Source organism: Erythrolamprus reginae, unplaced genomic scaffold (assembly GCF_031021105.1).
Source record: "Erythrolamprus reginae isolate rEryReg1 unplaced genomic scaffold, rEryReg1.hap1 H_38, whole genome shotgun sequence".
Classification (NCBI taxonomy): Eukaryota; Metazoa; Chordata; class Lepidosauria; order Squamata; family Dipsadidae; genus Erythrolamprus; species Erythrolamprus reginae.
This window is the reverse complement of record NW_027248493.1, coordinates 130,964-203,052: the sequence shown is the minus strand read 5'-3', so window position 1 is coordinate 203,052 and position 72,089 is coordinate 130,964. Positions and strand designations below refer to the sequence as shown.

General features: G+C 40.8%; 1 long non-coding RNA gene and 1 pseudogene across 2 annotated transcripts; both read right to left on the bottom strand.

The window, feature by feature from the left end:
- Window positions 1-17,948: 17,948 nt before the first annotated feature.
- On the bottom strand, window positions 17,949-24,073 carry LOC139155647 (uncharacterized). 2 transcript variants are annotated; one of them, XR_011557107.1, is made up of 3 exons: window positions 24,050-24,073; window positions 22,842-22,993; window positions 17,949-18,772 (listed from the first exon to the last, which is right to left on the bottom strand). It is a non-coding gene; the product is annotated as an uncharacterized lncRNA (long non-coding RNA). The 2 variants fall into 2 exon arrangements; XR_011557106.1 differs by having other exon boundaries at window positions 22,842-24,071.
- Window positions 24,074-26,314: 2,241 nt separating this feature from the next.
- On the bottom strand, window positions 26,315-71,200 carry LOC139155645 (interleukin-1 receptor type 1-like; annotated as a pseudogene).
- Between the last annotated feature and the right edge of the window lie 889 nt (window positions 71,201-72,089).

Below are 72,089 nucleotides of genomic sequence, written 5' to 3'. Positions count from 1 at the left end.
TCCAGCATATAGGTCCTCAATGGAAGGCAGGTTGGCAGCAATTGCTTTTTCTGCAGTTCTGATTGTCCTCTGAAGTCTGTGTCGGTCCACTCTAATTATCTAATTATCCACTCTAATGTCTTCCTCCCACTCCCCCATTGTTCTATCAGCCCCCTCTACTGTTTCCTCGGGTTCACTCAGATCACTTTCCCCCTCACTCTCACTTTCTACGTCAGCTGACAACCCAGGGTATCCAGAGGGGCCTGGCTCTTCCTCCTTAGAATCTGACATGACCAGAGGTGGACAAGGAGCGCTCATAACGAGTGGGGGAGGCAGTCAGCGGTGGTATTCACATCATCATGTGAACCCATAGCACATCTCGGACATCAACACCCTCGAAAACGTCCAAAGATACTTCACCAGAAGAGCCCTTCCGTCCTCCTCTCGAAACAGAATACCCTACAACAATAGACTAACTATCCTGGGTCTATAAAGCTTAGAACTATGGCGCCTAAAACACGATTTAAGTATTGCCCACAAAATCATATGCTGCAATGTCCTACTGGTCAATGACTACTTCAGCTTCAACTGCAACAACACAAGAGCATGCAACAGGTTCAAACTTAATATTAACCGCTCTAAACTTGACTGTAAAAAACATGACTTAAACAATCGAGTTGTCGGAGCGTGGAACTCATTACCGGACTCAGTAGTATCATCCCCTAACCCCCAACATTTCTCCCTTAGACTATCCAGGGTTGACCTCTCCAGGTTCCTAAGAGGTCAATAAGGGGTGTACATAAGTGCACCAGTGTGCCTTCCATCCCCTGTCCAATTGTCTCTCCTTATCTCATATATCACATATATTTTCTTCCTTTCATATATCTTCTCCCTCTATTTTTATATCTTTTCTTCTATCCTTTTCTTTATATATGTCTATTCTCTTCAATATGTATTGTGTATTGGACAAAATAAATAAATAATTAAAAAATAAAATGTGATGTATCATGACTTTTTTCTCCTTTGCTAAACCGGGGATGGTGGTGACCAGCATGTAACATATCCAGGCCAGGGGCCCTGGGTTTGACACCCATGATCTAGAACCTTGTAAGTTTAGCTTCATAGTCAATATGGCATGCACTGGGATGAATTAATTTTTTCTGAATTAACTTAGAAAATCTTTCTGAGATGTCATTTGCTTATTCTGGCATATTCTGGAAAAATACCACACCTAGAATTTTCACAGTTCTCCATGACATAATGCATGACTAGCTGCTGCCTGTTCTTTATTTCTAATATCTTTCAGTAACTGTAGAAATGAAGGAGATTATTTCTTCTTTTTCCGAATTCAAACGAATACTTCTAATGATTCTGTAAGTACAGTGTTTCTAATGATTTGTTCGGGTTAATAGAACCTGCTATTTATTTGCTTCATGATTTCCTCTTTACTAAACTTTAAAAGTTTTTTCTTAAAAATAATGATTAGTACTGTATATCTGAATCTGAAATAAACATACTGGAATTTTTACTTTGCATAGATCCAACAATGATCAAACTTTCTTTGCATATTAATTCTTATTTCCTCACTTTCCTTAATACAACATACTCTAAATACAACAGAGGCATGTTTGAATGTATGTACCATAAACTAAAATGCAGTAATAAATAAAAAGAAAGAACCAACTTACATTCTTTAATAATTGTTGCTAAATTTTGACTTCTGCTCCCCTAATGAGAAAATATTGCATTGACATGGCCATGGAACTGTTTTAAAGCGAAATCAAGTTGGAAATTTCATAATTAGTTTGCAAGGAACTGAATGTTTATGCAAACTTGCCTCTATTGTTTTTCCAGCCACAATTAATTGCTTTGTTTAAACCAGAGGTCCCCAACCTTTTTTGCACCAGGGACCGGCTTTAAGCTAGACCAGTTTTCCATGGCCCGGGGGGGCGGGGGGAGCTAGCTGTCAGCGGCGCCGTAAAAGGGGCGATCAAGAGAGGAATGGGTGAATGAATGGACAGAGGGTGGGAAGGAAGGAAGGAAAGAGGGAAGGGACAGGAACAGAAGAAGGGTGCAAAGGAAGCAAGGAAAGGTGTGAAAGGGGAGAGTAAGAGAGGAAGGAGTGAAAGAAGGGAATGAGGGAGGAAAGAAGGAAGGAAGGAGAAGGAAAGCAAGAAATGGAGGGAGGAAAGGAAGGAAGGAAGGAAAGAAAGAAAGAAAGAAAGGGGGAAGGGACAGGAACGGAGGAAGGAAGGAAGGAAACTTATGAAAGGGGAGAGTAAGAGAGGAAGGACTGAAGGGAGGGAGGGAGGGAAGAAGGTAGGAAGGAGAAAGAAAAGAAGAAATAGAGGAAGGGAAGGTAAAAGAGAGAAAGAAAAAGAGCAAGAAAGAAAGCAAGAAAGAGAAAGAAAGAAAGAAAGAAAGAAAGAAAGGCAACTGCAAAGAAAGGCTCACTGAGCATCTCTCACTCTCTCTTTCTATCCCTCTTTCTTTCTTTCTCTTCCTTTCTCTCTCTCCTCTTCCTTTATCTCCTCTCTCTCTCCCTCTCTCTTTCTCTCCCCCCTCTCTCCCCCTTTCCCTCTCTCTTTCTCTCTCTCCCTCTCTTGCTATCTCTCCCCCCTCTCCCTCTCTCTTTCTCCCTCTCCCTCTCTTTCTCTCTCTCCCCCCTCTCTTTCTCTCTCTCTCCCCCTCTTTCTCTCTCTTCTTCTCACTTTCTCTCTCTTGTTTTCTTTCTGTCTCTTGCTTTCTCTCTCTCTCACACACTCTTTCTCTCTTGTTTTCTTTCTCACGCTCTTTCTCTCTCTTGTTCTCTCTCTCTTGCTATCTCTTTCTCCCCCCCTTTCTCTCACTCTCTCTTTCTCACTTTCTCTCTATCTTGCTGTCTGTTGCTCTCACTCTCGTTCTCTCTCTGTTCTTCTCAGCGGTGACGCGCGCACGCCCTGCCCGCCTCACCTTTGCGAGCGCACTTTCGTCCTGGGCTCTCAGCAAGGGGGTTCCAGGAGAGGCGGGGCCAGCGAAGGTGATATTCAATGTCGGGGGCGCACGGGCGGTTGCGCGCGCTCCCTATCCCCCTGCTAGCCCACTCAGAATATTCAAAATAAGAAAAACCTTCGCCGGCAAAGGCTTTTCTTATTTTGAATATTCCGAGTGGGCTAGCAGGGAGATAGGGAGCGCGCGCAACCACCCGTGTGCCGACATCTCGGCGTCAAGGAGGCGCAGCGGCGGGCGGAGAGAGGGAAGGGGGGGCAGCAGCGTCCCTCCTGGCCTTGGCGGGCCGCCCGCCCCTCCCCACCTCCTGCAAACGCGGCGGGCGGCGGGGGAGAGCGAGGAGCCGGTTCCGGCGGGCGCGGGGCTTGGCTGGCGGGCGGGGGGAGCGCCGCTGGTGGTGCGGAAAGGCCGAGGGGGCCCTGGCGCCGCGGACCGGCTGAAAAACCCCAACGGCCCAGTCCTGGTCCGCGGACCGGCGGTTGGGGACCTCTGGTTTAAACCACTGAGCAACTATGAGTGAACTAAGTAAAGGAACTAAGTAAAGGAAGACTCAGCAGATTCCCAAAGGATTTTGAGAGGTGGTTGCTCATTGTCCCTGTCTGGTATGATCAAACATGCACTGTGAGCTTAATCAGAAGTCCAAAGGTTAGAACAATAATTGGGTCATCTCATTGAATGATTTAGTTTTATGGCCTGAGTTTACTGGGTGCTTCTGGTTAATGCACAGTCATTAAGAAGGTATGCAAAAAAATTAGGTTTCAAAGAGGCCGGTTATCAGATCAATGAGGGGGCTTAAAGGAGGGGGTGAGAGAACACCTTCACTGACCTTGTTTATTTAAACTTGTTACTTCAGCCTAGGCCTCCATCAATGCTAACTATCTTGAAAGCTTAGAACTAGGACGCCTAAAACACGATCTAAGTATTGCCCACAAGATCATATGCTGCAACATTCTACCTGTCAATGACTACTTCAGTTTCAATCGCCACAACACAAGAGCACGCAACAGATTCAAACTTAATATTAACCACTCCAAACTTGACTGTAAAAAATATGACTTCAGCAACCAAGTTGTCGAAGTGTGGAACTCATTACCTGACTCATTAGTGTCAACCCCTAACCCCCAACATTTTTCCCTTAGACTATCACGATTGGCCTCTCCAGGTTCCTTAGAGGTCAGTAAGGGGCGTGCATAAGTGCACCAGAGTGCCTTCCGTCCCCTGTCCAATTGTCTCTCCTTATCTCATTTATCTTTTCTTCCTTTCAAATATGTTCACCTATACTTTTATATCTTTTCTTCTATTCTTTTCTTTATTTGTATTACTAAATATCTATTCTCTTCAATGTGTGTTATGTGTTGGACTAAATCAATCAATCAATCATAGATCAGGGTGTCCTGGCAGTTCTGTAACTAACCATAAGGAAAAATACAGAAATACAGGTATTTCTGATTCAAATCTGCTGGTTGACTTTTTGATTCAAATCTGCTGATTGACTTCTGTGCTTTTTATATGTTCATGATGAACTAGCAATTTCAGTGATTCAGTGAATCCAAAATCTTTCATGTAAACTCAGTACCTCTTGGAGATAGATGCAAATTATAAAACTCCTTAAAATTCTAATATTAATTTAATATTAATTAATTTAATATTAATGATTAATATGATTCTGTGTTGGGCTTCCAGACTCCCATACTCTGTTGTTTTGGTGTTTGATTGATTGTGTGCTTGTTTTTTATATATATTGGGGTTGTTTTATGAATTTCTTAACTTAAAATTGTAATTGGATTGGTGGGTATTGGATTTGTCACTATGTACTGTTTTTACCATTGTTGTGAGCCGCCCCGAGTCTGCGGAGAGGGGCGGCATATAAATCCAATAAATCTAAATCTAATCTAATCTAATCTCTATTGGTATTCTTTTAGAATAGGAGTATCAAACTAGTGTCCCATGGGCCAGATCCACCCCAGCTTCTTGCAGGCAAAAACATCACGATACATCACATGACATCAACATGATGCAGCGAGTTTGACACCTGTGTTTTAAAGCATCAGCTTGTATAAATGAGGATTAGCTTTACAGAGATTTACACCAGTTTTGGGGAGGCTGACTTTACTGGATCTGGAAACTAAACTACAGGAAAATGTATTGTAAAATATTATTTAATAATACTCAGCCAAAACACGAGATTCTCAGTGCTGATTAATTATAAATCAGCAATCTACATTTGATGGTTAACCTCAAGACCACCAGTTCTCAAGTGACTCAGCCTGTCCTGGGAGAACTTAGCCAACCAGATCCTATGTAGTTGCCAAATCTGAAGGAATTCCATTTCCATCTGTAGTTTCCTCAATGGGATTATTCTTCCTGCTGACCAAGGTGCCATGGTATGTGTAAGCACCAGTTTTTGAAAAAAGTGAAAACCTCTCTGGGAAGGGAAATTTATGGGGATGCTAAATACCATATTTTTTGGTGTGTAAGACACACCTTTTTTTTCTTCCTAAAAGAGGCTGAAAATTCAGGTGCATCTTATACTCTGAATGTATTTTTTTCTAAGCTTTTTCCTTTTTTACCTTGCAGGTTCTTTCATTGTTACTCTTTGCCGAGAATGTTTTTCAAGCCCTAAGTCTTTGCAGTGTATTTTTTTCATTGCTCTAACTTGTTCCAGATGTTTCTTTCTAGCCCTAACCATCCCTAACAATGTTTCCAGCTCTTACCCACTTGCAAACACTTTCATTATTACTCTCTACCAAGAATGCTTTCCAAACCCTGTCTTTGTAGTTTTTTATTGCTCTACTTGCTCCGAGTGCTTCTTTCCAGCCCTAACCAGCTGCTAACAATGTTCCCAGCTCTTACTGGCTTGCAAGCTCTTTCATTGTTACCCTTTGCAAAGAATATTTTCCAAGCCCTAAGTCTTTGCAGGATTTTTTCCATTGCGCTAACTTTCTCCCATTTTTTCTCTCCAGCCCTAACCAGGTGCTAATGATGTCCCCAGCTCTAACCCGCTTGCAAGCTCTTTCCTTGTCACTCTCTGTGAAGAATGTTTCTTTCCAGCCCTAACCAGGTGCTAATGATTTTCCCAGCTCTTATTAGCTTGCAAGCTCTTTCATTTTTACTCTCTGAATAAGGTTATTGTAATACAGTTTTGTTATTATTTGAGTATTTTAAAACTTAGTTTGCTGTTCTTTGTTTACCAGTCCAGACCTGTTTAGGAATGGCATGGAAATGGTTGTGATAAAGAACTATAGTTAACTGTAGAGCCTTTTGTCCTTTCTGAACTTGATTGTTTCCTTGCAGATGTTCAGTTACCCAATTAAGTAACTGCTTCAGTGCTAGAAGGGACTGGGGTTTGCTCTCTGTTCATAAACAATTGGCTTGCCTTGTCAGTGTTGGTGGGAGAGTTGTTTTTCCCTCCTTGCGTAGGCTGTTGTTTACTGTTTGATTGTTAATACTGCTGTTAATCCCATAATTAAATACATTTCAGTCATAAATCATAATTTCAATAATTTAAAATATAAAAATATCACATCACTGAAAAGTATGCAAATAGTGAGGAATAGGATAGGATAGCATAGGATAGGATAGAATAGGATAGGACAGGACAGGACTGAATACAATACAACACAACACAATACAATACCAGAGTTGGAAGGGACCTTGGAGGTCTTCTAGTCCAACCCCTTGCTCAGACAGGAGACCCTATACCAGTGACGGGGAACCTTTTTTTCCTTGGGTGCCAAAAGAGCATGCACACGAGGTATCATGCATGCATGAGTGTCCACACCATAATTCAATGCCCAGGGTGAGTGAAAACAGCTTCCCCCGCCTCCCATAGGCCCTCTCGAGGCTGGAAATGGCCTGTTTCCAAATTTCTGGTCGACCCAGTAGGCTCGTGTTTGGCTCTCCCCAGGCTCCAAAGGCTTCCCTTGGGGCCAAGCAAAGGTAAAAGCGCCCTCCCCATTCCGCCCGGAGGTGCTCTTGAAGCCACAAATGCCCTCCCAGAGCCTCTGTGTGAGCCAAAAATCAGTTGGCCAGCACACACATGCATGTTGGAGCTAAGCTAGGGCAACAGCTCGTGTGCCAGCAGTTATGGCTCTGCATGCAACTTGTGGCACCTGTGACATAGGTTCGCTCTCACTGCCCTATACCATTTCAAACAAATGGTTGTCCAAATTCTTCTTAAAAACTTCCAGTGTTGGAGAATTCACAACTTCTGGAGACAAAAGTTGTTCCACTGGTTAATTGTTCTAACTGTCAGGAAATGTCTTCTTAGTTCTAAGTTGCTTCTCTCCTTGATTAGTTTCCATCCATTGTTTTTTGTCAGGTGCTTTGGAGTGTAGCTTGATTCCCTCTTTGCAATAACCCCTGAAATATCAGAACACTGCTTTCATGTCACCCCTATTCCTTCTTGTTCATTAAATTAGGCGTACCCAGTTCCTGCAACAGTGTATTTTAGCCTTTAGTCCTGTAATCATCTTTGTTACTCTTCTCTGCACTCTTTCTAGAGTCTCAATATCTTTTTTACATCGTGGCGACCAAAACTGAATGCAGTATTCCAAGTGTGGCCTTATCAAGGCATTATAAAGTGCTATTAATACTTTGTAATCTTGATTCTACCCCTCTGTTAATGCAGCCCAGAACTGTGTTAGCTTTTTTGGCAGCTACTGTACACTGCTGGCTCATATTTATCACCTATACTGCGCCTGTGCATTCTATTTTTCTTGCCTAAATGTAGAGCCTTACTTTTTTCCCTATTGAATTTCATTCATGCACAGGGATATGCCATTGCATTATTGGTGTGGGTGTTTGCTCATACACTATCATGGGTATACACACATACAAACAGAGAGATTTCTCACTAAATTCCTTTTTGCCTTTGCAGACTCATGGATAGACTCATGCAAGAGGTTTCTCAAGTAGAATTTAGTTTCATTTATCTGTTAAAGCATTCCTATCGTCTAGAAATGATGGGAATAGAACAGGAAACAGCAGCTGAGAATGTCAGAATTAAGCAATCCAACTCATGAAAGATGAACAGTGTAAATTATTCATATAAACAAATCCTTCCATGGAATATTCATATGCTCTGCTCTCACTGCTCAAAAGGCGAAGAGTATAATCTGAATTAAATTTATTTTATTTTATTTATTCAACTTCTATGCCACCCAATCCCAAAGGATTGGGCGGCAATTAAATAATACATTTTGTTCCAACTACTTTTTTTTACTCCCCCCCCCCCAAAAAAAGTTTGGAATGCAAACTCTAGCTTGCCTGTCAGCACTTATCACTAGCACTTAAATCATATATTGTTTCACAGTGCTTTGTTAACACTCTCTAAAGGGTTTAGAGAATCAGCATTATTATATGTAATGGTATGTTGTATGTTTTTTAAATTATGGCTTTTTAGTTTTTTAAATATTAGATTTGTATTTTACATTGTTTTTACTATTGCTGTGAGCCGCCTCGAGTCTACGGAAAGGGGCGGCAGACAAATGTAATAAATAAATAAACAAACAAACAAACAAATAAATAATTGCCCTCAACTATCTTAGTCCCCATTTTACTGACCTAGAAGGATGAAAGACTGAGTCAAACTTGAGCCCGTCAGAATTAATTAATTAATTAATTAATTATTTGATTTGATTTGATTTGATTTGATTTCATTTCATTTCATTTCATTTCATTTGTATGCCGCCCCTCTCCTCTTCCTATTAGTGGGATACTACATTCCAAACACTCTGACAGTACCACTCCTCCTGTTAAGGGTTAAGTATGTCCAAGAGCCAGAAAACTGTTGGGCATTTCTTTGTTTTCATGACTGTATTGTAATAGCAAGAGTGGCAAACATTACTTTAGATAAATTTCACTGATTTCCTTCAAAGAAATGAAGATTTTCATTGTTTGTAAATTAACCTATAAACAAAGCAATTTTGTTACCGGAATGCATTTCAAATTACACAGTTTAAAAAAGTCAAATATGTGTTTTGCAGACAAGTATTTTTCCCACCAGTTGCTTCATATTAGGAATTAAGAGGGCAATTCTATGCACAAAGCTATACTTGGAAATGCTTGCTAATAAATATTAAGGGGTAATAATTAGCCATGGTGGAAATCAAATTTTGCCATTTGAAATATTAATTTCTTTATTGTAAGGTTACCGTATATGAACAGAATATTGCAAGTCTAAAAATATCCTTCTGTCCTTTACTTTTATTCTTTTTAATACTAGGGAAGGTCTGAGGTTATTTTGGATTAAAATATATTTGATCAGATCATTGTCTAGATGTTTATACAGTGGTACCTCGAGATACGAGTTTAATTCGTTCCGGACCTGGGCTCTTAAGTCGAGCAGCTCTTATCTCGAACGACTTTTCCCCATAGGAATTAATGTAAATAATTTTAATTGGTTCCAGCCCTCAAAAAACTCACAAAGTTAGTCTAAATTATGCAGAAAGACATGTTTTTAATGAAGAAATGTACATGTACATAAAAATGAATAATGAAGTTTCTTTCACTTAACTTGTAAACTTTCTTAAACTTTTAAATTTACATATGTTCAACTTCTCTGCCACCCAATCCTGTAGGACAGAGGTCCCCAACCCTTTTTGCACCAGGGACCGGCTTTAAGCGATCAAGAGAGGAATGGGTGAATGAATGGACGGAGGGTGGGAAGGAAGGGGTTGGGGGTTGGGGGGGTTCTGGAAAGCCCCCCAGGCCGGCAGCGACCTTTTAAAATAGCCGCGCCGTTTGCGAGTTAACTCCTGAAGCCAAACGCTAAAGGCGAACTTCCGCGTCCTGGGCTCTCAGCAAGGGGGTTGCAGGAGAGACGTGGCAGCGTTCTCTCAGCAGAGGCCGGCGAAGGTGATATTCAATGTCGGGGGCGCACGGGCAGTTGCGCGCGCTCCCTATCTCCCTGCTAGCCCACTCGGAATGTGAAATTCAAAACAGCGTTGGGATCCCCCCACCCCCAGCAGAAGCCAAGGACCCCCAGAGTGGGGCGGCAGGGGAGGCGACCGCCTCTCCACTCACCAAGTGCCGGGATATGAGCTGAGAAGAGCCGGGCTGGCTTACTTTCCTTCCTTTCCGCGCTGATGCAGAGCCACTCGAACAAAGCGTCACACCCCCCTGACGCTTTTGGCGGCAAAAGAGCCCAGCGTCGCTTCGGAAGCCGCCGAAAGCGTCAGAGGGGCGCGACGCTTTGTTCGAGTGGCTCTGCATCAGCGCGGGAAGGAAGGAAATTAAGCCAGCCCGGCTCTTCTCGGCTCGTATCGCGGATTTGAGCTCGGGTTATGAACAAAAATGTCTCTCCTCTCCCAGCTCTTATCTCGAGTAGCTCTTATCTCGAGCAGCTCGTATGTCGGGGTTCCACTGTATCCATAAACATCCATTCTCAATCATCCAGGTCATGTTTGTCTTAATAGTGCTTTTCAAAAGGCAGCTGGACTTTCTTGGCTTTTTTCTCCCTTCAAAACATTTTACTTCTCATCCAGGAAGCTTCTTCAGTTCTGACTGAATGATGAAGAAATGGTAGGAAAAATCATTGTTTTAGTTTCTGCTCTTCTTCCTGCCTCTCAAGATCATTGCCTCATTCTATTACAAGTGGACAATTTTTCAGAATTAAGAGAATTCTGGCTAATCTAAGGAACCCATCATACTATTTAACCCTACCCCAACTTTCTTATTGTGTAGAAGAGAAACTGTATCAATATTTCACACTTGTAAAGTTCATTGTTTACAAACATCTTTGAAACATAAATAATCAGACATGAATCAATAACTTTAGAGATTTTAACCGTGTTTTGTTAAAAATGTTCAACCTAAATGGCAACCACAGAATAGATTTTTTTTGGCTTTCTTTTAACTTTTTTAATATGAAAACAGAAGCAAACGTTTATTCATGACTCAAAGCAGCATGTCAATTTTATGATTGTTAAAAGATTGCATATTTATGCAGGGGTGTTTCCTAACGTGTTTTACTACATTCAGAAGATCATAAAAAATAAACATAAAAATCTATAAATAGTCCATAGCAGTTGACTTCTGAATCATTTTCAGCGGGTGTTTTCCTCAGGCTCTTGGTCAATTTAGCAGAAAAATCTGCAAATATCATGTGAGAAAACAATTTCTAAAGTTCCTATTTACTATCTTTTTTTCCCAGATTAAAAGACTACCGATTACACAAGTACAAAGCTTACTCAAGATACAAACAGTGTGGGTTTTGTGATTGTTAAAGGATGGCATGTTAAGATAGATTATTCAGGGATCTTTCCTAACATATTTTACTACATCCAGATGATCACAAGAGATAAACAGAAAAAGCTGTGAATAACCCTTGGAAGATGGCTTTTGAAGCACTTTCAGATTTACATTTACTCTTTCTCTCAGATTACAGAAGACCATTTTTATACAGCTATAACTGTATGCAGCTCAACATATACTGTATATTATTTATCCAAAGTTTAAACATGGATGTAACTGGTTAATATTAGAAATCAAAACCACATTTTGATTTTGATTTTGGAGTTGATTTTTTTAAAAGATGCTTCATATCTAAGAATCATAGAATTTAGACAGAAAAAAGTTATTACTTATGAAAGAATGCAAACTATCCTCAGTTTCCAATTTTGCAACAGCATGTCAACCTTTTAAACTGAGAGCCAGCTGGATGGATTTGGGCCACTTTCTCTCACCCCAGCTCACCTCACAGGATGGCGGAAAGTAGGGGGAAATAAGGGGAGAAAAGAATACGTTGATCACCTTTAGTTACTTATGAAAATAATTAAAGTGCAATATAAACAAATTATTATTATTATTATTATTATTATTATTATTATTATTATTATTAATTAGATTTGTATGCCGCTCCTCTCCGTTAGACTCGGGGCGGCTCACAACAGTGATAAAAAACAATACATGGTAACAAATCTAATATTTAAAATCTAAAAATAACAATTTAACATTAAAAGTTCTAAAAAAAACCCAATATATAAAAACATACACACAATCATATCATACACAAAAACTACATGGGCAAGGGGGAGATGTCTCATTTCCCCCATGCCTGATGGCAGAGGTGGGTTTTAAGGAGTTTACGAAAGGCAAGGAGGGTGGGGGCAATTCCAATCTCTGGGGGGTGCTGGTTCCAGAGGGTCGGAGCCACCACAGAGAAGGCGGGACCCAGAGAAGGTCAACTCTGTGGGACCTAAATGGCCACTGGGATTCGTGCGGCACAAGGCAGTCTCGCAGATATCCTGGTCCGGTGCCATGAAGGGCTTTATAGGTCATAACCAACACTTTGAATTGTGACAGGAAACTGATCGGCAACCAATGCAGACTGTGGAGTGTTGGAGTAACATGGGCATACTTAGGGAAGCCCATGACTGCTCTGGCAGCTGCATTCTGCACGATCTGAAGTTTCCAAACACTCTTCAAAGGTAGCCCCATGTAGAGAGCGTTACAGTAGTTGAACCTCGAGGTGATGAGGGCATGAGTGACTGTGAGCAGTGACTCCCGGTCCAAATAACCTTTGAAAAATGAACAAAATTAATCATCTGGGCTTCTGAGAATTTGTCTCTATATATCAAAAATATGTGATGTGACTAGCATGGAAAGAACAAGAATGGGGTAGAATTATCTAATAACTAAATCAGCAAAGGAGGTTGAGAATAAGAAGGAAGACAAAATTAAATGAATTGTTTAATTTTTTGACATCTACAACAAAAATTACAGTGAAAAACTGCAAAAAATCATAGACATATATGTATATAAAATTATTTTTTCCCATAATCAGAAAAAGTGGTTTTTCAATGGCAGGAATCTGTTACAGTTGGTAAAACCCTTCAGATCGAACTGACTAGAATCTTGTCAATTTCAGGCACCAGCCAAATAAACCAGAGGATAATAATCAGAATAAGTGAAGTTAGCACTTATTAGGGAACACTGTGCTGTTGGGAGCAGCTGCTAAGGAAGTTAATCAAAAGAACTAGACAATACTATATTTGATTTTAAGACTATCTCTGTGGATGGAGAACATGAAGATATGTCCTACTTTTGCTGGACAACCTTGGTTAGTTATCTTAATAACCTCCATTTTCTTGCTAAGTTTAGTATTCTATAGATAAACATTAATTAGAGTGAGAAAAATCAGCTTCTTTTAAAAAATCGGTTTCCGCTTTTGAGAGAACATAAGTAGGGAATATTCGGGGCAGCTTTTACAGTACTTCTTGGAGTTAAGAAGTATCATAACATACAAATGAGATTATGCATGAATATATATGCTGTGTGCATCCATATATATAGAGAGAGACCAAAGTAAACTATTGTGTTTATATACAAATCAGTGAAATCTTCTAAGGCTCCCAGGCTGCAGTCTCCTATATACAAAATCAATAATACATATGAAATATTATTTTTCAAAGAAAAAATACAGAACAGAGTTTGTGTTTTGTTATCTTTATGCTCTGCAGCCTTATTGTTCAGACATGAAAAAAGCCAGTTCCCGTTTAATTCTTACTTCAGAGAGGACATTGCCAAGAATTACAAAAGAAGTTAAAAGCAACGGTTAATCATGTCAAAATAAAATGATGTTAAAAAACAGATGAACAGTTCATGAAACTATTCAAGTATATGTTGTCACATTAACAATTAGTGAAGTATTCGTATTTTGGATAGTCTTCCAAGTGCTTAATCAAGAATTAATGTTTCAACACAACCAAAAGGGTGTTACCTTCCCTGTTTTATCTAACCATGCAGGATCTCAGGATTTGGTCCTGACAAAATAAACTCAAGAAAGTGAAATCTGTTGCTTACAATGGAAAGTAAAGAAAATATTCACTAGCTGCTTTAATTCTTCTGGGAGTACATCTATTTCTCTATGACTTACTATGAACACAGCACAGGAAGTGGCTGGATTCTTGAATGACTTCTGAAACAACTATTAGAATGTTAGGAAATGAAGGCAGAGAAATCATTGCAAAATTTAAAGACATTTGAATGATGTCATGAATTAGGATTCAGAAGAGAAAATGGAATGTTATAGCACAGAAAATGTTCCAGAGGAACAAATATTGGACTTACCTATAGTGACACCAAGTTAAAAAGTATGCTTTTTGAAAAATTGCAGCTAAAATTGTAATGTAGCTGATAATGATTCATAAAATCTATTTCAATAAAATGCTTGAACTGATATTTGAAGAGGAAATTAGAAAAAAGTTATACAAAACATAGGTATTCAAAATCCAAGAATATAGGAAATGTATTGCTGATGTCTATGATGTTGTTATGAAAATAGTAGCTGGCCATGATATGAATGTTGAAATATTAAATTCTCTTATGATGATAGGACAAAAATATTAGAGGCAACTTCAGCATTTATGCCTAACTATTAATTTTTATCCATAGAATACAGTGATACCTCGTCTTACGAACTTAATTGGTTCCGGGACGAGGTTTGCAAGGTGAAAAGTTTGTAAGACGAAACAATGTGTGGGTTTGTAAAGTGAAAATAGTTTGAAAGAAGAGGCAAAAAAATCTTAAACCTCGGGTTTGTAACTCGAAAAGTTTGTATGACAAGGAATTTGTAAAACAAGGTATCACTGTGCTTTCGAGGCTGGAATTATTATTGTTGTTGCAGTAGCAGTTGTTGGTCCCACAGACAGATGTTTAAACTGGATTTGGCATTATTATCCACCCTTTGAATCGTCCCCCAATTTTGGTTGTTCACAACAATATAAAATCACAACTGTCATTATTTTAGTTGGTGTTGGCCTTCATATGCATCAAGTTCTTCCCAAGAACCAAGGATCTCATAAAGTATCAGCAGGCAGTATGGCCTTTTACAAATGGTAGATGTAAAGTTTGTCAATGCATAGGTTTTCTGGGCTGTCCCAGATGTGGGACCCTTATAGCTGTTTTGCCATAAAAAGGTCATATTTTCTCACTGATAATACAGTATTGAAATGCCATGTGCACCAGTTAAAGCTCTATAAACTAATTATGTGCATGCATTAACACTTCTGTTACATCACACTTCTTACACCATAGTAGTAGCCTGTATAAGTACCAAAAACTGCCAATGGAATTAAACCAAAAAATCATTTATATACAGGACCTTTTTGATAACTGATGCTTCATCTAAGGACTAATAGAACTTGTGACGCTATTATAATTGGCCTAATTTTTTTTGATAATGCAGAGATGTTGCATATTCAATTCTGTATGGATATACTGATATTCTACAACAGTCCTTTTTAGCTCTATTGTCCTATAATTCCCATTTGTATTTGTACCACAGGCCCATATATCAAGAAGCATTTTGAGAAGGAATTTTTCATACAAAGACCTAACTTCAATTACACGTGGAACGTCCACACCATGTGAAAATGGATATACAAACATTAAATGTTATTTTTATTCCAATAATAAACTTTAAAAGTTATTTTATTTATTCATTCCAATCATGCAATTAAATTTTACTCATAAAGCTGTTTAATTTATTAGAATTAACTAGAATTAAACAACATTTAACTATGAGTTTAAGCTGTGATGGCTATTTATTTATGTACAAGTGGCCCACCAATTGTACATGGAGATCGTGAGCAGAAGGAGAAGGTAAAACCCTCCCTTTCCCTTAACTCCCAACAAATGGTACCCAAGGGAATCCTGCCTTGTTGTAATCAATAAGATAATTGATAATAAGTCCTCAGAGAGGGAGGGCATGCAAATCCAATTAATTAATAAATAATAAAACTATCTTTGGAATAACTAGGTTCTGTGTAAAGAAAACCCAAGCATGACTAATGCATGTCTCATAAAATAGTCATATCCAAATTTAATGAATAAAAGAAGCAGATTTCTTAATTTGACAAGAACTGAATTTTTTAATAGGGGAAACTTTGAAAGTATGACCGTTGATAAAACAGTAATCACATTGCTATATATGGTTGTTAGGCCAAATCATTTCTGGAAAATAATATTTCCTTTCCAGACTTCTTCCCAAAAGCAAATCATTCAACACAACATTTGTTTTCCATTCTCTGGCTATCAACATCCATTGTAAAACAAAAATGACAAACACAATAGCATTTATCTATATGATTAATTATAATTAGTAATATCTTAGTCTATAAATGCACAATCATGATATAAATAGTTTACAAATGAAGCAATTACATAAACATAGTTTGGTCATTATGACGCCTGAAAACACAAATTTCTAGTTTTAAAACACTTTTTCTTTTTTAAAACAAAAACACAATTTGTTGCTTGCTTACAATGGATTTGCAGACCATCACAAATATTGCAGTGCAAAAAGAAAAAAAAAACATTAACACACCCCACTCTCAAGGTTTGCTGGAACAGCCAGGTTTCAGTGACCTTTCTACAAACTGGGTTAGAGAGATTCAAAATTCTAGAAAAATACTATTCTACAATGATTTGGAAGGATTTTTATTACTGAGGCAAGGGAATGGAGAGAATCTGCTATACCAGATCTTAGTGGATAGACAGATAAAATTGGATCTCTAGATGGGTCTAGAGATACAAGCACAATCTGAGGTCAGTTGGAGGAAAGATCAGAAGCAACGTGAGAAAATATTATTTTACTGAAAAAATAGTAGATACTTGGAACAAACTTCCAGCAGACATGGTTGGTAATCCACAGTAACTGAATTTAAAAATGCATATATCCATCTTGTTCTGCCTGGCTACTACTAGCCATCCACTAGCCATCCACAAGCACAGAAATAAGTCAAACACATGACAGGAGAGGAATAAATCAAGAAGGTCTCTTTTGTGTACAAAGGTCTTGCTTGAATGCAAGACCAATACTGATTTTCGAGTCCAGAAGGTCAGGGTTACTCAATTAAAGTCCACCCGATATGTTTTAGGCTTGTGCCAGAGCACTGTTGATTTATGAGTCCATAAAGTCAGAATTCCACACTCAAATCTGCACAGCCTTTCCTGCTTGAGTGTCAGAGAGTTCACAGACATCCAAACCAAAATGCAACCACGCTGCAACAATGTTACTTTCTTCCAAACACAAATGATAAACACCCATGCAAAGCACTCTGACCCTCCCTTTTTATCAGGGTTTCAGCAGCATCATTACTTCTTAACAACTGCGCTCAATCATTTGTTTCTATGCTTGCGCAGTGGCTCCTGCCTTTCCAACATCCTCCTGACCCTCCTGATCCTAAGATAAAATGCAGGGAATAGTATATAAGGGCAGACTAGATGGACCATGAGGTTTTCTTCTGCCATCAATCTTCTATGTTTCTAAGGTCCCAGGTCTGGAGCTGTGCAAGGGTTTAAAAGAGACAGCCAGTGCCTTGATTGTACCTGAAAGCCAACTGACAACCACTGCAGTTCTTGAAATAGTAATTTGAATAAGATGTCTCTATGACTAAGTTGTTGAATTCTGTATCAGCTATCTTTTCTGACTGCTCTTCAAAGGTAGCCCCAGGGAGAACACATTGCCACATCCAAGCAAGATATAAACAAGACACGGCAATAATCCTATTGTGTTGCTCTCTTGGCTTCTGTCAGTTCATCAGGACTTGCTCAACAAGTATCTAGCCCTGGATCCTGGCATTGTTTTCCTCCAGATACCTATAGAATTTTCACAGAATATCTTCTGCCCTAGCTTTCTCTAGTATGGTCTGGGTCACTTTAATAAGGGTCTTGCATTCCACAGATATAAATAAAAATATTGATGCTAATATTAGGATAGTGTAGCCTCAAGTGATCACAGGGATTATCATTTGGTTTAATTAAAGGATGCTCGATTATATGACACTTTCAGCAGGCATGTGAGTTCTCTGTGCAGATGGATCAGCCAGTTTGGCAACATCTGATGTAACAAAAAAAATTGTTATAATGTAAATAAATCAAGTTTCTGATGCTGATATACATTAAAATTGGATATTAGCCTTCATAATTATTCTTAATCAGTTAATAAATAGTAAACAGTAAAAACAGTAAAATTAGAGAAAAAAATATAATTTATTATATGACATCAAATGTATACAATTGTAATTATAATACAATTAACTACATTTGCTATATTCCCTGTTCAGCTTTAATATCTTACTGGCTTCCAAAATTCCCCAAAATCAAACATTATATTTAACATATAACTTGCATAACTTGCAATAACAAATATAAAATAAGGTTTTGATACCAAAAAGTGAAAAATTGGAATTGTAACTTAATGGTAGGTTCACTATGTAATTTATTTTCCTTTGGAAGGTTAATTTCCTTTAGTTTTTTTTTTAACAGAAATACGGCTTTTTTATTGTCATTGAAAGACTCTCTTCTCTCCCTCCCATCTCTCTTTGTTTTAAATTTAATCATGTTTTTTTAAAAAAATGCAATGCAATTTATAAAGTATGCACACAAACCCCCATTAATATAAAACCCAAATAATATAGTAATTGATTCATGCTTGCTACTATTAAAGTTACATTTTTTTGTATGAGGTTTCATTAATAAAATTATAAATGACATTTTAAAAATTCAATTATTGTATTTCTGTTGTTATAGAAAGTTGCATTTCCTTTAATAAGCATGAAAACAGCAACTTCATTTCTGTTTACACCGAAAGGATTCTAGATGTCTTAGGACAGATGAGAAAATTACTTAGAATGCTAAAGTAACATATATATGAAATAAAAATATATTTGTTAGGAGTTGGCCACAACATAACCCTTGGTAGATCTTTGCTTCCAGTATTTATTGAAGTATATTCCTCCTATGATGAGAACAGCCAGAGCCACAGGAGTCACTGCCAAGTACCAAGACAACTCGCGGTCTTTTAAAAAAGAAAGAAAGAAAAACCTCAACGTTAGACAACATACTGTGCATTGGTTAAATCATTGTTTTTCTAAGCTGCCTGGTTCCCACAAACACAAGTTTTATCAATAGCAGATGGAACAGATGGTCACATTGATGGATGATCTCTGGTGGGCCCGGGACAGGGGTTTATCCTCTGTCCTGGTGCTCCTTGACCTCTCAGCGGCTTTCGATACCATCGACCATGGTATCTTTCTGCACCGGCTGGAGGGGTTGGGAGTGGGAGGCACTGTTCTTCAGTGGTTCTCCTCCTACCTCTCTGTCCGGTCACAGTCGGTGTTAGTGGGGGGACAGAGGTCGACTCCTAGGTCTCTCCCTTGTGGGGTGCCTCAGGGGTCGGTCCTCTCCCCCCTGCTATTTAACATCTACATGAAACCGCTGGGCGAGATCATCCAAGGACATGGGGTGAGGTATCATCAATATGCGGATGATACCCAGCTTTACATCTCCACCCCATGCCCAGTCAACGAAGCGGTGGAAGTGATGTGCCGGTGCCTGGAGGCTGTTGGGGCCTGGATGGGTGTCAACAGACTCAAACTCAACCCGGATAAGACGGAGTGGCTGTGGGTTTTGCCTCCCAAGGACAACTCCATCTGTCCGTCCATTACCCTGGGAGGGGAATTACTGACCCCCTCAGAGAGGGTCCGCAACTTGGGCGTCCTCCTCGATCCACAGCTCACATTAGAACAACATCTCTCAGCTGTGGCGAGGGGGGCGTTTGCCCAGGTTCGCCTGGTGCACCAGTTGCGGCCCTATCTGGACCGGGACTCATTGCTCACAGTCACTCATGCCCTCATCACCTCGAGGTTCGACTACTGTAATGCTCTCTACACGGGGCTACCTTTGAAAAGTGTTCGGAAACTTCAGATCGTGCAAAATGCAGCTGCGAGAGCAGTCATGGGCTTACCTAGGTATGCCCATGTTTCTCCATCACTCCGCAGTCTGCATTGGCTGCCGATCAGTTTCCGGTCACAATTCAAAGTGTTGGTTATGACCTTTAAAGCCCTTCATGGCACTGGACCAGAATATCTCTGAGACCGCCTCCTGCCGCATGAATCCCAGCGACCAATTAGGTCCCACAGAGTGGGCCTTCTCCAGGTCCGGTCAACTAAGCAATGTCGGTTGGCGGGCCCCAGGGGAAGAGCCTTCTCTGTGGCGGCTCTGACCCTCTGGAACCAACTCCCCCCAAAGATTAGAACTGCCCCTACTCTTCCTGCCTTCCGTAAACTTCTTAAAACCCACCTTTGCCGTCAGGCATGGGGGAATTGAAACATCTCCCCCTGGGCACGTTTAATTTATATATGGTATGCTTGTGTGTGTGTCTGTTAGTATGTGGTTTTTTTTAAATCTTTAAAATTTTAAATTGTTTGATTACTTATGATTTGTTTCTACATGTTGTGAGCCGCCCCGAGTCTTCGGAGAGGGGCGGCATACAAATCCAAGTAATAAAATAAATAAATAAAACAACATGCCATATGTATGGCAACAAAAAGAAATTTGGTTACATTTTGCAAGAATATACAATCAGTGCGCAGCTTTAAAATAGGCAAGTCAGATGCTTCCAAAAGTGTGTAACTGGATAATAGCCTTACAACGGCAAGCTTTTTATTCCTTCAATACTGCCCTTCACTCTGAAAGTGTGTAATATTTTTAGATATCATGTATCACTGATATAATGTAATTAATATAATCTATGACTTTTCAGGCAGGGGTGAAATGCTCCCAGTTTGGGCGTGCCTGCTAGTGGTTGGAGAGCTGGTAGCGACTGTAGTGCGAGGCTTTGCCCACCCACCTGGACAATGCCATTTGGGTTCTTTTACTCTCTGTGCATGCACAGAACACTTTGTGCATGCTCAGAGGGTAAAAGAACCCACATGGTGGTGTGCGGGTGGATGGGCGAAGTCTTGTGCTGCCATCGCTACCAGTTCTCTGACTACTGGTAAGCATGCCCGAGCTGGGAGCATTTCTCCCCTGTTTTTGGGTGATATTGGGATACATTTATGCTACAGTTCATCGACACTTGAAGATACATATGTTCCCCATTCTTGCACTTCTGCCAACTCATAAGTGGTTGTGAATGGTTGTCCCAAACCAATTTTACATGGAATTAAGAGATAATTCCACTTGCTGCTACTCTCCACTGAAGTAGAATTTCTTCAATGTTTTAGTGTACAGATTGAGCAAGCTATTGTCCAACAGAACACTAAAGTTTAGGAACTTCCAGTTCCTTCTTCGACGAGATCGGAAGCGGGGACCGCAACCTCCGCAGCCAGCTCAAATTCAGACCTAAGCCCCCCACATAGAGTGGGCAAAGTGAAGGGGGACCACCAGGAGGGTAGAGGGGAGCCTCATCTTCCCTTCCTAAGCTGGCAAGCTTCTAGCTGAAGGAGGGCCAGAATTAACAAGACTAAGAAGGAGAAAAAATGAGTTATTTACAACCTGAGATAAAAAAAGAGTGTTTGCCTTTAAAAATAACTCCAAAAATACAGGTGGGGGGAGCTAAAGAATACCAGTGGGTCAGGAATGCTAAAATAGTGAAGAAAAACATTTGAGAACTAGGGGGAGAGTTTTTCTTGGAGGGTTTAAAAGAAGATATGTTTTTGGAATAATATCCTATTTTTAAGAGGAAAAAACATTGATACTTGAACTGGAAGCTGTCTCTGCCTTACTATAAATTGACTATTATATATATTGGACTTGTAAACATAAAATAATGAAATTGAACACAGAATAATGAAGAGGAATTTCTGATTTGAAGCAGAAGTGCTGTTTTGGGGGGAATATAGCTCTCAGAATTTTTCCCTTCGTTAGATAAATAACGTGGATTAAACTTTGTTGTAAAACGATGCCAATTGGAAATAAAGACATGTTAAGCATAGCCCAGGACATTAAGACTATTGTAAATAAGTAGTGATGGCCGAACCAAACTCGCACAATTTGGATCTGTACCAAATTTTGCGGTGTTCGGTACGCCGAACACAAACCCAATTTTTTTTAAAACTTTGGGCAAAGTTCAGGGTTGCGTTTGGCGTTCGGAGCTTTGACGTCACCAGCAGGTTACTAAGGACACCAAGGTGATCACTTCCTGGATTCCATGGAATCCAGGAAGTGATCACCTTGGCGTCCTTAGCAACTTGCCGGTGACGTCAAAGCTCCACCCCCGGAATCTCTTCGTGCGAGGGATTTCCCAGCTCCTTCAAAGGGAGGTCTTCACGTAAAAATAAACATTATTATTTTTATGTGAAAAGATGCTGCAGCGGCGCTGCAAGCAAAGAGCGGTCCTTTCACGTAAAAATAAACATGTTTATTTTTACGTGAAAGGACCGTCCTTTGCTTGCAGCACCGTGTTCAGCAAATGAGAGAACCCATCAATAGTATGTTATATCTTGTCCCGGTGCCAAACATTTGACTTGGGTCAACGTAGATGTTGTTTGTATAGATTACTTCTTCACATCAGTAAAGGACAATCCACCCCCCTTCCAAACTTGGTGAAGTAGAACAGAAATTGGAACTACGTCTGATTTCATAATGGAAATCAATGTGATTAGTGTGAAGAAGCGCACCTAAGAAGCCCTCCAAATGAGAGCCAATAGCTCTAGTAGAGATGTATCATTTATTGGGGAACTGATCTGTATGATGCATAGGTTGAGACATTTAGCTTATTAACTTACAAGTTACGGATTCCAGAGGGAATTTTAAAAACTCATTACATAGCAGTAATAAACAAAATGTGGAATAACCTTTGGCAAAACTGGATAATTTTGTATGTGCATAATTTCCCTTCCTCTTCCTTTGGAAACATGCCAAGAGAAATTTTAATTATTTGAAAATAAAACAACTTATTAGAAATCATGTAATTTAAACATGACCTGACCAAAAATTATTCCAGCTCTTTGGGCACTTTATTCCTTAACCTTCTTTCCTTATGTATAAAATGTGAAAATGAATGTCCATTATCAGAGCACTGTAATCAGAAAAAAAAAATGAGGAAAAGATGGCAATAAGTATAATTGGGTTGTTATACAGACCTTTCTTTTTTTCCGTGACTGTCACTGTTTGTACACGATTCCCACCACCATTTTGTGCCACACATCTGAAATCAGTATGAAAATCGGCTTCTGTGATGGAGTCAAAGATCAATTGCACCTCAATAGATCTGTTGTTATTGTCTACGAGTTGCCTAAGAGGGAATATAATCATTTATATTGTTAGGCAGAGAAGCAGAAGAGCCCAGAAGGAAAGGGCAACTGACTGAAGAGTGATATAGCCTAGATTTTTTTCATTTGCGTAAAAAAATAAATCTAATGCAAAAATAAAAATAAAAATCTTGCTATTTGAGTTTTTTTCTTCTCACCTGACCTCTGCTATTAATGTAAGAAAACTTAAACTGAAATAGAATTGATGTAACCACCTCATCACGCATCACACCTCTATTTTGCTCTAAAAATTATCATCTATCATGGGGGGGAGATGACACTGTCTATCATGATGAGATCCTTAACACCAATAACTTGCTCCTTAATACCAATAAGACCAAGGAGCTTATACAGTGTTCCCTCGATTTTTGCGGGAGATGTATTCTGAGACTGCCCGCAAAAGTCAAATTTCCGCGAAGTAGAGATGCGGAAGTAAATACACCATTTTTGGCTATGGACAGCAGTGTTCCCTCTAATTTTTTTTGGGGGGGGGCGGAGAAGTATAGTGTCTGAGCGGCAGTCTCTTCGGGACTGGGCAGCACAGAAATAATAAATAAATAAATAAATAAACAAATAAACAAACAAATAAATAAATAAACAAACAAACAAAAAACCCACCCTGTTTTGCCTCAGAGAATTTCAAAATAAAATACTGTACTGTGTGTCTATAACAGTGAGCTCATAATAGGGCAACTCTATCAATATCAAAATGCCACTTAAATAGTTGAACTAGTTTCAAACTAGATTTTGATTTTCTTTCTCTCTTCCTTACTTCCATTCTTTTTCTTTCTCTTTTCCTTCCTCTCTTTTTTCTATCTGTTTCTCTCTCTTCCTCTCTCTCTCCTTCCCTCTTGGCTTCTGGGCAGGTTTTGAAATCTCTGAGTTGATGATGATTTTTAAGTGAGTAATTGCTCACTGCTCAGCTTAGAGGGAACTATGATGGACAGTATCACAAGCCTTCACTTAACACTTTAAATCCCTAAATTACCATTTCCCATTCCCTTGACAACAATTTACTCACCATTATTACTGGTACTCACCATTGAATAAGACACTTAGTGATCCTGATGTTTATAAACATAATTATTTATTAACAGTAATTTTTTTTGTTATTTATTTGCAAAGATCATTAGTTTGGCGATGATGTATGATGTCATCGGGCGGGAAAAACCATGGTATAGAAAAAAAAACAAGGACAAATAGGCTGAAAACATCTTCTATATTCAATTCTACTATATTGAATTACACATCATCATCATCATCATCATTATTATTTATTAGATTTGTATGCCGCCCCTCTCTGCAGACTTTATAATGCAATATTAATGCAATATCAGGGGTTTTCAATTAAATTGTATAGAATATAAAGGATGTATTTTTTTTTATGTACTATATAATGTACACTGAAGATGACATTTAATTTCCTTGTACGAGGTGCTAAAAACCAAAATGTCTTCCCCATTAGCACTGTCTGATCAGAGGGAGCAATCCACTTGGATCCATTTTGTTGAGTTTTCTTACAAAAGAGGCATGAGGCTGACTTATGAATAACAGCTCTATTAGAAATAAAGTGAATCCAGTGAAAGGCCAGCCTGGCAAGCTCTCTTTAAATAGAGGTCTGCCGGCTGGCTAAACCAATCAGTGCTCTTTATTCTCCCCCTCTGCAAAGCAGATCTTGGTGGAAACAACTTGCTTAAATTCAAATACTTAATACGCAACACACTTGTTCATGCTTTGGCCGTCTGGATAATAAAGCCCTCAGTAAGGCTACTGAAGAGTTTCTAGAGCCCTGTAAGAGTGACTGAGTCAACATTATGTCCAGATAGTTGCCATTCTGTTGCTTTGGGTCTAAGCATTTATGTCCTAATAAAGTGGAGAATGCCAATCAGTTTTAGAATAGAAGCCTAGGCATTGCCTAAAAACTAGTTAGAATAGAATAGAATACTAATTAATGGCATATTGTGATGCTCCCAAGATTCTAAAATGCCTTCCTGGGACACATTAATTGTTATTGTAGACAGTATCTCCAGTGCTTGGTAACTGATGGGAAACATGCTTGGAATTTGTCTGTTTTGTAGACAATATTTTAATCAAACACCCTTTTAAGCGTTGTCCTGGCCGTTTTCACAATGCTAGTTTGATGTTTAAGATGTCTGAATCTTCCAAAAGACACAAGCTGTTTTACAAAAAATAATTTTCCAAATGCACTGTGTACATAATCTCTGTTTTCAGTTATATTTGCAAAGATTAATTTGATTTGAATAATTAAAATTAACTTTTATTAAACTATTAACAATTAAATTATTCAATTTTATCAGTAGATACGTAAATGCAACCAGTTTTTGACTACCTTTCATCAAAATGTTTTTAAGATTATCAAATTGAGCCTATTTAGCTTTCGGAGATCTGCCAAGATTAGCTAGAGGGTGCTATAATGTCCAGCATCATGCCTGTGAATCTTATAGTTCCTGATTAGCTTCAATAAAGGTTTTGATTGGTTTCTGTTCGGCATTTTTCTGATATTTTCACCTTAAGGTATAATCATTATAAACAGTTCCCCAAATATTGCAATATAGCAATAGCACTTAGACTTATAAACCACTTCACAGTGCTTTACAGCCCTCTTTAAATGGTTTACACAGTCAACATATTGCCTCCAACAATCTGGGACCTCATTTTACTGACCTTGGAAGGAATTGAGCTGGTCAGGATCGAACAGCTGGCAGTCAGCAAAGTTAGCTTGCAATACTGCATTCTAACCACCACTTAGAGAGGGCTGTAAAACATGTGAAGCATGTAAGGTTAAATGGTTTAAGTGTTAGAATTCAGGGTTTTGGACAAAGTGATTTACGAAGGATAAGATACAAAAAGCTGAAAATGATTATACCAGATCATTCTATTTATTTTCTAAGACAACCCGACAGCTTTAACAATATCACAGGAAAAACTGTCCTATCTCCACCATATTCTTTACAACCAAAGAATTTTCAGAATCAAGTTCACATAAAACATGCAGTAGCTTTTATTTAAACTAAGATATTGTGATGAGCATTAATCATGACAAAGGTTGCAGTTAACCGGTCTGCTATATCCAAAATCTTGTAGGTCTTTTCAGATGGGTACATAAAATACTATTAATGAACATTTCATATGCCAGTACTGAATTTTCCCATTCAGATTTTCAAAACCCTTTAATACAGTGGTTTTAATTATGTCAAATCTTTCCCATTTGATTTCATTCTTCAGGTTCCTTTCTCAGATCTCAGGTGAGTATTGTAGCACATTACACAACGAAGACACAAAGATTTCATAGGAATAACTTTATTTTGTGGCTTATAAGGTTTATTTGTTTGTTCATTTGCTTTGATTTATATTTCACATTTCTGAACGATTTATCTCTCGCAAGGAGAGACTCTAGCAACGTACGATAACATATCAAAACATAAAACAATATATAAATATTAAAATGTTAAAGTTAAAAATTATAAAAAAATTAAGCAGGCAAGAATAATTAAACCCTGTAGTAGTTGACAAAGGAAAGAGAAAGGCCTTGTATGCTCCTTTGAGTTCCCTATACAAGGCCATGTTTTGACCCCTTTTATCATTTTTATGATTAAAAATAGTATGTGAGCCAGTGTTGTATATTTGTTAAGACACCAGGCTAGAAATCAGGGGATTGTGAGTTTTAGCCCCATCATTAGCACAAAGCTAATCAAACAAACCTTGGGCCACTCACTTTCTCTCAATCTGAGATAATGGCGAACCACATCAAAAGCCTTGCAAGAAAACTGCAAGAATTTATCCAGGTAGTGTCTGAAAATTGGATATGACAAGTACAGGAATAATTTATACAAATGTATCCAAATTATATAAAAATAGCTATACAATTGATCAAATTATTAAATCTGCCCCTTACTATAAAAGGCAATCTCTGAAAATAGTGTATTGCATATATTTTGTGATTTGAAATATAACAATTGTTTCTGAATTATGGACAATTCAAAATAATTCATTTAATAGCAAAAGAGTTTAACTAAAAAAGTCAAACTAAAATTAAAAAGAACACTTTACCCTTGCTTCCTGGTATGGTGATTTATTTAAATATGTCGTTTCTATTTTTCTCCCTGGGAGATACTATAGTAATACTCATAGTATATGGATTGTACTAGATTCCATATGTAGTGTATTTGGAATATACAATAACTCTATAGAGAGAGTAAGTTCATGCTGAAATATTTTTCACAACTATCCTGAATCTTCCGTTTAAGGCAGTACAAGCAAAGGCATATTGTGTAGACAGTTGTTCAAAAGACAGAAATATGCCCACCTCATCAACATATAGGCTGTTTGTTTTTCAATGGAAATTCTAGTAAGGATACCAGTTAAAGGGAGGACTAGAGCTCACCCTTAAAATACTTGATTTACAAGGATTAAATCCTTGCTAATAGCTATAATTAACATCAGTGCTAGATTAGTATTTTATCATTTTGCTCAAACCCTTGGGGTTTAGATTAAAACTCTTTTTCATATAAAGTTTTCTAATAGAACAAATAGCTCCTTATATACTCACTTATTTTGCATGTAAAACAATAGTATGCAAAAAACAATTTCAACTTCTTCCTTGTCAAGCATTCACATTATTTTGCCACTTGCCCAAGTAGCTCATGTACCTCACAGCCTATGGATGAATAATCTTTCAGAAAATACTGTTCTGAATTGTGATTCTGTTGATCCGAGACTTGGAACAATCTCTAACAGGTGCAAATGTGTGTTTATCTATAAGGATCCACTGGAATAGATTTCAAGCAAACACTTCAGGTGTGGCTTTGACGTCATCCATCTGATATCTGAGAAGTGTGAAAAGTTATTGGCAAAAAATGCAAGTCTGAGGAATGTGGGCTTGGGCTGGCTGGCATCTGGTATCTCACATTCTTCCAGAATCTTGTAGTTGCTATTCCAGTGGTTTCTGTAAAAGTTCCCCTCCATGTGAGTACACCATGTTTTTGCTTAAGATATCGGAGGGATTCTGGCATACTATTGAAATCTTTTATTTTGTCTAGCTCAATCAGTATAACTTTGGTTTCCTCCTGGATAAGAGCACTGTAGATTGCACGTTCCTGTTCAGACAACAAACTCTGCACACCACCACAATATAGATCTGGCATTAAAATAATTATCACTCTTCTGCTTAACTTGATCATTTTATCCACAAGAGTAATGACAGCTGTGAATAAAAAAAAACCTGAATCAATATGGGCCAGGTAAGGCATTCATTTTAATCAGGTACTGATTATAAAAATTGCTTAATTTTAGATATTATGGATAGTGTTTCTTGTATTTAAAGAAGTGAACTGAATTGAATTGAATCACCTCAATTCCTAATGACTTTATGGAAACTTCTCCCTAGTTTTCTTGGATACAACAGAGAAATGGCTTGCAATTGCTTCTGCAAAACTTCATTTCCCCTGTTGTCTAGTCTAGTTACACAGACAAATGACTAAACCATTATTAGCTAGTTATGCATCACATTTAACTTTCTTTTTGTCTTATAAGGTTCAACATTATGATCTCTCTATGCCATACAGTTACACTCAAATAATATATATATAATATCATCAGTCCCTAATATGCTGCATGTATGTTTATATCTTCCATATTTTATCATTATATATACCTGCTCAAAACTTGTACAGGAAAATACCTTCCTAAGATATTTTGGGAGTTAAATATTTTTATATTGCAAATTGTATCTGTAGTAGCTCATCTCAGAATACCAGCCTTGCTGACAATAATTGTGTCAGTTTGAATTTTTATAGGAAAAATTCTTTGTGCAACAATTTAACTTCTTATTGTCCAGGTATTTTTAAGTCAAAGGCAGGAAGACCAGAGCTTCTAATGTAGTTTGTAAGCTACACTGACCCTGGGCAGTCTCGTTAAAGTCAATTCTATTCTGCCAAATATAGATTGAGAATTTATCCATTTCTATAAGTCATTTACACCAATAATTATGCCCTAATCCTTGAATGTATATGAAGTTCTAACTGTGAACTGGAATTCTTTTATCCTTATCCATATATTCCTCAAGGGACACAACTGTGTTTATTCTCAAAGTAGTGCATGTTTTAAACCCTAATCAGGAATCCTATAAACTTTATCACCAGATCAACATTTCAAAACATTTACTTAAGAGTTGCCCTTTAAGGAACAATTTTAAAATTTTAAGTGCAGATATTAAAGATAAATACCTTGCCCTGGCACATCATCCCTTCCAAGAATAAAGAGCTTGTAGCCACATTGTTTTTCTAGGATTTCAGGTAATAATTTGAAGACAAAGTTTTCTGTCAAATATACATAGCTTGATATATTGTGAGTGTTAAATCCTGTAAATTCTGTAATGTTCTATAATGTTCTGTATCTGGGTTAACTTGTTAAACAAGAGTTGTTAAGCAGAATTGAAAGGAACCATAGGCATTGTTTACCTGCTTCCTATTGGTTGCTGTAGAGGGCGCCAAAATGGAAGAGCTGTCAGCCGCCGGCTGTTGCTGAGGGAAAGTCTTTAAATAGCCGAGCTACTTGTCTTACGCGCTTCTTCTGTAACTCGCGTATACAGTGAAAGTGTTTTTCCGCTCGCACAGAGCCTGTAGAGAATAAAAAGGATTTTACTTGGAGACCGTGTTTCTCGGTATTTTACATTGGCGACGAGGGTCTTAGCGGTAATTTTTTTTTAGGAAGATATCACTATGTCGACCCCTTCGCTGATTCAGCCTCCGGAGTTGTTTGACCCGGAAAGGTCGACTTGGTCGGCCTATATGGCCAAATTTGAGATATTCTTGGAAGCTGCCGGTCTACATACGACTGAAGACAGCAGGAAACGCGCATTATTTTTGAATTATTGCGGCACGCATATTTTTGAATTAGCCGGGACTTTGACAGATCCCGAACCTCCTAATTCTGTTCCATGGGCTACTTTACAAACAAAGTTGGCTGCCCATTTTAAACCAACTAAGCCGCCCATAGTTTATAGGCATCAATTTTCCCGTATGTCACAATCAGATGGGGAATCGATTAACCAGTTCGCAACCAGGCTGCGCACTATCTTGGCGAAATGTCAATTTGACAATCCGGAAGCCAGATTGACAGACACCCTTATTTTTGGAATGCGAAACGTTACCATAAGGAACAAGCTCTTGGCAACTGAAGATTCCACATTACAAGACGTGATTAAGGCTGCTCAGACAGCTGAGGTAGCTGAGGCTGCGGCAGCTGATTTAAAATCCAATGACAAGCTGCACACTGTTTTTAAGATAGCAGACTCTCAGCGTACCTCGGCTCGCCGCCTACCTGACGTTCAGCTCGCCGAATATGAGGACTACAATGAGCACTGCTGCTACCTTCGAGGACCGCCAGAAAGGCAAGCCCGGACAACTTTTCCTGCCTGCGCTGGATGCAGAGGTCAACATCAACGGTCTCGCTGCCCCTTTAAGGACGCCTTCTGCTACCGATGCGAGAAGAGAGGCCACATCGCCGCCGCTTGCCGTGCTGCATTGCCAGATGACGTCTCTTCTCCACAAGGTCAACAGCCTTCCTTTGCTGCTCCACGAGCCTACCGTCCTTTCCGGCCACAAGGACAGGGTTACCGCCGTCCTTGGAATGCCAGAGGTAACCGCTTTTTCAGTGGTTCTGCAGTTTACCCTCCTGCCCCTAATAAAATTGTTGTCCCCCTCCTCTTAAACCATCAGCCGTGCCATATGGAATTGGACACTGGCTCAAAATATACACTAATGCCCTGGCATAAATTACATTTGTATGTACCAAGTTTGGCACGGGACGAATTGCAACCTTTGGACATTGCTATCAATGACTTCCAGGGTCACCCTATTAGTGTTTTGGGTAAAACCAGGGTTCCTATAACCTATAGAAATGTGCACCATGTTCTCCCTCTGTTAGTTGTGGACGGAGCTAATCATTCCCTTCTAGGGTTGGACTGGATGGCACCTTTGGGGTTAGCAGTCACGGGTCTTAACAAATTGACATATTCTACTGCCCCTAATTTTGTCACTGAATTTCCTGAGGTTTTCCGTGCTGGTCTGGGTACCTTTAAAGGTCCTCCTATCTCTTTTTCATTAGACCCCTCTGTTCCTCCCGTTAGATTAAAGCCTCGCAGGGTGCCCTTGCCCTTGCTTAGTAAACTAGATGAACAATTAACAAAACTTCAAGCACAAGGTATATTGGTTCCAGTGGAACATGCCCCCTGGGAAACCCCAATTGTAACCCCACTAAAGCCAGATGGATCGCTACGAGTTTGTGCGGATTACAAATCTACTATTAATAAGGCACTACAGCACAACTCGTACCCTATTCCAGTAGTGCAACAGCTGTTGCACACATTGGGTTCTGGGAAAATCTTCGCGAGATTGGACCTTGCGCAGGCATACCAGCAATTAACTGTAGATGAAGCCACTGCCTTATCGCAGACTATTGTAACGCACAGGGGTGCTTTCAAATGTACGCGCCTGCAATTCGGAGTGAGTGTTGCTCCTGGTATATTCCAGCGGTTAATGGAGCGCTTATTGGGGGGCCTTGATGGGGTGGTCCCGTATTTTGATGACATTTTAATTTGTGGTGACACCTCTGCCCAGCTGCACAGTCGAATTCGACAGGTACTCACGAGATTGAGAGATAAGGGTTTGCGGCTGAAACAAGAAAAATGTGTGTGGGGGACCCCATCAGTTGAATTTTTGGGATTTCGTATAGATGCTGAAGGCATTCATCCCACAGAAGAAAAAGTTAGAGCCATTAAGGAAGCGCCTGCCCCCACTTGTAAAGCGGAGCTGCAAGCCTTTTTAGGGCTATTGAATTTTTATGCTGTTTTCCTAAGACAAAAAGCCTCCGCAGCTGAGCCCCTACATAGGCTCCTCCATAAAGGGACAGATTGGCACTGGGGTGAAGAGGAACAACGGGCATTTAACGCGGTTAAGGATCTTTTGTCTTCCCATAGCTTAGTGGTGCAATATAGCTCAACACTCCCAGTAAGGCTCACATGCGACGCTTCTCCGTACGGGGTGGGCGGAGTGTTGGCCCATGTCTTCCCTAATGGGCAGGAGGCACCAATTGCCTATTTCTCAAGAACGCTATCCGGGGCTGAGCGCAATTACGCGCAAATTGACAAGGAGGCTTTAGCATTGGTAGCCGGGGTGAAAAAATTCCACCATTATTTGTTAGGGAGACCCTTCCAATTAGTTACAGACCACAAGCCTCTCTTGGGTCTGCTGGCCACAGGACGGCCCACTCCTCCCTTCATGTCTCCCCGTATGTCCAGGTGGGCTATTTTTCTAGCTGCATATGACTACAAGCTCATTCATAAAGGGGGATCTGCTATTAATCACGCAGACGGCCTTAGTCGCTGTCCATTGGGACAGAGGGTAGAAGACCCAGCGCCAGCTGCTGAGGTGCTCCTTATTGAATTAGATAAGACTCCTGTGGTCACTGCCAGAGAGGTGGCATTGGAAACCAGGCGGGATAAGGTTTTGAGCAGGATTTTGAATTACATTCTAAAAGGCTGGCCAGCAAATGGGAACGATCCCTTAGTGGGTGAATTTAAAGCAAAGCGGCTAGAACTATCAGTTATGCATGATTGCATACTCTGGGGAGAGAGAGTGGTTATCCCCACGGCCCTGAGACCGCGGGTTATGAAAATGCTGCATGAGGGACACCCAGGGGTGGTGAGGATGAAAGCATTGGCAAGGGGATATTTGTGGTGGCCGGGCTTGGATAAAGAAATTGAGAACTGGGTGGCAACATGTGGCCAGTGCCAAGAAACGCGGCCAAACCCGCCTAAAACCACCCCTGCACAGTGGGACAGTCCCCAAGGGCCATGGTCTAGGGTCCACATTGATTTGGCTGGACCAGTGGGGAATAATATGTTTTTAATCCTGATTGATGCGTATTCAAGGTGGCTGGAAATAGTACTATTAACCTCTACCACATCATCAGCAGTAATACATGTATTAAGGAAGTTATTCACAACACATGGGTGCCCAGACATATTAGTCTCGGACAATGGGCCCCAATTTACATCTAAACAATTTGAAGTTTTCCTAGCTGGTCTTGGGGTCCGACATGCACTCACATCGCCCCACGCAGCGTGGTCTAATGGAGCAGCAGAACGTTATGTTCGAGTGGCCAAAGAGGCCATTAAGAGGTCAGCTCCAGGTGACATCCAAGAGAGGTTAGACACGTTCTTGCTGACCCAACACATAACACCTAGTCTGACTACTGGGAAAAGCCCTGCTGAGTTGCTAATGGGGAGGAGGTTAAGATCCCCCCTTGATAGGCTGCACCCCTCCTATATCAAATTAAAACCGGACAATGTACTAATACCTGAGCGTGCAGTGGCCGTGGGACAAAAGGTATATGTTAAAAATTTTGATGCGGGAAAGCATTGGGAAAGTGGCATTGTGCAAGATCAAACAGGTCCCAAAACATATATGGTGAAATTACTAGATGGCCGCCTCTGGAAGAGGCACATTGACCACATTAGGGGAAGAGTGGAGAAAGCCGAGAGTGAAGGACATAAAGATAACACTCATCCCCTCCCCACAGGGAATTTCGCAAGGGCTAACAGGAACCCGGAACCAGTTGATTGGGACTTACCTGGGGGAAATAGCCATTCCAGCGCTGCCTCTGCTCTGCCATCTTCTGGTCATGGAAGCAATGCGTCTGCGGGACGAGAGGAACCATCTTCGTCGGTGGACACACAAGTCATGAGCGACCCCAGACGGTCAGATCGGACCTCGCGAAGACCCCCTCACTTAGAAGACTTTGTTACGTACTTGTCCGAATAATACCTGTAAATCATCCAGAAGGGGGAGGGGTGTTAAATCCTGTAAATTCTGTAATGTTCTATAATGTTCTGTATCTGGGTTAACTTGTTAAACAAGAGTTGTTAAGCAGAATTGAAAGGAACCATAGGCATTGTTTACCTGCTTCCTATTGGTTGCTGTAGAGGGCGCCAAAATGGAAGAGCTGTCAGCCGCCGGCTGTTGCTGAGGGAAAGTCTTTAAATAGCCGAGCTACTTGTCTTACGCGCTTCTTCTGTAACTCGCGTATACAGTGAAAGTGTTTTTCCGCTCGCACAGAGCCTGTAGAGAATAAAAAGGATTTTACTTGGAGACCGTGTTTCTCGGTATTTTACAGTGAGGATATAACACATATGCATCATAGACCTTTTCATCTGAAACTAGAAGAAAAGAGAAAAACAAACTCGCTGTTAACCAGAACATTTATAGGAATAATTTTTTAATAGAAATTTACAGTTCATATACCTGAGTTATTAGCTAAGGTAGTGATGGGTTGCTCCCATTTGGCCCATTTCGAGTGAACCCTGAACCCGAACTTTGCCCGAACGTTTAAAAGAGTTCGGGTTCGGCATCCCGAATACTGCAAAGTTCGGCACGAAGCCGAAGTTCGGTTTGCCCAACACTACTTATTACATAAACATTCTCTGTCATTTTTATGACTTACGGTAACATTAATTTGTGGATATTAATCTTAGATCAATTATTACAAAAATTTGGAAAGTCAATTTAAGTTTGGTTGGGATGGGTTAATTCTGGCAATTGAAACAGCAGAATTCAAATATCAGGCCAAATTGGACACTAAATTGGACACTAAATGCTGGAGTAAAACAGCTGGAGTAAAAAGTGAAACTCTCAAGTGATGGAATTAAAACTTTGTAAATTTAATTTAAATACTGATTTAAAGTAGAAAGAATATGTTTAAAAGAGTAAAAATAGAGATTAAAAAGGAGAGCAAAGCTACTCATTGTCACCATCTTGAGCTCTTGTTTGAAAAAAAAATCCTGCCTCAAAATTTGACGCTTACTAAAGTTTCCTAAATAATATAGTATTAACACTATGTTAGGTTAGTCTACTGGGTTGTTAGAAAGCTAATACAGGTAACAATGCTGTATGTTAGAGCTAAAATTCTTTACAGGAAACCCAAGACACTAATGAAAATTGAATAGAGTGTCTCAGTTTGCAGACTACAGTACACCTTAAACTAAGTATCTAACTGATACTTAGTTAACTGCTACATCTTAAACTAAGTATCTACGTGATCTAACTGTAGTTCATAAAATCATATACCAAAATGATTTCTCCACCTTTAACTGCAGCAATACACAAGCACGTAATAGATTGCAGAAAATACCACTTCAGCAATAAAGTGATCAATGCCTGACTGTTTCTTCCCCCAACCCCCAAAATTTTAATCTTAGATTATCTACAGTTGACCTCTCCCCGTTTCTAAGAGGTCTGTAACGGGCATGCATAAGCACATCATTGTGCCTACTATTCCTGTCCTACTGTGCTATTGTCCTTTTTTATCATTACTTTTTACTTACGTTTATACAAACTACTATCCTATATGTTTGACTAATAAAATAAAATAAATAACTATTCAAATCATTTTCTCCATTCCTTTCAATCCTGGCATAATACTAATGTCACTTAGAGTCATTTTGGAGCACAGAAATCTCTGAAATAAGTAATTAAATCAGTCAGTCAGATAATCAATCAATATGTTATACCTTTAAGTCAGTGTTAACTTCTAGTGACTGTGCAGACAGAGTGTACAAGATAATATACAAAGGATATAGCAGTTATGGTAATTGATATCAGTATACAGTACAACATTTTATAGAGGTTTTATTTTCCTATATTCTTCTGCCCTTCCCTAACCATACAAGACAAGAAGTTAGAGGGTGTAAAAGTCTCCAAATCTTGTCCTCTTCATTTTATTTTATTTTTAATTAAGGAAAAAACCCATGAAGTTCAAAAATATAGCTCAAAAATTCTACTTGGAAACAAAATTTTATTGAAGTATGAATAAAATTGAAATATTCTTTGTTTTTAAGTTCAACTTCTGTAAATGAATACAGCAAGCCAAACCCATAGGAATCAATGTAAAAGCAAATAATTTCAATCCATTGTTTTTTGATGTAACTAATTTCCCCAAATATTTTATATCAAAAGGTTATAGTTTTTTTATATAACCACCACAAATAAAAAAAGCTCTCTTTTTAAAAATAAACTGTCTGAGATTATATATATATATCTGTAATAAGAAATCCGTAATAAGGAATCTTTCTTGCTAGAGTAGATTCATTGTTTACTAATTTATTATTTATTCAAAAACGTAGGCTTTTTATATAAGACAAAAAGGCTTTTATTTCTCTTAGTAACTATTGTGTTTGGATGCAACTCATAGAATAAGTTAAAATAGCAATGTTGCACCCTACTGTTTGTATATATATTTTGTCATGTCACCAGAAAAATCTGGAACTGAACACACTCAAAACTGTAGAAATGGTCATAGACTTTAGGAGAAACCCTTCTATTCTACCATCTCTTACAATACACAATATAAACAATAGAGACCTTCAAATTTCTAGGTTCAAGACCTAGAAATATCTCAAGACCTAAAATACTCACCTGACATCAAATACAGTGTAACCTTGTCTTACTAACTTAATTCGTTCCGTGATGAGGTTTGTAAGTAGAAAAGTTCGTAAGATAAAACAATGTTTCCCATAGGAAGCAATGTAAAAGCAAATAATGTGTGCAAACCCATTAGGAAAACCCAAACTTTAAGACTTAAAAAAAAGGTGGCGGGTGGACAAAGTGAAGGCTAACGGAGTGGAGATAGACAGCGAGGAGAAGCGAGGAATGGAGGTCCTAACGAAGGCTAACGCCACCCCAAATTGCTCCCAAAATCACCCCTCCAGATGCTTCCTATGCCGCCCAAAACCTCTCCCAAAACCACCCCTCCAAAAGCTTCCTATGTTGCCCCAATCGCTCCTAAAATTGCCCCTCCAAAACCTTCCTACATTGCCCCAAATCGCTCCCAAAATCACCCCTCCAAAACCTTCCTATATTGCCCCAAATCACTCCAAAAATCACCCCTCCAAAAGCTTCTACATTGCCCCAAATCACTCCAAAAATCACCCCTCCAAAAGCTTCTATGTTGCCCCAAATCGCTCCTAAAATCACCCCTTCAAATGCTTCCTAGGCCACCCCAAATTGAGGTCCTAACGAAGGCAAATCGAGTGAACAAAGGCAGCAAGGAGAAACGAGGCATTTTGAAAGGAGAGGTGATTTTGGAAGACTTTGGAAGCGATTTGGAGTGGCGTAGGAAGCTTTTGGGGGAGCGATTTTGGAGGCAATTTGGGGTGGCATAGGGAGCATCTGGAGGGGCAATTTTGGGAGCAATTTGGAGCAGTGTAGGAAGCTTTTGGGGGAGTGATTTTGGGAGCGATTTGGGGTGGCATAGTAAGCTTTTAGAGGGGTGATTTTAGCAGGGAGATGGGGCAAAGGAAGCGGTAGGTTAGGGGGGATTTTGGCAGCAGGATGGGGCGGCTGCAGGGAGCAGAGAAAGCAGAGGGCTAGAGGGGAAAGGGAAATGGGGCAGCTCCAGCGTTCCCCACCTCGGGACTGCAGGTGCAAGCAGAAGGAGGCGGGGAATCCCAGCGGGGGCAGCAAGCAAATGGGAATTCCCAACGGTGGCAGTCACAAGGCAGGGGAATCCCTGCGGCAGTAAGAGAGCGCATGCACAATAAGAGAGCCCACGCACCCGGGCTCAGTTTCGTAAGGTGAAAATGGTTCTTAAGAAGAGGCAAACAAATCTTAAACACCGGGTTCATATCTCGAAATGTTCGTATGAAGAGGCGTTCATAAGACAAGGTATCACTGTATGTCATCAAAAAAGCACAACAAAGAATGTTCTTTCTGCATCAACTCAGGAAGCTCAAACTGCCCAAGGAGCTGCTGATACAGTTCTACAGAGGAATTATTGAGTCTGTCATCTGCACCTCTATAACTGTCTGGTTTGGTTCTGCAACCCAACAAGACAGACACAGACTTCAGAGGATAATCAGAACTGCATAAAAAACAATTACTGCCAAACAGCCTTCCACTGAGGACCTGTATACTGCACAAGTCAAAAAGAGGGCGGGAAAAATATTTACTGAACCTTTGCATCCTGGACATAAATAGTTTCACCTCCTACCCTCAAAACAACGCTATAAATAGTGTTGGACTGCTCCTGGTGCAGGCCATGCTATAGAGTGGTAATAAAATTGGGGATTCAACACACAGCTACATGTCCCGTGTGAGCGCACGTGCACTCTCGCGCAAGATTTGGCTTCTGCGCATGCGCCCGAAGCCAAATCTCATGTGAAGATGCTTGCTTGAGCAAGAGTTTTGTGATTTTCACCTATTTTTTTGCTTCTGTGCATGCGTTAAAGCAAAAATATCAGTAAAAATCACCAAAATCTCATTCACGTGTGCATCCTCACGCGAGATTTGGCTTCAGGTGCATGCGCAGAAGCTGAATCTTGCATCAATGCGCATGCACCCACTTGCTGCCCATCCACCGACCCCCAGGTGTGTACCATTAGGGCCGGTGATAGGCAGCCCTTCCCTGGCTATAGAGCACTGCACACCATGATAACTAGACAAAGAACAGGTTTTTTTGCAAACGCCATCACTCTTCTAAACAAATAATTCCTTCACCACTGTCAAACTATTCACTAAGGATGCATTACTATTACTATTAGTCTTCTCCTTGTTCCTATCACACATCTCTTCTCACTTATGATTAACTTGTTGCTTGTATCCTTATGATTTATATTAATATTGATTGTTTCCTGATTGCTTATTTGTACCCCATGACAATCATTAAATGTTGTACCTCATGAATCTTGACAAATATATCTTTTCTTTTATGTACACTGAGAGCATATGCACCAATGACAAATTCCTTGTGTGTCCAATCACACTTGGCCAATAAAGAATTCTCTCCTCTCCTATTCTATTCTACTGTCTGACTGACTATTCTTAAAGCATGGTAGTTTATCCCAAGAATTTAACCCAAAGATGCTTTTCCAAAAGGCAACTGGACTTCTTTGGTTTTTTTCTTTGGTCTTTTTCTTCTGGAAGTTTGAAGTACCAGATTGTGTCCAGAATGTGAAGTTCAAAGCTCTGGACAGATAGGACCAATAATTTGAGAGAGAATTCAGAGGGGCAGGTATATGATACCATGACATCTATGATAGTCCTTTCGACAGTCCTAAGAAGGTTCCACATTTAACTCTGATTCAAGTGACTCCCATGATATAGATGGACCCAAATGGCCTCAATGACTTGGATTAAAAATGTTTTCAAAGAAACCAAGAAAGTCCAATGCCTTTTGGAAAAGCACTTTTGAGACGACCATGATCTGGATGATTGAGAATCTCCGTAGATACTCAAGAAGTTAAATCTTACATGATTTATAATCAACAATCCAAATTTGTAGTCTTAAGGGACCCCGCAGTTCTTAATTCATTAATGCAATCACAACACACTGAAGTATATTCTTTGTATTAACAATAAGTTGTAATCTAGTCCCTTGGAGAAGAAATGGTAAGACAAAAAGTCAAAGAAAAGTTGCAAACTTTTTAGAAACCATCAAAATATTTATTCTTTATCAGAGGGCATCAAATGACTAAAGTCAAACTTACTTCCTTTGCTGAGATGTTGGAAAGAATCCCGGTACCAAAGGACAATGTCAACTTTGAAAAATTTGTAAGTAAGCAGCAATGCTACTATAATAAACAATGGTGAAATCAGTCCTCCAATCACATAAATCTGAAAATTTGGAGCTTTATTGGGAGTTGGGGGAGGAAAACAGAAGGGAAAGGGAGGGAAGAGGAGAAGAAAAGAACATTATTAGTAAGTGCCATAAAAAGTTTATAAAAAGAGAAATTTATAAAATTTCCATTTTTTAATTTCTTTTTTCTAAGCAAATTATAAAACATTTCATTATTTTGAAAAGGGACTTCCTATGTCTAAAGATTATCCAAGTAACAACTTTTATTGCCAAAGAGAAAATGATTAGGCTGGCATTACATTTCATCATACCTTTTAAAGTTTGTTTATTCTTATAAATGATACATCATTCAATGTCAAAAACATATATAAATGATACAAAAATAAAATAACAAAAGCATAATGCCACATCAAAGTCAATAGCAAAATAAACCTTTCAGTTAATAAATAAAAGTATTTTTATTAGCAGTTATATCAATTGCTTTCTGTAGGAAGGGAACCCTCATATCATCAAACCAGGACTGGGTTCCACTTACTTTCGCCATTGGTTCACTTTGCAATGTTGCAGGTGTGTGTGTGTGATGGGGCATTGATTCAAAAAGGCATATGCAGCCAACTTATTCCCCTTGTGCAATTCTGCTTGCATGGATGCTCAGTAGCTATCATCAGCCCAAAATACAGCTGAGGAGCTGATCAGCTGTGCTTTGGGCAAAGGAATAAAGAAAGTATAAACCTGGGTGAGAGCAGGACGGCGCTTTTTTAAGCTGCAGCAGGGGGAAAAACTTCAAAACAATCAAAATTCGGAGGGGGGAATAAAAAGATGGCAGGGCCCATGGGCCAACACTGACTGAACTGGATCCATGACGCCATTTTGACATCACCAGCGGGTCACTACTGGATCAGGTGATCCGGTCCGAACCAGCAGGAAACCACCCTTGTATCAAACTCCAAAAATCTTTCCAGATTGCTATTGATCTGACCTTGGATGGGGCATTGATTCAAAGAGGCATATGCAGCCAACTTCTTCATTTAATGTGTTCCTCCAGGTGTTTTTATGGGTATTATCTTCTTATAGAAGAGAAGGCCCACTGAGAAAACCAGCTGAATGTCATTGGTGGAAAGCACTAGCAATAACTTCTAGCCACATTATCCAACTCTGACTTCCCTAGCTTTCCTAGTCTACCCCAAATATTTCTAGATAGAGCAAGTGTCAACACTTGCTTCCTTTTTTTGAGATAGTGACACTTTTCCCCATTAAACTATGGAACTACCGGTAAGTAGAGTTTTACAAGATGAAAATACCTCAGTAATATTTTCCCAAACAATTTATATATATATATATACAATTCAGTATCAGGGTCAATGACTGTTTCTAGATTAGAATAAGTATAAGTCTATTGCGCCCATCCCAGGGCATGATCTAATATATGAAACTTCAGAATCTCAGCCTCCTCAAAAAGAAAATAAATGAGTTTCATAAAAGAGTACATAAAGATTAGCAAAATTCTCATGGATATTTGTTTTTATAAACAAGCAAAGCATATTTTCTCTATATTATGGTACCTCCACTTAAGAACTTAATTCGTTCCATGACCAGGTTCTTAAGTAAAAACGTTCTTAAGTAGAAGCAATTTTTCCCATAGGAATCAATGAAAAAGCCAATAATGTGTGCAAACCCATTAGGAAAGAAATAAAAGCTCGGAATTTGGGTAGGAGGAGGAGGAGGAGGAGGAAGAAGAGGAGGACAGTTGCTGCCAAAGGAAGAAGGTAAGGTGAGGGCCCCCTTTTACCTTTCCGCGCCCAGATGCTCCAGGAGGCAACCTTGCGCCGGGTGTATGGGAGGCAGCGCAACGGAGTCACCACAGTGAAGTGGTTTATTCCCTCTCCAAGTGTGCAGATAAAGGAAAATGCTCCATTCGCTCTGGGCTGCCAAAACCTCCTTAAGCGCCACCGAAAGGCTCCTCTGGCAACCCAGAAAAGCCCAAAATGGCTGAGATTAAAGGGGGAATGGCAGGAAACTGGCCAGGCTTTCGTGCCGCTCTCAAATTTCCTGGGAAATTTTTCCAGGCTCGGGTTCTTAAGTAGAAAATGTTTCTTAAGCAGAGGCAAAAAAATCTTAAGCACCCAGTTCTTATCTAGAAAAGTTATTAAGTAGAGGCTTTCTTAAGTAAAGGTACCACTGTATTAGGTATATAAAAGATATACATATATAGACTTAAATTACCTGGATAGTTTAGCTCTACATATGCTACTTGTATGAACTCTTGAGACCATACTTCACACATATATTTTCCATAATTTCCGTCTTTCAGTTTGGAAATCTTTAACTTCACTTCTATTATTCGTTTTCCAAAAAAACCCTAACACACCAAAAGAAAATATAAACAGAAAAAGAAAAGAAGAAAATAATTAAGAATCATTATATTGATTTATATGAAATTGGGTCATGCTCAGCATCTTAATTTCAACACATTTAAATTAAATTGCATGTATTCAGAATAGAAATGTAGATCTTCTCATTTTCCCAGCATTAAAGCAAAGCCTCAACTTTTGTTTTACTCACATACCAAAATTTACTGTGGCATAAGAGTATCAGGATAATGTAAAACAAGGAACATGAAATAATTTTATTAAATATATCTGTTTAATGCTATCTACTCTTGTGACAATAGTGCGCCTATTGCCTAAAACTAAATAACTTCACAACTACTGGAAATTCACAGAATACATGCAGATTTCAATTAAAATAATATGCCATATACATAGTTTTTTTTAAAAAAAACCTTGTTATCTGCTGAAAAAAATACCCAGATCCTCAAGATGATGATGATGATGATGATGATGATTATTATTATTATTATTATTATTATTATTATTATTATATTATTATTATTATTATTATTATTAGTAGTAGTAGTAGTAGTAGTAGTAGTAGCAGTAGTATTAATTAGATTTGTATGCTGCCCCTCTCCGCAGACTCGGAGCGGCTCACAACAACAAAATACAGTACAAATCTAATGATTAAAAACAGTTTAAAACCCATTAATATAAAAAACGGTCATACAACCCAAACAAACCATACATAAAATGGAACGGCCCGGGGGAATCAATTTCTCCATGCCTGACGGCAGAGGTGGGTTTTAAGGAGTTTGCAAAAGGCGAAGAGGGTGGTGGCAGTCCTGATCTCCGGGGGCAGTTGATTCCAGAGGGTCAGGGCCACCACAGAGAAGGCTCTTCCCCTGGGGCCCGCCAGATGACACTGTTTCATCAACGGGACCTGGAGAAGGCCAACTCTGTGGGACCTAATCGATTGCTGGGATTCCTGCAGCAGAAGGCGGCCCCAGAGATATTATGGTCCGATGCCATGAAGGGCTTTATAGGTCATAACCAAAACTTTGAATTGTGACCGTAAACTGATCGGCAACCAATACAGACTGCGGAGTGTTGGTGTGACATGTGCATATTTGGGAAAGCCCATGATTGCTCTCGCAGCTGCATTCTGCAAGATCTGAAGTTTCCGAACACTTTTCAAAGGTAGCCCCATGTAGAGAACGTTACAGTAGTCGAACCTCGAGGTGATGAGGGCATGAGTGACTGTGAGCAATGAGTCCCGGTCCAGATAGGGCCGCAACTGGTGCACCAGGCGAACCTGGGCAAACGCCCCCCTCACCACAGCCGAAAGATGGTTCTCTAATTGTTAGCTGTGGATCGAGGAGGACGCCCAAGTTGCGGACCCTCTCTGAGGGGGTCAGTAATTCCCCACACCCAGGGTTGAGTCTGAGTCTGTTGACACCAATCCAGACCCTAACAGCCTCCAGGCACCGGCACATCACTTCCACTGCTTCGTTGATTAGACATGGGATGGAGATGTACAGCTGGGTATGATCAGCATACTGATGATACCTCACCCCATGCCCCTGGATGATCTCACCCAGTGGTTTCATGTAGATATTAAATAGCAGGGAGGAAAGGACCGACCCCTGAGACACCCCACAAAGGAGAGACCTAGAGGTCGACCTCTTACCCCCCACTAACACCGACTGTGACCGACCAGAGAGGTAGGAGGAGAATCACTGAAGGACAGTGCCTCCCACTCCCAACCCCTCCAACCGAAGCAGAAGGATACCATGGTCAATGGTATTGAAAGCCGCTGAGAGCTCAAGAAGCACCAGGACAGAGGATAAACCCCTGTCCTGGGCCCGCCAGAGATCATCCATCAATGCAACCAAAGCACTTTCTGTGCTGTAGGCGGGCCTGAAACCTGACTGCTGAAGGCCTAGATAATCTGCTTCTTCCAAGGACCCCTGGAGCTGGAGCGCCACCACCTTCTCAACAACCTTCCCCATAAAGGGAAGGTTGAAGACTGGACAATAGTTGTTGAGAATGGCTGGGTCTAGGGAAGGCTTCTTGAGGAGGGGATGCACAGGTGCCTCCTTGCAAGGAGCCGGGAAAGACTCCCTCCCCAAGGAAGCATTGACAATCTCCTGGACCCAGCTCCGTGTCACCTACCTGCTGACCAAAACCAGCCAGGGGGGACATGGATCCAGCAAACAGGTGGCGGAACTCACAGCTCCAATGGCTTTGTCCACTTCATCAGATGTCACCAGATCAACTCTTCCCAGACAGATGGACAAGGACGGGCCCAGTCACCTCGACTGGAGTTGAGGTCCGCCCGGATCTGAGTGACTTTATCAGCGAAAAATGTGTTAAAATCCTCGGCACTACTCTGCAAGGGCTCACCCACTCCCCCCTAGTTAAGAAGGGAGTGGGAGCGGCCTGGCAAGATTCCGCTGATGCAATCAAGGCGGCATGATATGCGCATCTTGCCGCCATGAGCGCCACTTTGTAAGTCTTAATATGAGTTCTTACAAGTGTTCGGTTGGATTCGGACTTACTCTTCCTCCATCGATTCTCTAGACGTCTCTTCTGGCGCTTCAACTCCTGGAGCTCCTCGGTAAACCAAGGGGCTCTCTGGTGTCCAGTGCCACTCAGAGGTCACAACGGCGCAATCCGGTCAAGAGCCTCCGTCGCAACCTTATTCCAGGCCACGGCAAGTGACTCTGCCGAACTGTGGATGAGTGCATCTGGTATAACCCCAAGCACCCTTTGAAAGCCCTCTGGGTCCATCAGGTGTCTGGGGCAGAACCACCTAGTCGGTTTTATTTATCCATTTTATTATAAAATGTCTGGAAAGCACTGAGAAGCACATTTTAGGAATTCCTATTAGTATTGTACATTGATGCACTATTAGTAAATTAACAAGCTATTGCAGATAAATGAATTTCACAGTGACGCTTGCTTCATTATGTAAATATCTAACCCCACAGCACAGAATGACAATGTAATAATTTGGAACCCCCTGGAAAAACAACATATTGTACTTACTTATCCTTCTCATCTGTGTTTAATGTCTCATTATTAAACTTCCAGCTTACAATTACAATTTCATCCAGAGGACCTGCTGAGACATTACATACCAGGTCAAATCTGGAACCTGCAATTCACAAATAATTATAGTAGGTGAATAATCATAACATTTTAGAGTTTGCCTAGGACTATTAAAAATGGTTTCTTTTTCAAATGAAGTAATTACTTACCTGGTTTTACTTCAATTGAGTTATTATTTGGATAAATTATATCTGGAATGTTTTTCTCTGGTACTTCTAAAACAAAAAGAAAATACTGAAAATGAGTAATTATAAAATCAATGCTACTTTAATTTTTAGGAATGAAATTTATTGCCACAATTAGAGCTCTTGGTTACTGAAATGTTGTGCCAATGCCTCATAATTATATAATCGGAAAAGTAGGTTTGTGATACAAATCTATTATTAAAGCAATAGTAACTTGAAAATAAAAACATGTACTTTGTTCTGAACGTGCTTAGATTTTGCTGATGCAAATCTAATCATTTACATGATAGCAGGTAAAATATATATAATATGTTCAGCAGAACCTCAATCAATTGTGTAATCAATGTTGGGATTTAGCCGGTTCACACTACTTCAGGAGAACCATTTGCTAACTTTTTGAGCAGTTCGGCAAACTGGTTGTTGGAAGAAATCTCCTTCCAACAGTCTTGTTTTTCCCACTTTACAGGGCTAATTCTATCAGGAAAGTAAAAAAGAAACATTTTGGTGTGTTTCTAACCTATTCCTGCTTATTTTGCTTGTTTTCAGAAACTGTCTCTCTGCTTGTACATTGTAACAGCAGTTGGTGCTTGGCAGTATAGTCAGATTTTCTGTCACCTGAACTCTGGGGGGGGGGGGGGAGGCTTAATGAGGAAGAGTTTAAAACTTTTTACACTACTTTAGTGGTTTCTGGCACTATTCTTTTGGGGTGTACTTCAAAGAGGCAGGATACAAGTTTGGCACTGTCTGGTTTTTTTAAAACTGCATTTCTGGGAGCATGTGATCTTTCTTTAAATCTGGATGATTTCCTTGGGATATCTTGTGAGGTGAGTAAGACCAGCTGCTATCTTTAAATGGTACAAATGGACCCAAGGATTGCTTCTCCTAGGTGTGAAAGGCTGCTTTGTCAGGTCACTGAGCACAGGAGACTCTTGTCTATGGGAATTCTTCAATCATCCAGGTCATCCCAAAGGTGCTTTTTTCAAAAGTGTTGCAAGAAATATCCATTGAGTCAGTTTCAAATGGGGAGAAAAGCATTGGAAACATGGAGGCTGATTGGAAAGATGGTTTATTGGTGAACAGGACCACATGGGTTTGAGGTCCTAGGCAGCTGACCAATTGTTTTTATGAGTTCATGGATTTTTATACAGTTTGTTCTACAGAATTTTGTAATTTAGAGGCTTGTTTTGCGTATTTTGTTATTTGATTTTTATTAGTTAGTCTTCCGAATGCCAGCAATGAGTTGGGGTTTTTAATCTTGTTTAACAAATGTAATTAATCCTAGATGCTGGCTTCCTTGGGGTTTTAATCCTGTCTTTAATAGGTACCCTGCCTGATTTGTAACTCTGAATTGCAGGTATTGCTCATGAAAAGGAAGGTATTCAGACAGAATGGTTTAGGTTTCCATGATGGCTGTGGCTATCATTGATCTTTAGTGTTTATTCCCTCATTTCTAATCTAATTTTTGGTATTTAACACAGCTTTTTGCAAGCAAAGAAGCTTTTTGTATTTTTCTACAGGTAATCCTTGCTTTACAACAGTTCATTTAGTGAGCATTCAAAGTTTATGAAAAAAGTGGCTTATTAACATTTTTCACACTTATGACTGTTGTAGCATCCCCACAGTCATAAGAAGCTGGGCGAGGCAAAGCACCCCTCCATGTGAATGATGTCAAGTTGGCCATGCTCACCCAGTCAATTGACCACCAGCCACACCTACCCAGCTGGTTATCAGGGCAATAAACCAGTTGTTAAATTATTTGAATCTGAACATTGCATATAGTATCTCAGAGACGGTGGGAATAATGTAACAAGGCTACATTGCAAATTTAGGTTGCGGGTCGCATAGATTAATTTATTTTTAAAATAAATTCTATTCTGTGACATACCATTAACTACAAGATGAAAATTACATACCAAAGGTCTTTAGATTGATGGCTCGTGAAATATTATATTCTTTTCCCATATATATATGTTTAGCTCTGCATATATAAATTCCTTCATCTTCCTTAGTTACATTTTTAATTAAAAGATGTTCTCCATTATACTTAAATTTCGAGTCTTCATATAAAGGCACATAGCATTTCTGAAACAAAAATAAGCCATTATTATAAGAATAGTTAATATCAAGCTAAACTCTTTTATCAAACACATACTTTATAATCAAAAAAGCAACATTAAACCAGTCCATATTTGCAAGCTAAAGAAAATTTATCAAAAGGACTAGCAAGCGGTCCCTTCCAGCCCTGTTATTCTATGTTCTGTATTCTATTATGATGGAGACAAAGGTACAGGTAGCATATTTGAGATAAATTTAGAAACAATTTATATTTACTGAAGTGTCTGCGTGACAACCAGCCGGGCTGACAGCCGCAGCTATTGGTGCCTTATCCAGGGTGCTGATTGGACGCGTATACTTGGTAACACTGTAAGCGGGAAGGTTTACTGTTTATGTATTGGTTGCTGCCTCAGCCAGCTCTATGTATAAAGAGCTGGGGAGGCTCTGTTCTCTTATGTCTGTGCCTGCCTGCTTTGGCATGTGTTATAGCAATAAAGGCCTGTTTCTTTTACGAACTCCCTGCTTATTACATTGGCGACGAGGATTCCACTATTTTGGGTAATTATTTCCTGTCAGGATGTCTACCCAGTTAACTTTTGCTCCTTTTAACCCACAAGGGGAAACGTGGGATTCGTATGTGGCCAGGTTTGATTGTTTCCTAATCTCAAACGGCTATACTGAGATCTTCGGGGATCGGAAGAGATCGTATTTCCTTGGGTTTTGCGAGCCAGAGATGTTCGAGACTGCCCGAGCGTTGTTTGCCCCGGTCTCTATCCATAATGTTCCGTGGGAGGAATTCCTTAAAACACTGCGGGACCATTATGCTCCGGCTCCCTCACGCTGCGCTCGCCGCTATAAGTTTTATCATAGGAATCAGGAAGACGGAGAGTCTATTAATGACTTTGTGGCTGCTCTCCGCAGGGCAGCTCTTTACTGCGAATTTGATAATCTGAGCGATTATTTGCTGGACAGATTAGTTTTCGGAATTCGGGACGGCCGTCTCAAGCGGTGTTTGTTAGCCATTCAGGACTTGACTTTCCAAACCGCCTTGTCCGAGGCGAGAGCTTTTGAACTGTCATCTCAGTCTTTAGTGGCTATGGACAGTTCTGTCAATCTCACTCAGAAGAGCGTTCCGGTGGCGGCCAAAGCAAAAGTTCCTTCCGAGGGGGATGAATTGGCGGTGCCCGAAGAAGAAGAAGTTTGCCGGCTTGCGGTCAATCATGGCCGCGAGCAGCCAGCTGCCCGCCCCCGTCCCCTGCTGTCTCCTTGTAGGGGGTGCGGGGGTAATCACCTCAGAGCCAATTGCTCCTTTCGGGGTGCAGTTTGCTGGCGCTGTGGGGCAAGAGGGCATGTCGCCAAGGTCTGCTGGTCTCGCAGATCTCCGCCACCAGCAGCAAGGGATCAGAGGGACTCCCCAAACTTCGGCTCCAGGATGCAGAGGAGGTCCTCCTATGCGCGCAAGGAGGACTGCAACGCAATTTACACCGTGCCTCGTCCGGTGCCAACTTATGTCCATGAGATGTCCTCCTCGATGGACAAGATTTCGGTGCAGGTTCTCTTGGGTCAAGCGTCTTGTTCTATGCAAGTGGACACGGGGTCAGCTCATTCGCTCGTCTCATGGTCTACGGTTAAACGCTGTTTCCCGACTTTGAAGAAATCTCGCCTTCAGCCGTGTCGCTTAAACTTACGGGACTACCAGGGGGGGGCTATTCCAGTCCTGGGGGAGGGCAAATTTACTGTGAGGTTCAAGACTTTTGTGGGGAAGTTACCATTAATAGTGGTTAATGGACCTTTCTCCGATTTACTGGGATTCGACTGGTTCAAATCATTGGGTTTATCTGTGGTGGGGGTCAATGCTCTGAGGGAGGGTTCCGGGTTTAACCGCTGGGCAAAAGAATTTCCCTCTGTATTTGATGGCAAATTGGGTTGCTATTCGGGATCCAATATTTCCTTCAGTCTGGACCCCCAAGTGCCGGCGGTGCATTTAAAAGCCCGCCGCGTGCCCCTTCCCCTGAGGCCCAAGGTGGACGAGGAGCTGGATCGTTTGATAGCTCAAGGTGTTTTAGAGCCCGTTGACCAGGCTAAGTGGGAAACCCCTGTAGTGATAGCTGTCAAGGGGGATGGGGGGAATTCGCCTTTGCGGAGATTATAAATGCTTCATTAATAAGGCGCTGGCCCATCACTCCTACCCGCTGCCAGTGGTGCAGCACCTTCTATATTCGTTGGGAAATGGTAAGGTTTTCGCAAAACTCGATCTCACGCAGGCTTACCAGCAGCTCCCTGTGGACCCCCAGACAGCCGAGGCGCAAGCCATTATTACTCATCGGGGGGTGTTTAAGTGTAACAGACTCCAGTTCGGTGTCTCGATAGCCCCGGAAATTTTCCAAGGGTTAATGGAGCGTTTGTTGTATGGCATAGAAGGCACCGTGCCTTACTTCGATGACGTGTTGGTTTCAGGGAGTACGGTTGAGGAGTTAGAGCTGAGAGTAAGGCAAGTTCTGACTAAGCTGAGGGACGCCGGGCTTAAGTTAAAATAAAAAAAATGTGTGTATGGTGTCCCTGAAGTAGAGTTCCTTGGTTTTACAGTGGACGCCGAAGGGATTCACCCTACGGCAGAGAAAACGAGGGCTATTAGAGAAGCGCCGAGGCCACAGTCCAAATCAGAACTCCAGGCGTTTTGGGGGCTTTTAAATTTTTACGCGGTGTTTTTGCCTCACAAGGCGTCGGTGGCAGAGCCCTTGCATAGACTTTTAGACAAGGGGGCGGTGTGGCATTGGGGCAGGCGAGAGGAGATGGCTTTTGAAGCTGTTAAGGGCATACTTACCTCTAACACCGTGTTAGCCCAGTACTCGCCTGCTTTACCATTGGTTTTGACATGCGACGCGTCCCAGTATGGCGTGGGGGCAGTGTTGAGCCATAGATTGCCCGATGGAAGGGAGGCTCCGCTGGCATTTTTTTCGCGTACCTTAGCCAAGGCGGAGCGAAATTATGGCCACATTGACAAGGAGGCTTTAGCCCTCGTTGCTGGAATCCGTCGATTCCATGATTATTTATATGGGAGGCATTTTGAGCTGATTACGGACCACCAGCCTCTATTGGGTTTGTTGGCAGGGGACCGTCAAAGCCCCATTGTATTGTCCCCATGGATGTCCCGGTGGCTGGTGTTTCTAGCCAATTATAGCTACACGTTACGGTATAAGCCTGGCCGGCACATAGCTCATGCGGATGCATTGAGCAGATGTCCCCTCTCTGATTTTCTTTCAGATCCTGCACCTGCTTGTGAGGTGCTGTCTTTAGGGGAAGGGCCCTTGTTAGTGGATGCCCTAGAGGTCGCCCGGGAAATGGCACGAGATCAGGTACTGGCTAGAATTAAGCAGTGGGTGCTCAGGGGGTGGCCCCCGTCCTCCCCGGGGGAAGTGTTTGATCCTTTCTTTCGGTGCAGGAATGAACTTTCGATGGAAAGAGGCTGTTTACTCAGGGGCAGCAGAGTAGTGATTTCCCCAAGCTTGTGTGACAGGGTGCTATCCCTTCTGCACAAAGGGCATCCGGGCATTGTCCGAATGAAAGCCCTAGCCCGGGATTATGTGTGGTGGCCTGGCATGGATAAGGAGATTGAACATCGGGTGGCTGGTTGCAGGTTATGCCAGGAGAGCCGACCCTTTCCTCCCCGTTCTGACCCTTTATGTTGGGAACCTCCTGTAGGGCCTTGGGTGCGGCTGCACCTGGATCTGGCTGGCCCCTTTTGGGGTCAGAATTTTTTAATTGTCGTGGATGCCCACTCTAAGTGGCTGGAGGTAGCTCGCCTGCGTTCTACCCAATCGCAGGCTATCATTGAGGTTTTGGAAACTCTGTTCGCCTCGCACGGGTTCCTGGACCTTGTTGTTTCGGATAACGGCCCCCAGTTCACGTCGGTGGTGTTTGAGTCGTTCCTGGGGGGTGTGGGCATCAGGCACGCATTGGCATCACCTTGGCATTCCGCTAGTAATGGTCAGGCCGAACGCATGGTTCGCTCGACCAAAGATGCCCTCAAAAGAATGCCACAGGGGTCGTGGCATCAGAGGTTGACAGAATTGCTGCTTGCGCAGCATTCCACCCCATGCATGGCAACCGGGAAGACCCCGGCAGAGTTGTTAATGGGAAGGAAGATCAGAATATCCCTGGATAGATTGCACCCTTTGTATTCCCAAGCTGCCCAGTGGCCAGAGCGACCGGACAGGAGGATAGAGGTAGGTGATTCGGTTTTTGTCCGCTCATACGCGGGTGGTCAGAATTGGGAAATGGCTACCGTCAGGAGGGAATTGGGTCCTCGCTCATTTGAGACGGAGTTAGGGGATGGCCGGATTTGGAAACGGCATCTTGACCAGATCAGACTTAATAAGGCAGGGGCTCGGGAATCAGCTGGGATCAGTGACAGGACAGAGGGGTCGGATGGGAACGCTCTCCAGGCTCAGGGGACAGAGGGAGCCCAAGCGGGGTTTAGCCCGGAGAAAAGCCAGCCTGCAGCGGTATCCAGCCCTGCCCCTTTACAAGGTGAATTTACCCCAGGGTTAAGTCCGAGGGGTGTTGTGGAGCCCCGGCGATCCGGACGAATTTGCAAAAAGCCCGCCTATTTACAAGATTTCATTTGCTCCAATCAAAGGAGAAGGAGTGAAGTGTCTGCGTGACAACCAGCCGGGCTGACAGCCGCAGCTATTGGTGCCTTATCCAGGGTGCTGATTGGACGCGTATACTTGGTAACACTGTAAGCGGGAAGGTTTACTGTTTATGTATTGGTTGCTGCCTCAGCCAGCTCTATGTATAAAGAGCTGGGGAGGCTCTGTTCTCTTATGTCTGTGCCTGCATGCTTTGGCATGTGTTATAGCAATAAAGGCCTGTTTCTTTTACGAACTCCCTGCTTATTACATTTACAATTCATACAAACCTATTCTCAGAATGTGAATGCAGAATAGTTAAGCCCAGCTTTTGGTATATATCTATTAATTTGAAAACTGGAGAGACAATAGCTAAGCAAGGTAGGCAGTGAGAGGATGTTAGCCATAATAACTCATAGCTAAAATGAAGTTGAATGGATGAAATATTTGTTCCAAATAACAACCCAATAAATTTCCAAAGGAATTTATTTAAAATATTAAAACATTAAAACTAAACCACTGATGATGTTATCTCATTCTGTAATGAAACGTCTGCTAAGCTCAGAGAGCACGAAGTCACAATAAAACATATTTAAATTTATTTTATATCCCACCTTTATTTTTACAGGTAACTCAAGGTGGTGAACATAACCAGCACACCTTCCTCCTCCTATTACTTACCTGAAGACACCAACTAATTATGGAAAGATGGATAACATATGGAAAAATAAGGATACTGGGAAATAAGTGAAAACTAAATAAAATGAAACATTTGTAAACTTCTTGGCCAAAAAAGAATAAAAAATCAATGTATTTATATCAGCATTGCAAAGACTTGAAAGCATATTTATGGTTCATGTTGGAACTCCTCTCAAAAACTGTTAAATGAAGCCAAGCAGGAAATAATCTGGCTCTTAAACAATATTAAAGATTCTCATTTTATAACGGAAACAAAGTTTGGAACTGCAATCAAAACAATTTTGCCTGAAAAATGCATCAACGATAAAGTGTCGGTATGATAAAAGGCCACAAGAGGGCAACAGATTCTTGACATGAAGACAGCTTCATAATATAAAAAGTGGAGGAGAAAATTAGGTAATTGGTACCAGGGATTTCAATGGGCAAAAATATTTTTGATGTTTCTTAAGAACAATCAATTGCTTAAATTGTTATTTGAGAGTAAGATGTTTAAGAGTTTTATTGCCATTCCCAGTCTCACTTTTGTACATCTTATATGCTAAAGTGAGAAATTTCTTGGATTTTGTACAATCCTTGTCAAACCATAGTTTGGAGGTAATAGAGGACCTCTTAGCTGAGAAGTTCTGGTCACAGCTAGTAATGATTGTAGCTTATGAACTATGTTTTTATAGTTCTAGTAAATCTTGGGAAGGCTGAAATAAATAGGACAATAGGACAATCAGCATTTCTTCTGGCACATCCTCAGCAGTTTCTGCAGCCATGGGATACACCGTTTGTACATTCCTTTGTTTTCTCAGGTCAATTTAACAACAGCTTCAGTATACCTTATCAGTATGAGGGCTGTTGCGGCTTGGATTTAAAGCAACCGTTCCCTCTTGGAGAGGCTGTTTCAGAAATGGGCACACTTCGTCTGAGCAAAAGACCCATATTGTAAATATTGAAAAAGTGCTCAGTAAGGACTTCATCTTAAAGAGCATAGATGGAATTGTGGACTGCTTGTATGATAACAAAATTATCATACATTGCCTTCTCGGTGGCAGCCATTCTCCACAGTGGTTGGAGTCAGACTTCATATAGGGTTTTCATCGTTCACTGTGTGCAGTAGTCTATCAGAGTGAATTCACAGTGGAGCAGCTAATTCACAGACAGCCTAACAGCTTTTCTATCACTCCAACTCCATCATTCATTCTGTTGTCATAAATTTGAAATGTAACCTGGTTAGTCTGGAGACTGTGGTTATATTGGTCATCTCTTAGGCCTCTACCTGATTGAAAGTTTTCTTTATGAGTGTTCTTCCCTTTCACATTTTTGGAAGGGAGAAAAGGGCCTTCTCTAGTTTCATATCGATCAGTAGCTGTCCTCCTAAGTCCTTTTGTAGTATTTGGGTGGCTCTTAATAAACTTTTTTCAAACAGACTCTTTCAAACTTTTTTCTTAATAGACTCTTTCAAACAGTCAATCTTATTTATGAAAGTTGATAAAAGTTTATAAATTGAGTTGTCAGTTTGAGCTGTAAACAAACATTGTTTAGAGAGGAAATATGTTACATTTTCTCTTTATAAATTTATTACATTCACCTCTTGTGCAAGGAAAGCAACTGCTGAGTTCCAAGGAGAGCAGCCATTTTCTGCAAGAGAGGAAGAAAGTTCTATATGCTGTTTGCTTTCAAATTCAATTTGTAAGTGCCATTCCACTGAGTCACATAAATTAAATTTATCTGATAAGGCAGTGTTTCCCAACCTTGGCAACTTGGAGATATTTGGACTTCAACTCCCAGAATTCCCCAGCCAGCGAATGCCGGCTGGGGGATTCTGGGAATTGAAGTCCAAATATCTCCAAGTTGCCAAGGTTGGGAAACACTGTGATAAGGAGACTGCAGATGAGTTACTTACTGGAACATACTGTTTGCAGTATTATATTCCATTTTCTGCTGCTTCAATGGCTTGGATGAACTCTGTGCTGCAGAATGCTATCTCTTTCTCTTTTCCCCCATTCTTAAAAACCCTTGTTAAAATGTAGCTAAAGCAAATTGGTAGCCTTGCCATATGTGCTTTTGTAAAAAGTCAGATATGGATTAAAAATGGGTTAAAAATGAGTTTAAAAATATAAAAAAGAAAAAGAAAACCCTTTTTATTTTGGAAGAGCTTTTTTTTTTTTACAAAAAAGTTTATTTGGTTATACATGAAATAAGAGGAAATTCAAGTAAACAGTTGGTCCAAAGATAGCATAGCATAGCAGAATAGTCATGTGCAAAAATGAAGAGATAAACTGCTTAATTGCTATTTTGCTTCTGTCTTTATGGAAAAGGACTTACCTTGTACCATTGTAAAGCAAAAGGAGCATTTTCATCATTTCTGTAATTTTGAAGATCTGGACAAGTCAGCGTCCCACTGTATTTTAATGGAACTTTCTGATTAAAAGCCATTCGTTTATCAAAACACAATCCACTGTTATCAAACACTGTTATGTTTTTGTTAACGCTTGTGGAATTACTGCAATAAACAGGTATCAGTACTTCAGTTATTATATAATATATACATCAACAAAGAGTAATTGGCATCAAATTATCATTTAATATTTAGGTGAAAAAAGCAATAACATCAATTAAGAGTTGGATATACTCAAAGTATACTCTTTTATATACAGTACTTATAAATTTTGGACCAAGATTAATTAAAGCATAAGTTAAAACTTTCTGTATCAATTCAATTTCTTATATTTAATTTGCAAGTTCCAGGAATATACTGTATGTTCTTCAGGAAAAATGTATAAACAAATGAATAATAAATAGAACTAATCAAGTTCTATTGTTTTAAAAACTTAGCTAGATTTGAGATGCTAATCATTCAGAAGTGTTTACTCTCATTTAAATATGTAAACTATTATAGAAGCATGGTCATTTTAATATTCTACCAAGCATTGTTTGAACTCAAATTTTACACAATTAAACCTAAAAATTAGTATCAATAAACATGGCCCAGTCAACGAAGCGGTGGAAGTGATGTGCCGGTGCCTGGAGGCTGTTGGGGCCTGGATTTTATTTTATTTATTACTTAGATTTGTATGCCGCCCCTCTCCGAAGACTCGGGGCGGCTCACAACATGTAGAAACAAATCATAAGTAAACAGACAAATTTTAAAAATATTTAAATATTTAAAAGACCCCATATGCTAACAGACACACACACAGACATACCATGCATAAATTAAACATGCCCAGGGGGAGATGTTTCAGTTCCCCCATGCCTGACGGCAAAGGTGGATTTTAAGGAGTTTACGGAAGGCAGGAAGAGTAGGGGCAGTCCTAATCTCCGGGGGGAGTTGGTTCCAGAGGGCCGGTGCCGCCACAGAGAAGGCTCTTCCCCTGGGGCCCGCCAACCGACATTGTTTAGTTGACGGGACCCGGAGAAGGCCCACTCTGTGGGACCTAATCGGTCGCTGGGATTCGTGCGGCAGGAGGCGGTCTCGGAGATATTCTGGTCCAATGCCATGAAGGGCTTTAAAGGTCATGACCAACACTTTGAATTGTGACCGGAAACTGATCGGCAACCAATGCAGACTGCGGAGTGATGATGAAATATGGGCATACCTAGGTAAGCCCATGATTGCTCTCGCAGCTGCATTCTGCACGATCTGAAGTTTCCGAACACTTTTCAAAGGTAGCCCCATGTAGAGAGCATTACAGTAGTCGAACCTCGAGGTGATGAGGGCATGAGTGACTGTGAGCAATGAGTCCCGGTCCAGATAGGGCCGCAACTGGTGCACCAGGCGAACCTGGGCAAACGCCCCCCTCGCCACAGCTGAGAGATGTTGTTCTAATGTAAGCTGTGGATCGAGGAGGACGCCCAAGTTGCGGACCCTCTCTGAGGGGGTCAATAATTCCCCCCCCCCAGGGTAATGGATGGACAGATGGAGTTGTCCTTGGGAGGAAAAACCCACAGCCACTCCGTCTTATCCGGGTTGAGCTTGAGTCTGTTGACACCCATCCAGGCCCCGACAGCCTCCAGGCACCGGCACATCACTTCCACCGCTTCGTTGACTGGGCATGGGGTGGAGATGTAAAGCTGGGTATCATCCGCATATTGATGATACCTCACCCCATGTCCTTGGATGATCTCGCCCAGCGGTTTCATGTAGATGTTAAATAGCAGGGGGGAGAGGACCGACCCCTGAGGCACCCCACAAGGGAGAGACCTAGGAGTCGACCTCTGGCCCCCCACTAACACCGACTGCGACCGGCCAGAGAGGTAGGAGGAGAACCACTGCAGAACAGTGCCTCCCACCCCCAGCCCCTCCAACCGGTGCAGAAGGATACCATGGTCGATGGTATCGAAAGCCGCTGAGAGGTCAAGGAGCACCAGGACAGAGGATAAACCCCTGTCCCGGGCCCGCCAGAGATCATCCATCAACGCGACCAAAGCGGTTTCCGTGCTGTAACCGGGCCTGAAACCCGACTGCCGGGGACCTAGATAATCGGCTTCTTCCAAGGACCGTTGGAGCTGGAGTGCCACCACCTTCTCAACAACCTTCCCCATAAAGGGAAGGTTGGAGACTGGACGATAGTTATTAAGGACAGCTGGGTCCAGGGAGGGCTTCTTGAGGTGGGGGCGCACAAGCGCTTCTTTATAGAGTGATGGAAAAACTCCCCTCCCCAAGGAAGCATTGGTAATCTCCTGGGCCCAGCTCCGTGTCACCTCCCTGCTGGCCGAAACCAACCAGGAGGGACACGGATCCAGTAAACAGGTGGCGGAACTCACAGCTCCAATGGCCTTGTCCACTTCATCAGGTGTCACCAGATCAAACTCTTCCCAGACAGGTGGACAAGTACGTGCCCCAGTCACCTCGACTGACTCGTTGTCAGTCGACTCTGTTATACAATTGGAGTCGAGGTCGGCCCGAATCCGAGCGACTTTATCAGCGAAAAACGTGTTAAAATCCTCGGCACTACTCTGCAAGGGCTCCCCAACTCCCCCCTGATTAAGAAGGGAGCGGGTCACCCTAAACAGAGCGGCCGGGCGGGATTCCGCTGATGCAATCAAGGCGGCATGGTACGCGCATCTTGCCGCCTTGAGCGCCACTTTGTAAGTCTTAATAAAAGCTCTTACAAGTGTTCGATCGGATTCAGACCTACTCTTCCTCCATCGCTTCTCTAGACGTCTCTTTTGGCGTTTCAACTCCCGGAGCTCCTCGTTGAACCATGGGGCTCTACGGGGTCTGACGCCTCGGAGAGGTCGCAAAGGCGCAATCCGGTCAAGAGCCCCCGCTGCAGCCATGTTCCAGGCCTCCGCGAGAGACTCCGCCGAACTGTGGACGAGTGCCTCTGGAATAACCCCAAGCGCCGTCTGAAAGCCCTCTGGGTCCATCATTCGTCTGGGGCGGAACATCTTCATTGGTTCCGCCTCCCTGCGGGGGAGGATTGGAGCCAGGAAGTCAAGCCGTAGTAGAAAATGGTCTGACCATGACAAAGGCAATACTTCTAAGCCCCTTAGTCTCAGACTATTACTCAATTGCTCAGAAAGGAATACCATGTCAGGTGCGTGCCCTCCCTCGTGAGTCGGACCCTGTATTACTTGAGTCAGGTCCACGGCTGTCATGGTGGCCATGAACTCCTGTGCCAACCCAGAGGTTTCGCCGAGTGATGGCAGGTTGAAGTCCCCCAGGACGATGAGTCCGGGGAACTCCACCGCCAGCCCGGCTACCTCCTCGAGTAGCACAGGCAGGGCTTTTGACACGCAGCTGGGAGGCAGGTACGTGAGAAATAAGCCCACCTGAACCCCTAAGTCCAACTTCATCAAGAGAGACTCGCAGCCCGCAATTTCTGGAGCAATGAGTCTACGCAGGCAAAGGCTCTCCCTGGCTACAATAGCCACTCCTCCCCCCCTTCCCTGGGGTCGAGGTTGATGCCATATCTGAAACCCGGCTGGGCAAATTTCAGAGAGAGGAACACCTCCCTCCGGGCCCAGCCAGGTTTCAGTAATACATGCCAGGTCGGCCTCCTCATCCAGGATCAAATCCCGGATGAGGAGAGCTTTATTTACTACCGACCTGGCATTCAGCAGCAGCAACCTGAGTCCAGGGCCAGAGTTACACTCACCACCAGTACCCAAGATTGGGCTCACAGAGCTAGAACAAGGGACCGTTATTAAGCAACGATCCCTCGTTCCCCTGGAACGGCTAACTCTGTGGCCCCCGCCATATCTGCCTCTCCCCAGCAACACAGGGATATTCCGACCCTCTGGCCCCCCAGAGATCGGCGACCCCCCCTCTCCCGCCTCCCGGGCGTCAGGTGGGCCAGACCTATCATGCACACTACTATCAATAAATTCATCCATACCGCACACACCCCCACCCCCACCCACCCAGTCAAACCAGTCGTTCCATTCATAACCACAAGCAAATTTATCCCAATCATCCATTACCTAGAACCCTAATTACGTTAAAAATCAATTAAATTAATGATAGTATAAAATGGCAATTAATAACAATTTAAAAACACTAAAAGCCGTTAAAATATCACTATATACAATATACACTAAATTATAAGTTAATATAAATTAATATAAAATTAATTTCGTTGATGGTATAAACAGACTCAAGCTCAACCCGGATAAGACGGAGTGGCTGTGGGTTTTGCCTCCCAAGGACAATCCCATCTGTCCATCCATTACCCTGGGGGGGGAATTATTGACCCCCTCAGAGAGGGTCCGCAACTTGGGCGTCCTCCTCGATCCACAGCTCACATTAGAACAACATCTCTCAGCTGTGGCGAGGGGGGCGTTTGCCCAGGTTCGCCTGGTGCACCAGTTGCGGCCCTATCTGGACCGGGACTCATTGCTCACAGTCACTCATGCCCTCATCACCTCGAGGTTCGACTACTGTAATGCTCTCTACATGGGGCTACCTTTGAAAAGTGTTCGGAAACTTCAGATCGTGCAAAATGCAGCTGCGAGAGCAGTCATGGGCTTACCTAGGTATGCCCATGTTTCATCATCACTCCGCAGTCTGCATTGGCTGCCGATCAGTTTCCGGTCACAATTCAAAGTGTTGGTTATGACCTTTAAAGCCCTTCATGGCATTGGACCAGAATATCTCCGAGACCGCCTCCTGCCGCACGAATCCCAGCGACCGATTAGGTCCCACAGAGTGGGCCTTCTCCGGGTCCCGTCAACTAAACAATGTCGGTTGGCGGGCCCCAGGGGAAGAGCCTTCTCTATGGCGGCACCGGCCCTCTGGAACCAACTCCCCCCGGAGATTAGGACTGCCCCTACTCTTCCTGCCTTCCGTAAACTCCTTAAAACCCACCTTTGCCATCAGGCATGGGGGAACTGAAACATCTCCCCCTGGGCATGTTTAATTTATGCATGGTATGTCTGTGTGTGCGTCTGTTAGCATATGGTTTTTTTTTTAATATTTAAATATTTTTAAATTTGTCTGTTTACTTATGATTTGTTTCTACATGTTGTGAGCCGCCCCGAGTCTTCGGAGAGGGGCGGCATACAAATCTAAGTAATAAATAAATAAATAAATGGTTAAAATATTAATTTTATATTTTCTTCTCATTATTGAATTGTCTTCAGTGACATTATAAATCCTTTCCATTTTTCAAATGCTACAACCAACGTAAAGTACTGCTGTAATTATAATGCTGGAGTGCAATCAATTTATGTTCCTGCTTGTCAGTGGGAAATTTTAAGGGAACTCACGCTCACTTGGGTCTAACTCTGGTTTAGAATTGTTCTTATGGTGGGGGTCAGTGATGCCCCCCCCCCCCAAGATAATGAACAGACAGATGGAATTGTCCTTGGGAGGCAGAACCCACAGCCACTCTGTCTTGTCAGGGTTGAGTTTGAGCCTGTTGACACCCATCCAGACCCTAACAGCCTCTAGGCACATCACTTACACTGCTTCACCGACTTGATATGGGGTGGAGATGTACACTGGGTATCATCAGCATACTGATGATACCTCACCCTTGGATGATCTCTCCCAGAGGTTTCATGTAGTTATTGAATAGCAGGGGGGAGAGAACTGACTCGAGGCACCCCACAAGGGAGAGACCTAGAGGTCGACCTCTGACCACCACCCCACTAACACCAACTGCGACCAACCAGAGAAGTTGGAGGAGAACCACTGTAAAACAGTGCCTCCCACTCCCAACCCCTCCAGCTGGCGCAGAAGGATGCCATAGTCGATACTATTGAAAGCCGCTGAGAGTTCAAGAAGCACTAGGACAGAGGATAAACCCCTGAACCCGGGCCCATCAGAGATCCATTAGCATGACCAAAACAGTTTCCATGCTGTAGCCAGGCCTGAATCACGACTGCTGAGGGCCTAGACAATCGTCTTCTTCCAAGGACCGCTGGAGCTGGAGAGCCACCACCTTCTCAACAACCTTCCCCATAAAGGGAAGGTTGGAGACTGGGTGATAGTTGTTAAGAATGGCTGGGTCCAGGGAAGGCTTCTTGAGGAGGGGGCGCACAAGTGCCTCCTTGAAGGGAGCCAGAAAGGATCCCCTCCCCAAAGAAGCGTTGACAATCTCCTGGACCCAGCTCCGTGTCACCTCTCTGCTGGCTGAAACCAGCCAAGAGGGACATGGATCCAGTAAACAGGTGGCGGAACTCACAGCTCCAATGACCTTGTCCACTTCATCGAGTCTTCGGAGAGGGGCGGCATACAAATCCAAATAATAAATAAAATAAATAATAAAATCAGGTGTCACCAGATCAAACTCCTCCCAGACAGGTGGATAAGGACAGGCCCCAGTCACCTCGACTGACTCGTTGTCAGTCGAATCTGCTATCCAATCAGAGTCAAGACTTACACAATTGAGCCCAACATTTCCATTTTATGATGTGTCTTAACAAGAATCACTGCAGTTTTTAAGTTAGTAACATTATTGAAACCGGCTTCCCCACTGACTTTGTTTGTCAGAAGATCACAAAAGTTAACACAGGGATATTGCAACCTTGATAAAGACATGCCAGTTGCCAAGCAATCAATTCGGAACATATGTTTATGGGGATGCTGCAACGGTCAAAAATGTGAAATGTAGTCATAGGACACTTTTGTCAGTGCGATTGTAACTACGAATGGTTACTAAATGAATTATTGTAATTTGGGACTACCTGCAAATGCAATGAATAAAATAACTTACGAAATGCACTGATATGTTCCAGAATCTTCTAGTTGTGCAGGATAAAACCAAAGCAGGTTTGCTTGCTGATAAACCCGGGAGAAGTTAGTTGCAGGCATTTTAATATCATTTCTATACCAAGTCACAACATGGTTCGATTGGCTCCTTGGTAGACAAGAGACAGATCCTGGTTCTCCTTTAGGAAAAAAACTAACTAGGTTGCATTTACCTAACAAATAAATAAATAAATAAATATGCATTACTATTTGTAAAATTATAAACCTACATTCATATTTGTATAACAGTTATTATAATAGGATAATTGCCATAGATTATCTATCTATTTGAAATGTGTAAGTAGATCTACAATTATGGCAAATAATTCTTGAATATTCTAGATTTGGGTTATTCATCTTGCTACAAAGGGAATAATTTGTTTGCCAAAATTAAATTAAATTAAATTACAAAATTAAACAAGATCCATTTTCCTAAAACAATCGAATTGCTATGTAACATTATCTTCTACAGTTTCTCATAATACCTACAATGTATGATACTATGAACATTTAGTCGTCTAACTTAATACTAGAATTTAAAGAAAACATCCTGTTCAAATTCAGAACGTTGAGATTGTCTTCTCATAAGCTTCAAACATGAAATTGAGGGGTCCTTGAAAGATTAGTTAGCACTGAAATTGTGGTATAATATATAATAAATATTAGGATGGGAAATAATTTATAATAATGCCATAAAAATATATTGCAGAATAACAGATAAAATTTTATTAAAAGAAAAGTTCAAATATGGACAATCATATTTATCATGTATCAAACTAACTAAGTAGAGGAAATGGTCACAACTTGTGTTCTTTTAAAGCATCTTCGGTTAACCAGTTGTTAAGTGGGTTGAATTCCACACTGTCCATAACAGACAACAAAGTGGACAATAAATGAAGCAACACTGTCATTGCATACATTGGAGGAATATTTATTTTATTTATTTATTCGGGTTTTTTATGCCGCCCTTCTCCTTAGACTCAGGGCGGCTTACAAGATGTTAGCAATAGCACTTTTTAACAGAGCCAGCATATTGCCCCCACAATCCAGGTCCTCATTTTACCCACCTCGGAAGGATGGAGGCTGAGTCAACCTTGAGCCGGTGATGGGATTTGAACCGCTGACATGCAGATCTACAGTCAGCTTTTAGTGGCCTGCAGTACTGCACTCTATCTGCTGCGCCACCTCGGCTCTCAGAAAATATCAGAAAAGCTCAGGAGGATCTTCAACCAGTACAATATATGTACACACTTCAAACCCAAGAATACCCTAAGGCAGAAGATTGCCCAACCCAAGGCACCGAGACACAAACTGAGCAACATGGTATAAGCAATACAATGAGCCATGTGCAGATCTGTACATTGTGAAAACAAAAACACATGGCACATCATAGGACAGGGGTCCACGACTGTACATCTCTGTTCGTATATTGCCAGAATAACCACACTGAATGGTGAGTGTGCATGTGCAAGAGAAAATAAACAAGTCATATAGGAGACTGGTTAACTCTTGGGAAAAACCCAATGTTATTATGTGACACTCACTGTGATATAAGACAAAAATAAATATAGTATACTTACAATAGCTGAAAGAGAAATGAATGATATAAATCCAAGAAGTAAGCCTCAGTGCAGAAAACATCTCCTAAAGAAATGAAAATACATTTAAATGAGTGTACACACAAACACACACACACACGCTCGGAGAGCATAGAGGATCCCATACTTCAACAGCTACAAATATTCTTCTCTTCAGTAACAAACATGCTCACTTCCTATATGACCACTAGCCATACTGCTTTACCATTTAAAAATGATACGGGGAGAGACATCCTATTACTTTATACGTCATTAGTTTAATTCTTTTATATATACCCAAACAGAAATCTCTTTGGAGTCCACAACTTAATATTTTTAAAAAATTAAAACTAATCTGAAATTTAAAATAATGACATTAGTTAAGCACAAATTCCAAGGTTGTAAAACCTGTCTCTGCTTTTCCCAGCCTGTCAAATCTGCTGATTGTGCTAATGAACTGAAGAACCTTTTTGAATGGATAGTAAAACATCTTCAAGAAAAAACAAAGTCCAGTTGCCTTTTGAAAAAGCACCTTTATTATTTATCTGCTTGCTTGCTTGCTTGCCCTGCCCTGCCCTGCCCTGCCCTGCCCTGCCCTGCCCTGCCCTGCCCTGCCCTGCCCTGCCCTGCCCTGCCCTGCCCTGCCCTGCCCTGCCCTGCCCTGCCCTGCCCTGCCCTGCCCTGCCCTGCCCTGCCCTGCCCTGCCCTGCCCTGCCCTGCCCTGCCCTGCCCTGCCCTGCCCTGCCTGACTGCTTGCTTGCCTGCTTCCTTGCTTGGATTTTTCATCCGCCCTGCTCTGCAGACTCAGGGCAGATAGATTTTATATACCGCTTCACAGTGTTTTACAGCCCCCTCTAAACGGTTTACATGGAGTAAGCATATTACCCCCAACAATCTGGGTCCTCATTTTACCGACCTTGGAAGGATGAAAGGCTGAGTCAACCTCGAGCCTACTGAGATTTTATCTTCCAAACTTCTAGCAGCCGATGAGCAGCAGAAGTAGCTTGCAGTACTGTACTCTAACCACTAAGGATACAATATAAATTCAATAAATAAAATAAACTATGACTGACCTCATAAATTGTACTAATCAATTTTGGTGGCATAGCTTAATATTATTTTGAGATAGAAAGCCCCTAATACCTATGGTGAAGATCCTAAAATAGGTTTATCATAGTTTTGAAACAGAAGAAAAAACTAATCCCTCAGAGGTCCAAGAAGTTTTTAGTCACTGCAATAATACATTCCATGTTCCACCTGTTTTATTTCACTAATTGCCTATAGCTTCTATCTCTGCAACTTCAATCCACCAAACTAGCAAAAAGGAGACTTTCCAATTTAATATTTGAACAAGTATTGCTTCCAATTAACAACAGCATCATATTGAGCACATGCAACAAAATAAGAGCATCAGAGATTTATTTGCACATTCACAAGAGAAGTAATACTACAGGTTAGCTGGCCTTAGGATATTTAGGGCTTTAAATATTTTATCTATGCTAAATGAAGGTGTCGCAGTAATGGGAAATTTCTAACGAAATAACTACTTTTCATATCACAGCCTAACCTACTTTACAGGACTAAGGATGAAATATAACCAAGCTAGATAAATAGCCATTTGCAAAAGTCAGGATAAACTCTATACTACTACATAATTATCAATATTTGTACTCACAATCTGTGAGATTTTCATGTAAATGTCTCATTAAAAAAGTTATTTTTCAATAAATAGTAGTGAAACTTTTTATTAAACCAAAATCTGTTAGGAAAAACGTTCTGTCGAATGTAGACCTTTAAATTCCTGACATTTTTTGATAACAAGTTTCTTCTTCAGAAATAGGCACAAGATTAGGGGAAAGTGAATACGTGACATTGAAATTTTCAATATAAATAAAAATTAAAACATTGTGTGGTTGAATGCTTATCTTGGGATTTAAGAAAGTATATTAATGAATTCGGTGTAGTAATAAGCAGAATTGTAAGATGGGAGAAGCTAATGAGAAAAGGCTCTCCAGTTGTAAAAAGATATTAAAATAAGGGTCAATATAAGCACAACTGAAAACAGAAACAGATGTGTAAAATGAAAACAAAAACTAAAGTATTCACACAAAAAAGGTAATGAAGCAATAGGCAAAGAACCAAGGAAATAGACACAGAAATAACCTGGAACTCTAGACATGGTGCCAGAATGTTGAAAGAACTTTTTTAAATATGCTAACGCTAAATATTGGATAAATTATACCAGCTGTTCAACAGTGGTGGCAAAACACAAATATGTAAATATAACAGAGAAAAGACAGATATACAGTACTCAGTTTTGCCTTGAGCTTCTCCAAAAGCAGAAACAGCTTTATTACAGTTTTAGTCCAAGACAGAAATACTACAAAACAACTTAATACACTTATATTATATGTCAACTACTGTATTCTAGACATGGTATTTAAAAAATAACAGAATATGTACATTAACAAGAAAGACAAAAAGGATGCTGGTTTCTATCAAGAATCCATTATTATAAACTCCAGCAGTAAATGTGTTGGGTTGATTTGTCTACATGGCTCCTTCTTAAACTACATACAGAGTTCGTATAAAGCAGAGAGAGTCAGTGATTTATTTGGTGGTGGGAGGGAATCCATAGAGAATCCAAGAAAGAATTCAGAGAATAAACATAGTTAATAGGAATACACTCTTCTTTGAAAGAATGTGGGTGAAATCCAATTCCTTAGCTAAAACAAAAGGATTACCGTATTTCAAAATGGAAAAAAAAATCTGGGAAGGCATCAGAAAGTATTCGAACAATGTAAAAATTTAATTGCCCTTGTAATTATCGGAAAAGGAGGACAGTTGGTCACTACAAAGATACATTAAGTAGCTATAGTCTGATGCAAAAGTTATTACACAGAGTAATTATACCAGTGCACTTAAATATTTGGAGAAAATTATTCAGAAGTGGGAAAATTATAGCAAAGAAACTGAAAATGAACATCAATCTTTAATCATCCATACTTTAAAAACCAAAATGATTTTAAAAATTCAGCTACAATATACAGGAACAATGCAGAAAAAAGCCCAAACTGTATTTGTTTCATGCTGATTCCCTTTTTTTTAAACGAAGTACTTCATTTCTCCATAATTTCCTATCTACAATAAAACTAAAGAATAATTAGTTACTAGTTAATTAGTTAATTACTACCTACTTTTTAATATTTTTCTCTTTCATAATTTCATTTCAATATGATAGTATTTGAGTCTTGTACTGTACAGTATATGAATACAGTAACTATTTCCTTTCCATGTTTATATTTTAGATTTTTTTAATCCCTTCCATATTATTTGTATAAATAAAGTAGCAAACCTATTAATACTCCTCCTTCTATTTCCCTACATCCCTATAAAGTGAGTTGAGTTAAGAGAGTGACTGTTACCCAGCTAGCTTCCATGTCTAAGACAGAAATAGATGTCACCGTTTTCCGATTTCTACCCTGCCGCCTTAATCAAACAAGCTTGTGGGTTTGTTTTCTTTTTTTCTACCATTATTCTGTATTTTTAATTTCTCATAAAACTTATTAGCTTCTGTAGATTCTCATCTAGAAGATTTAAAAAATACAATAAACAGTTTCATGTTCACCATATATTATTTATTCATTTTTGTGTACCATTTTTGTAAGATCTTGTTTTCAAAAGTTCACAGATTTTGAGAGAAGACAAATTTGGAAACAAATGTGTTTTTTCTATTGCAACAAGTGATCATTGACTCATGACTCATTATGTAATATTAAAAGCAAATAAGGCACACAAGAACTCGGTACAAAATGGCCCTGTGCATAATCTATGGATTACTACAATTGTAACTCATATGGGTAACATACAACTGTTTTCTATTAACAAACAGTAAGAGATTTGTATAAATAAGATCAATTTACGGTACATTTTCTTTATTCAATGCATGCAAGCAAACAAATGTTTAATTTAATTTAAATTGGCTTGAAACCCCACTTTTGATATTAAGTCACAATATGCTAAGTTCAGAAAATGTGCTACTTTGATGTACACTTACCATGATGGTAGCACAGCAAACTAAGCTATAAAACATTCATATGTAGATAATAGTTTATATTATTCCTCAAGATTTGCAGAGGCAGAGCTAAATGCAATTGTATTTTTTTTACATACCTGCACTTTCTGGTCACTATTCTGATTTTCAATAATTCTATACATGATACTCTTCAGGCAAGAACATCAGGATATTTTCTGTAAATTGCTGGTCTTATTAACTGTAAACTTGTTAACTTTTAATAACTGGTCTTGTTGACCAATTAATGGAATGACTGCACTTTTCAAAAGAGAAATGACAAGAAAATTACTACTACTACATTCATGTTGGAAGCATTTACTAAAACATTTCTGGGTTCTAAGGATTAGCTCGTGACATCACCATTGCCCAGAGGATATCTGAGGACACCAAGGGGGCTGTTTTCATATCCTTGTTATATTCTCCCACCAAGGTGACACATATTTATCTTCTTGCACTTGTATGCTTTTGAACTGCAAGGGTGGCATAAGCTGGGACAAATTGATGGGAGTTCATTGAGATATTCGGCTTGCAATCATAGTTTTCAAACTGCCAAATTGCGAACCCCTCTATGATATTCTGAGTCAATGTCCTAGCCATAAGAGCTACTGCAGCCCCTAAGAAAATAACTTACTGGTCGTTTACAATCTATCCCCCACTTTATAATCTGAATATACTAGAAACATAATGCAAACATTCAGATGGAAGCAAGATGATAAATAACTCCAAAAGTTAGGAAGAAAGAGAAGCATAGCTGAATTTTAGAAAATTAATTCCTTGGATAACATCCCAGAAGGGCCAAGAAGTATGCTTGAGAATGTTTAGATCGTTGAAAGTTAGTGTGAATATGGCAGGTTTATGGTAGAAAAATGTTTTACTGACATCAAGAAGGCCACTCTTGAATTTTAATCAAAGAGTTATATTGGTGATAGGTAAGATTCCAGGGTGGAATTGTTAAATTCCAGCCTCACATGGTACAATTATAGCCTTAATTTTAAAAATTGGTTTGCAAAAATTATCTTGGTCTGACACACTTGGACTTTAGTGGTACGCTGGAGGGGAATTCTGCAAAATAAGCAGAGCTAAAAGAAATATTAATAATTCAATCTAATTAAACATGTACTTTATCTTAAGTCGATCTCGTTCAAATAAACAAAATGATGCCTCTACACATAGATATCACCCAATGAAGTTTGCTGTATTATTGACACACACCCCAAAAAAACCAAAAGGTATAGGAATCCAATTGCCTAGCATGAAGGCATGGCTAGGTGCCTATTGTGGAACAGATCATGAACTGCTGGAGAGGAGGAAGAGGAAGAGGAGATATTGTACAGAAGAGATGTCAAGATTCAAGATATCTTAGAAACTATTCCCTATTTACAAAAACAACTAGTACTAGATGTTAGATCAGCACATTGGTCATTACAAAGTCAGAAGCTACCTGAGTTAATTCAATACCCGCTGAAATATACAGTAGCAAGCAACAGAAGAGTTCATAAAATTTCTAACCAGGTAACACAGTGGCCAACTGACTGAAAGGGTTAAATCAGTATGTCAATACCATAAAGAGAGGTATCCTTAATTACACATGCTAACAAAATAGTGCTTATCATAATCCAACACAGATTAAAGCCCTACATGGAAAAAGAGGCACCATGTGCTCCAACTGGCTTTAGAAAAGGCTAAGGAATATGAAATATTGCTGATATATGCTGCATCATTGATAATGCCAACGAATACTAAAAATAACATAATACAGTGAAACACATTGGGTTTATATTGGCAAAGGAGTGTGATAATGTTAATATTTTCTCCATCTTTACTCAATCTATGCTGAATACATATTATGGGAAGCTGTATTTGAAAAAGAGAAACATAGTCTTCAAATTGAGAGAAAAAAACTTCAATAACCTACCCAGGGGTAGGCAAACTTGGCTCTTCTATGACCTGTGGATTTCAACTCCCAGAATTACTGAGTCAATCATACTAGCTCATGAATTCTGGGAGTTGAAGTCCACAGGTCATAGAAGAGCCAACTTTGCCTATCCCTGACCTACCCTATGTTGATGATTGCACCATGATAGCCATATACAAAAAATAAAGAAATAAAAGAAATAAACCCTTCAGGCAATGGTTTCAAAACCAGGTAATAGGTAACATTTATTAAAATCCAATTATGTTCTATATACATTTTTCAATTGTTAATCAATATATTTGATTACAGTTAAGTATTTCATTGTTGATATAGGAATAAGCATTAAATGTCAGTCAATAAATTATCATAATCTCAGCCTGGAGACATGGAATTTCTATCCTGGGCAACTGCATAAAAAATAAAAATATTTATTGACTTTCCAATGAATATTGTAATAATAAATTTGGGTCTCACTTCCACTGGCCATACTGGCAATACTACTGTATTTCTAAAAATCATCCATTAACAATGCAATCATGAATATAAACATATCTGGGATAAACTTATATCTATCCTATGATAAAATACAGAAAATAGTATAAGGGCAGACTGGATGGACCACGAGGTCTTTTTCTGCCGTCAATCTTCTATGTTTCTATAATCATTGGCTTTTCTAGGGTACAATATTGCCAACTAAGAATAGTTTCTTCCATCTTCAGTTATTTTTTCTTCACCCCATTTATTTGCCTTTTACCAGACAAATGAGAAATAATTTCTCCTTTCCAACATGCCAAACATTTCACCATTTTTATATAACTCCTGATTTGCAAATTCGAACTCAAGGAATCAATAAAACCACAACCCACATGTCACATTGGAAAAATAAACCTGGAAATGACTCTCTCTATAAACAACTTCGGCCAACTTTACGAGGACTCCGCACCATGTGGTAGAATAAGTCAGAACCTCGCACTCCCCCTTTTTGACTAAAGAGAAACAATTAAAAGGAAGATACCCCTGGATTTGCCGGGCTGTCACTTTTGGGAACGCAGATGTTATTCTTTGACCGTCTGTAAAGGCAAAATCAACATTTCCACTCACGCCAAATCGAAGCCGCGGCCAGCGGACTTTAGCCATTAAGAAATCAAGAAATCAATGGGTCGAGAAAGCTACACCAAGGGCCAGTGCCCGGTAAGAAATACCCAAGAGTAAAAAGTGTCATTCTACACTTTTTTTTAAAAATGCATCGAATCCTCTTTAGAAGAGCCGGAGGTGGAACTGGAAACGCGCCCTGTTGCGCACGTCAGGTGCCCCCGCTTTGCCAAGGCGCCTTTGGCGGAGAAGCAAAAAAGGTGAAGACAAGTCGCTCCAGCCAGTCGCTGACAGGTCCGGGCCAGAGAAGGGAAGAAGTGCCGGCATCCACGGAATGACTCACTCCCTTTCGGGCGGGTGAGGCGCGAAGGGGGGAACCGAGGACGAATTATCCGCCGCAAGTCCCTGTCTCCCCTCGAATTGAAGAAAGGTCTCGAGACCGCTTATTGCGTCGCGCTTCCCACCCACCCGGTCCCCGCCCAAACACCTCAGCCAAATGGTCCGCCGGCGCGCAAAATGGAGCCCCGCTCTCTCCCGAAAAACATCCTAATCGGGGCCCCCGCCATGTTTTTGGCCTTACCCGAACAAGCAGGACGAGCCGCCTCTTCACCTGGGCTACTCCAGGCGGCCACTATTCCAGGCACTATTCTCGCCTCAGGCAGGGAACCGCGAAGAAAAGCTCCGCCCCGGGAATTATGGCGGCGGGGGTGGTGAATGATTGAAAGCTGCGCGGTCGGCGGAGGTCCAGAACATTTCGGAGGCGGAGAGGCTGAAGGACGGAGGCGACGGTGGCCAAGCTAATGACCCGCCTCTTAGGAAGCGATCCAGGCTCAAAACTTTAACCTTAGACTGTCCACAGCCGACCTCTCCCAGTTTCTAAGAGGTCTGCAAGGGGCCGGCGTATTTATTTATTTTTATTTGTTTGTTTTTGTCAAGTACATATTGGTGGTATACAAAGATATAATAATATTTATATACATGATACAGTACTAGTAAAAGAGAAACACGACGAAGGCACGCTGGTGCACTTATGCACGCCCCTTACTGACCTCTTCGGAATCGGGAGAGGTCAACAGTGGCTAGTCTAAGAGTGAAATTTTGGGAGTTAGGTGATGATACTAGAGAGTCTGGTAGTGAGTTGCATTCATCAACTACTCCGTTACTAAAGTCGTATTTCCTGCAGTCAAGTTTAGAGCGGTTTACTTTGTTTGTATCTGTTGTGTGCTCCAGTGTTGTTGTGGTTGAAGCTGAAGTCATTGACAGGAAGGACGTTGTAGCAGGTGATGCTTAGGTTGTGTTTAAGGGGATGTAGTTTTAAGCTTTCTAAACCTAGGATTGTAAGTCTAGTTGTGTAGGGCAGTGGAGTTAGGGTTAGGGTTAGTAGAGTGGAGGGCTCTTCTAGTAAAGTATCTCTGGACATTTTCTGGAGTGTTTATGTCTGAAATGCGGTGTGGGTTTCAGGCAGATGAGCTGTATTCAAGAATTGGTCTGGTGAACGTTTTGTATGCTCTGGTTAGTAGTGTGAATGGTGCATAAGCACACCACTGTACCTACCGTCTCTGTCCCA